This window comes from Pipistrellus hanaki, assembly GCF_964339955.1.
Source record: "Pipistrellus hanaki genome assembly, chromosome: 4".
Taxonomy (NCBI): Eukaryota; Metazoa; Chordata; class Mammalia; order Chiroptera; family Vespertilionidae; genus Pipistrellus; species Pipistrellus hanaki.
Genome location: NC_140506.1, coordinates 7236904 through 7308992, shown reverse-complemented (window position 1 = coordinate 7308992; position 72089 = coordinate 7236904). Strand labels below are relative to the sequence as shown.

Sequence of the window (72089 nt, the reverse complement as noted above, 5' to 3'; positions counted from 1 at the left end):
TTCACATTTTTTAAAAAGCTCTTCAGCTCATTCTGATTGGCATAGGCCTTAGCCCCTGCTTTGCTAGTCACTGATCTGCATCTATTGGAATGCTTTAAAATCCAAATTTGTTCTCAAAAGAGAAACTATCACTAAGCCTCAGCTACCTGGCACCAAAATGGAAAATTAAAAAAAAAAATCAGAAAAGCATTTTTGTTATAATAAATGGAAGGGAGAATTGTAAAAGGCAATGTCACATCTTTTGCCCTTATGCATTCACAGCATTATTTTCTCCATTCTTATACATCATCCCCGCATTGTAAAATTATAAAGCATTAATTCCACGATGACACTTCCTCCTTTCAGAGTCTGGAGTACAATTAGCAGGTGATGAGACAAGCTTCTTATTACTGGATGCACTATGTGCTCAGTGTGAAATCAAGGCCCGGTTTTACTAATCTTCAGATGCACAGAAAGGCAGCTGAGGACAATACCCCCGCTCACCTGCTCCTGGTGCCAGAAGCCTGTGCCTTGGCAGCTCACACAATGCCTGTTTACCATGGAAGCTTCATTTCCCATTAAATCAATTTCTGAAAGAATTTCTCTACCCACAGAAATGTCATATGTAGAGAAATAAGCAACTGAGCCTTTTAGAAACTTGTATACAAAATGTTTATGCAAAAAGTGCCCATAGTCTATGCCTGGCCTGATTTTGTGTGGAATTTAGCTCAAAAGGTAATCCAATCTGGAAAAAAAGGAAGGCAGGAAGTGAAGAGAGGGAGGAAGGAAGGGAGGGAGTTTCAGTTAATCAATTTCAAGTGACCAGAATAACCAGGTTTAGTGACACAAATCAGTGCAATAACTACAATGCATCACACTTAGCCTTGCTACACAGACTATCTACTGATGGCTTCATCAAACACTTGAAAATGGTATAAGTACCTGATTAAATTGGAAAGGGGAATTGGCCATGAATTTAAACATATGGGGCAAAACCTGAAAACCAGTTTTTATCAAGTGAGGTCATATGCTCTCTTTTACGTGATAGCCTCATTCTCTTTTTTAATTTTTTATTTCTTTATTGATTAAGGTATTACATACGTCATCCCCCCATTCCCATCCCAAACCCCTCTGCACGCATGCCACCACGCCCCTGTTGTCTGTGACCACTGGTTAGGCTTATGTGCATGCATGCAAGTCCTTTGGTTAATCTCTCCTCCTTACCCCCACCCTCCCTACCTTCCCTCTGAGGTTTGACAGTCTCATCAATGCTTCTTAAATCTTTGTTGTTGAAAGTATTACATATGTCTCCCTATTTCCCCTATTGACCCCTTCTAGCCTTCCCCCCCACCTGCCCTTCCCCCACCCCTCCCATCCCAGGCCTTCAGCACCCTATTGTCTGTACCCATGGGTTATGCATATATGCATACAAGTTCTTTGGTTGATCTATGATAGCTCATTCTAACAGAATCTTACTTCTCAGCAAACTCTCCCTTTAAGATAGCCCTCCCTCTGCTATGACTTAGGATAGGACCTCCCCCTCCCACACCATCCAAATGGGTTTCCACTTGAAGCCCTGCTGCCCTGCTCTCCATTAGTCTCTCTGGCTCCTGGTCCCTCCTGTGTAAAACGGAATCGGAATAGAACCAACTTTCACTAGGTTCTGAAAATTAAATGCGACGATGTGTGTAAAATGTGTAGGAAAATGCCTGGCCATCTGTAAGTCTTACACAATTGTTGCTCAAGAGAAATAAATCCTGGCCACGGGGGTTTCTGCCTACCCCTATGCAGACGCGCATTCTTAACTGTTTGCGATTTGCAAAATCGTACACTGAATACAACAGCACTCATGGGGAACACAGCGTCAGGACCAGACCCCTCAAAACCAATGGCACCTTTTGCCAAAACCGGTTTGGCTCAATGGATAGAGCATCGGCCTGTGGACTGAAGGGTCCCAGGTTCAATTCCGGTCAAAGGCATATGTCTTGCTTGCAGGCACATCCTCAGTAGGAGGTGTGCAGGAGGCAGCTGATTGATGTTTCTAACTCTCTACCTTCTCCCTTCCTCTCTGTAAAAAAAAAAAAAAAAATCAATAAAATGTATTTTAAAAAAACAAAACAAAACAAAAAAACACAAAAACCCTAGGGCGCCTTTTAACCAGGGCACTAACGAAGCAATGAGAATCCGAAAGCTATGCTAGCAGAATGATCTCCGCTGGCCTAGGCTGATAGCTGAGGCTCACTCAGACTCCCCCTTGGAGATATAGGTCCGTAGCATCAGTCACTTTAATGAAGACAGTTACATCCAGAATAAAAATAGAATTCAGAACATTGTTCTTTTTTGTTGTTATTGTCATCCCCTAATTACCAATTGCATATGAGTTGATTTGCATTTAAAATACATGCTGTAGTGGAACAAACTGTAGGCGTAATGTTAAAAATTCAGAGGAAGTGAGAATTGTGCTATGATAAACAGTGTATCAGAGGTTCCACCCTCCCCTCTCCCCTGTGCCTTCAGTATTCTTTTAAAAGTGACTTGGTTGTGCTCCATTATTAAGTGTTAAAAAACGCTGATCCTGCTGGGGGTTTGGAATAGTGTGTGGATGGGTGCACCCTGGTGGTAAGCAAATGACGGTCAGACTTGATGTATTTGGCCAAAACATTAGCTAGAGAAAGCAGCTCAATCGTTTTAGCTCCCTGGACTTCTCAGCCAGTGATACAGTAATAAACAAAGGAAACTCAACTCTGAGCTTTCTCAAAGGACATTCTTTCACTGTCGTGGGTTTTTTCTTTTCCTTTGGTCCTCACTCATTGCTTGTTTTTTTTCCTCTTTTCATTTCTCCTATGAAACTGGGTAAAAAGCAATAATAAATAAAGATTTCTACTGTTTTAAAAGCAAGAGCTGTTTTCCTGAAAGATTTTACGTCCAAGATACTTTGAGGGAACCAATGGGAATGTGATAATACAACGAACAAGTTTCAAGTAGCTTGTAGTCTCTCTCTCTCTCTCTCTCTCTCTCTCTCTCTCTCTCTCTCTCTCTCTTTCTCTCTCTCTTTTCTTTTCTTTTCTTTTTCTGTTTTTTCTCAACTCTTTTTAATCTTCACCAGAGACCCGGATGGAACCCGCAAGCTTTGTGGTGTACAGGACAATACTCAACCAACTGAGCCACCTAGCAGGGCTTCAGTTAAATTTTTATTGAAGCATAACATACATATAAAAAAAAGTGCACATATCCAATGAGTATAACTCAATGCATTTTTACAAGCTAAATACACCGGCATAACCCCGCCCAGATGAAGACATAGGATATCATCAGCTCTCAGAGCCCCCTAGCCCCCCATCAGCCACCCCCACACCCTAAAGGTGATGATATTCTGACTTCTAACTGCCGGGATTCTTTTTCCCCAGCCTTACAAAGGCTTCAGCATTCTGGAGAAAGGGCTGCACAAAAGATATTTTTGATAGGTATTGGGGGGTCAGAGAGCTTCCAGCTGAAGGAGCTAGAAGACTCTCCTCCTTGACCAAGGACCCCGTGCTTTTACTAAACACAATTTGTCCCAAGGCAAGGTGGAAATATACACTTCAAAGGGTTTACAGAGATTGTCAGTTTCTTAGGGAATAGCCTACAGCTGTTCAGGTGTTTGGCCAACAGGAGGCAACAAAATGCCCTGAGCTCTCTGGCAGTTAACAATCTTATTCAGGTTTGAGGGAAATGCTTTGTAGCCGTTTCCAACAGAAAAACTACATGCGACTCAATCCTGTTGAGCTCCCCCAGCTTCACCAACCTTTTGGTGAAACTCTTGCAATTATTACATGCTGGGATTGGTTCTCGGCATCTAACACCACACCATGAATGTAATTGTCAGTGCCTTTGCAAGAGTCTATGAATAGATCGTATTTTATGCAACCATTCCTCATCTTTCCAATATTGGACCTTGAAGATGCTTTTGTATTTTCAACTCTGAAACCTTTTGCTCATATATCTTTGGTGTGGACCCTTTTAAACATAACAGATCTCCTATAGACCTGTTGTCATTTCTGCACTTCCTGCTCTTCATTGGGAAGTCTTATCACCAAATGAAAGAGAAACCAAGAACTGCTGTGCCAGCAACGAGGAAATAGGTCTTGTTATGTTTTTGGCGTTTGTTCTGCTTCCTGTGCAGCCGAAACCTACATGGAGCTTAGCCACACTCTGAGGGTCCCATGTTAGAAGAATTGCAATGCAAAATCTAGCTCACCTCACTCCCTCCATCTCTCCACAGTGATGGAGGCTACACATGTTTCTTTGAAAGGGACAGCTTTCTGAGGTCCTGCATCCAATCTTTCAGTATGCGGGGCGGGGCAAAAGTAGGTTTGCAGTTGTTAGTACAGAAAATAACACCATAATTAATAAATAATAATACAACAATAAACTCTGCTTTGTGAACTCACAACTGTAAACCTACTTTTGCCCCACCCTGTGTGAATAATATGTAGTTAGATTAAATGGGGACTTGCTGAGTTGTACATGGGTGAACTCGATGGGACATTACCAATGTTAGTTGTGATCACTAATGAAAGGAAAGATAGCAGACCTCAGAAGGATGCAGAGCTCAATTCCTCCTCAAGTTAGGGGAAATCGAGTGGAGGAGAGAAGAGATCATCCCGTCATAATATACTAAAAGGGGGATAGCCCGTTTGAACATGTTTTGAATCCTCTCATCCTTGCAACCATTTGCTACGGCCTCACCACTTGACAGGAGAAGTCGTCACATCCAGATTTCATTTGCCTTTTGTCACAGACACTCCAGTGCACTCAGACTCCAAATAATCATGTCAAGATTCTAGCCACATGTGCCCTGAGACTGCATTCTTTTTGAGGTCACTTATCATTGTCAAATCTAATGGATGAAACCAAGTCCTCATCTGGCTGATGGCTCTACTACATTTGGCCTAATTGTCTACTCTCACAGGCTCCTCTCAGAAATGATCCCCTTGCATCTCCATCTACACTTCTCTCTCTCTCTCTCTCTCTCTCTCTCTCTCTCTCTCTCTCTCTCTCTCTCTCTCTGATTTCATGTTCCTTCACCTCTGCTTCTCTCAGTACAACAGCTCTGTTTTCTTATCCACAGACTCTGCAAGGCCCATAGCATTTCTGCTGCTCTGTAACACTAACTTGCTTGTGGCTTTGGCTTGCCATGAGGTCAGAGTTGACCCCATGTTTGCATGACCATGTGATCCAGCTTACATTACTATATAGTCAGACAGTCATCGACTATACCTCTTAAGGCAAAGGTCTGAGATAGAAATTCTGGCTGGTCACAATCAAGCCAAAAGATGGGGTGACTTTGGGCCAGCTATACACCTCTGGTCTAATCAGTTGTAGGTGGTGGGCATGCTACCCAATCAGTAATCCCCACAGGGAGCACAGGGTGAAGGTAGAGTTCTTCACTCTGTGCCCCCAACCCCATCTCTGCCATAACCATTATTTATCCCTTGTTAGTCTCCTCTCCTTCTCTTTGCTACATCCACAGTGGAAGTTTTGCCATTTTTTCCCTTACCTTTTCATGCCTTTGCCAATGTCCTTTTCTCCGTCTGAAATGTCCTTTACCATGTCTCTGTCTGCAAAATTTATCTTTAAGATCTAACCTCACCTTCTCTGGAATAACTTTCCCTACTTTTATAAGCACAGTTTGCTCACCTCTAAGTTCCCATTCTCCTTTGTACTCACTTCCATTTTAGTAGTTACTATACCCTATGGACCCTATCTTTTCATACAGCTACCACAGACATATGATTTTATCACTTTTAAGAAGAAAATTTGATTCAGGTTTAAGTCAATTAGTGAACAATTATTAAGTATTTACTGTGTGCTTTACTGTCTGCTCAGTTTTATTTGGCCTGCCTTACCGTCCTCTGAAGCCTGTTTGCATGAGAAAGATGCCCTCGCTGATGACTTTTTTATTGAAAAATGATCTCAATGTGGCTTTAAAGAAGAACCATCCCTCCTGGTTGGGGCTCCTGGGGGAAGAAGCTCCATTCCAGCTGCTTGTGTGGCTTTGGGCAGCTTAGCTGGCCTTCTCACAGTTTTTGTTTTTTTAGCTGCAAAATTTATTGAGTTAATCTTTACTTAGTACCTACTCTATATCTGCACTGGTCTAAGTACTATGACTCGAAAGCACAGAAGATGTTATGCCCTGAAAGAACTCACAAATAAAAGGGGACATTCACAAGTATCTAGGATGTAGTTTTGTAACTGTTAGTACTGATTGTTCAGGTCTCTTTCATATCTAAAGGTATTTGACTCTGTGAGTTTTAATTAACTTATAAATAATTGATATGTAAATGAGTGTCTTTGAAGAACTTATTCTCTTAAGGATTTAAAATATGCATCTGTGCAAATCTGTTCAATTTGTAATTGACTGTATTAAAATTTCTTCTTACAGAGTCATAAGGCTCCAAAACTGTTAGTGATTAGGACTGCATCCACTCCAATCCCTTCTACAGACAAGGAAACTGAGACACAGAGAAGCTAAGGGACACGCCTTATATCACACAGCTTGTTACTGGCAAGTTAGACCAGGCTGAGGTGTTCCTCAGCTCACACACAGGTTTGCCTATAAGGACATTGAGTCCAGTGTCTCTTTGCCCACTGAGGTGCTCAATTCCTGAGCCCTGTCAGTTCTGTTGCATCTTGTTTGCCTTCTCCAGAATTATTGTGCTGTTCTGAGGGATAGAACTTTCAGCCCCGCCAGTGTGGGTCAGTGGTTGAGCGTAGACCTATAAGCCAGAAAGTCACAGTTCAATTCCTGCTCAGGGCACATTCCCGAGCTTCAGGCTTGATCCCCAGTAGAGGGTGTGCAGGAGGCAGCCAATCAATGATTCTCTCTCATCATTGATGTTTCTCTTTCTCCTTCCTTTCTGAAATCAATAAAAATATATTTAAAAGAAAAAAAGAACTTTCATCTCTCTACTTCCCAACTTTTGAAAATTATATAGTGATATGTTGACACATACTTCTTTAGCTATGGAGGAAGGTCTGTAACTATATACACACTGAGACATACAGTTACAAATTCTATCTCCATTTGCTCTGTAATTCCTCAATGGAGTGAGCTTAGAAAACATGGTTGCTCCCAAATCCAAACATTTATTTGTTACTCAAACCATAGTGTTAGCCTAATTTTTTTATTCCTCATGATCAAGGTGTACTAGAGACATAGTTTCCATGAATCCTTTTTCTGAGCTGTCAGGGAGAAGTGTAGATTTCCAGAGTATTGGCCCTGGAAGGGATCTTAGAAAACATGTAGGTTAATGTCTGCATTTTACGGATGTGAAAGCTACAGTCAGGGGGTCAGCAGCCTGCTCTAAGCTCCCACAGACAGTCACCAAAGCTTAAGCCAGGGCCCAGTTTTCTGATCCCCAGGCAGTGCCCGTGTCTGAATGGAAGAGTTCTGCTGGAACCCTCTCAGAAAACCGTATCCTCATTTTGGATGAATGCAAACATGCAATTAAAGCTATTTTCTCCAACAGCAACACAAGCACTGCTATCTGCTATGCATCAGAAACAAGCTTTGGGAATCTCTCCTTCCCTCTCAGTCACAGCCCTTTCCTTCTCACGTGCTTCAGTTGGTCCATATAGACTTGCCCTGGGGAACAGGTAAACATTCCATTGGTCTTGATGAAAGTAGGAGAAAAAGGATGAAACTTCCACTTGCCTGATTTTTTTTGTTGATATCGAAATGGTTTGTTGTGGAAATTCCTGGAGCCATTGTTTTCCGCCCACAGATGGTTTCCTCAAATTTTCCCACAGAAAGGAATTGTTGACAACATATCTTAAGGATAAATATCTGTACAAATTAGATCTTCCTTTAATGTCAGCCAAGACCTGTGAGGACATGCCATGGACCAGAGCAGCCTCGTGGGAGACTGTAGGTGTGAGTAGTTTTGTGCTCAGACCTGGCCTACCTGGTCTTTTTGCTGTTTCTCTTCATTTGGCCCCAAAAGACCATCATGTCCTCTAAGTTTTCTTCCTCTCTGTTTACTCTTCTCTGTAACATCTTCCCCTCATCCTACTGTGGTCTTCCTCCTGTTCTCTTTTTCACAGGTATCTGTACAAACCTATCCCCCAAGTATTATGTCACATAAATGAATCACCTCTATGTATTAATGTTAAATAGACATAAACTGGATGTCCCTGTATTTTGAGTTGGATAGTAAGCCTTTATTTTAAAAGGAGGGCCCCGGCCCAGCTGGTGTGGCTCAGTGATTGTCAATCCATGAACCAGTAGTTCAGGGTTTGACTTCTGGTCAGGATACATACCCGGGTTGTAGGCTCATTTCCCAGTGGGAGGCATGTAGAAGGCAGCCAAATGATAATTCTCTCTCATCATTTGTTTCTAACTCTCCCTCCCTACCTCTCTCTGAAATCAATAAAAAAAAAAAAAAAATCATCTTTTCCTTTTTTTAAAGGGTTCCATCAGCCCTGACCAGGTAGTTAAGTGGTTACAGCATCATCCTGCTAAGCCAAGGTTGCAAGTTTGAACCCAGGTTTCTGTTAGGGCACATGCAGGAAGCTACCAATGAATGCATACATACAAGGAACAACAAATCGATGTTTCTCTCTCCCTGCCTCTCTCTCTATAATTTAAAAAGTTAAAAATCGGCTCTCAGTGAGTGGGCTTTTTTCTTCAGACCTAACCATGAAGAAAACACCTAGCCCTTACAAAATATCCTGCTTCTGACTCCCAGACAGACATGCTATTGGATTCGATCTGATCTTTAGGCACAAACCCCTGAGGCTGTTCACTTAGTCTTCTCGATGGGATTTTACTGGCTGATATTTTCCTCTGGTTCTGATGTAGCCTGAAGTCCTACCTTGAAGACAGCTCTTAAAAAAAATTAGAGACAGAGAGCAAAAAGCTAGCCTCTCGGCCACAGGCACACAGAGGCCAGACCCATCCGCTGGCAGGCTGAGGAATCTCCGCTTGGTTGTGGCAGCAAGCCTAATGAGGAGAAAGCCATGAAGGAAATAAACAAAACACTTCTGCTTGACCAGAGGAGGCAATATGGGCAGCAGCACATGCGCCAACTCCTGGCCCTTTTCTAGAAAGAATTACACGTGTTCCCAGGAGCTGGTTTGGTTTAATCTACTATGATCACTTCCAGAAAAAGCACTTCAGAGTGTATGCCCCGGAATGTCAAGTTCATCCTGCATTTTGTCTTTACCTTAGAGCAGTGGTGGGCAAACTCATTAGTCCACAGAGCCAAATATCAATAGTACAACGATTGAAATTTCTTTTGAGAGCCAAATTTTTTCAGCTTAAACTATATAGGTAGGTACATTGTTATTAACTTAATTAGGGTACTCCTAAGCTGGCCTTTGCTAAAAACTCAAGGGGCCAAAGACCCGCATGTGGCTCATGAGCCGCAGTTTGCCGACCACTGCCTTAGAGGCTCAAAAGTAACTGGACCATCTCGGTTGCATGCCTCCCACATGAGGAGAGACTAAGAGACAGATCAATTCCGGTTTTCAGGATTTAGGAGAGATCTGAGCCAGCACAGTCATTGTGGTTCTTTTCTTAGCTACTTCACTTGCTGGCTCCCATACCCCGGGTGTCTCGGGGCTGATCTTGGGAAGTTGAGACCACCTCACTTGAGGTCCTATCTTCTCTCCACCGCACTATTCCTGGTGGAGGTGGGTGGTGGGGAAAGCCCCGAGTGCTGTTCTTCCTCTAGTCTCTGGTCCCCAGCACAGCTGGGTACCTCACTGGAACCTGGCCTAATGGTTTTATGCAGTCAGATAATTATTCACCGCCTATCTTCATTGAGCACATGCTGGGGAGAAAAATAATAGCAGGATACAGAAAACATTATCTGCTCAGATTCAAAATTGGCTTCCAACGACTTGGTTCTGGTTCATGTTATGAAAGGAAAATGAATAGTCTTCCTGTTATTGCTAGGAATGCCTCTGCTGAGCCCTTCCCCCATAACTTCACAATCACACATCAGAAAGTGCAGGTGTTTCGTGGTCTCTTCCAAGAATGGGGGCGGATAATAGAAGTTTCTGTATTGCTTCTGTTGGCCCTTGTTGAGACCAATAACATGTATTGTGCCATGAAATTGGAAGAGAGGAGTCCCATCTGCGTTTGAGTTTCTGTGTCATGGCTCCAGGTAACTTTGTTAAAACGTAGGAATGACACTTGGAAAGTTATGCAGATCCACTTAGCAGGATTGGTTAAGATTATGTAGTTTAAGCCCAGCCTGTGTGGCTCAGTAGTTTTGCACTGGCCCATGCACCAAGAGGTTGCTGATTCTATTCCAGGTCAGGGCGCATGCCCAGGCTGTGGACTTAATCCCCAGTAGGGGGCTTGAAGGAGGTAGCCAATCAATGATTTTCTCATCATTTATGTTTCTCTCTCTCTCCCTCTCCCTTCTTCTCTGAAATTAATTTTTTTTTTTAAATAAAAGATTAGGTAGCTTGAATATCCAAAGCTCTAGAAAGAAGCAAGATTTATGAGAGAGGAGAAAGTTAAAAGATTTCTTGGAAGTTTAGATTTTCATAGGTTGTAAAAATAAGGACACTATATATTTAGGGGCTAATATACAATGTCTGGGCACCTGGGCAATTTTTAGAGAGAAATAACTGAGAGGTGCAGGAGGAGGGATACTATGGGGAAAGTTGGAAGGGATGATGGTAATGAGAGAGAAGGTATTATAAAATAGCCCCACAGAAAAGTTTTGAGGGAAGCTCACGTTTTATTGAATACGAATTTTGAGGAAATCAACTGACATAAAGAAGAGTAAACATTATTCAGGTATACTACTTGAAATTTGTAATTAGACTTTTTAATGGCCAAATAAACTTGGAACAGCAAATACCTTGCAGCCAACTTTCCTGAAGCTTTGACTCATCCTTCACACATGAAACAGTAGGTCTGTTGGCCATGAATGACCAGCACGTGGCCGCTTAGATTGGTCGCTGTGAGAAATGTCAGCACTTCCCATGGTCAATGTTGGCGAGCCACCTCCCTTTAAGAGCTTCCTGCTGCACTGCTAACTGTCCAAATTGGTCACTGTGCACCTCAGTCCAATCCCCATTACAAAAATAAAAGCAAAAAAATCTGCCAACAATGACTTGTATACTCTGGCATTTTATATCCCAACTTGAGGCCCAGTGCATGACTTCGTGCATGGATGGGGTCCCTTGGCCTGGCCCGTGACGGAGACCTTTTGGGGGGCTGACTGGCTGGCCGGGGGAGAGGCTGAGGGTAGTTGGCTGGCCAGCCCTGGGGTGGGGCAGCATGATCAGGGGTGGGGTGGGTCTGGGGTTGGGGAGAGCCTATCAGGCCCAGATCCAGGGGTTGGCAGCGGTTGTCATAGCGACAAGTCGAGCTCCCAGTCCGTAGAACTCCTGCCTGAGGGAACAATTTGCATATTAGCCTTTTATTATATAGGATCACTTCTTCCTGAGGAGCCAAGAAAGGATGAAAACACTTTAGCCAACGTGATCTGAAGAGTAAAACCAGTCCCTTTGCCTCCTGATCCTTGGGTAAAGGTTACAAACTCAGCAAATCCCTCTGTTTGAAGGGAGGCTTAGAGATAGCGAGTTAAACTAATTTGCTTTGTGTTTGTACCTGCTACTTGAGGTTCAAACACATTACCCAGTTAATTAAGTCTTCTCATAATATTCTAATGGCTGTTTTCAGTGACCCCAAACAACAGGGACATGCAAGGTTCAGTAATAACAGTACACAGAAAAGGAAAATTTCTAACAACCTTAATTTTCTTAAATCCAAGAATGCCTTCCAACCCTTTTGGTGATTACTAAGAATGGAAAAATTTTTTAAATTTTTATCTTCGCACTGGCACATGCGTTACGCAGGCCCTATCCACACACATGCACAGTCTTTTTAAAATATATATATGTTTTATTGATTTTTTTTACAGAGAGGAAGGGAGAGATATAGAGTTAGAAACATCGATCAGCTGCCTCCTGCAAACCCCCTAACTGGGGATGTGCCCGCAACCAAGGCACATGCCCTTGACCAGAATTTAATGTAGGACCTTTCAGTCCACAGGCTGATGCTCCATCCACTGAGCCAAACCAGTCTCAGCCACATGCACAGTCTTCAATGGTGTTTTACAGGATCTTAGGAAAATGAGAAATTCTTTTTTTTTTTTTTTTTTTTTTTAAATTTATTTATTTATTTATTTATTTATTTTTTACATATTTTCTTGATTTTTTTTTATTGCCCCCCTCCCTCCCTCCCACACATCCCCTCCCTCCCCATAGTTTTATGTCCATTGGTTGTACTTATATGCATTTATACAAGTCCTTCGGTTGATCTATTATCTCCCCCTGATATCCCTCCCCTCCCCACTGTAATTTGACAGTCTGCCTGTTGCTTTACTTTCTCTATATCTGTCTCTTGGTTCATCAGTTTATAAAGATCTTTATCATCCACCCTGCAGAGTCTCCGGGGGCCTAGAAGGCTCCAGGGGAGGCAAGTAATGGACAGAGCCCCTCCCTGTGCGGCACTAGCCGGAAGCAGAATGCTGGAGGGGAAGGCCAATTGGTTTCAGGTGGTGTTTCTCCCCACCCTCCCACCACAGGGCACACCTGAGCTTCTGCTGCCTTTTAAATGGCTTTCCACAGCGCCCGGAGCTGACTGTGGACTTTGTAAATTGTCTGTTGGCTACAATTTTCTCTCTGCATTTTCTCCCTCCTCCCTGCCCACCTTAGTTCTTCAGTTCCAATTTTCAGGGGGGAAAAAATGGATTTTGCAAGGAAGGAAGGATAAAAGAAGAAAAAAGGGAAGGGAGGAAAGAAGAAAAGAGGTACTGAGGGAGAGAGGGGTGGAGGGAGGAAAAGAAAAAGAAAGGGGAGGGAAAGAAAGAATTTACTTGCTCACAGAGTGACAAGATGTTTTAATCACAGGTTTCTCTCCATATTGGCCGCTGTACACCCTTGTGCAGCATTGAGCATATTTCATCCAATAGAAGGTTTTAAATTCCATTCCTGTGTGTTCTAAAAGCCTGTCAGAAACATCGAATTTGAAAAGTATTTTGAAAGCAGGAAAAACCACCTTCTGGTGTAGGGATATTGCTATTTTTAAAATATCATTAAATATGAAATGAAAGCTGATAATAATTTGTGGGTTAACTGGTGACCATTAAACAATGTAGAAATGACTGCTTTCGCCAGCTGAATGTTTTATTGAATTTATTGGGGTGACCTTGTTCAAACGAACATGTAAGTTGCAGGTGTGGATTTCTGTCACAAGATCTGTATATTGCGCCACAGCCCAAAGTAAAATCCCCTGTCACTATATATTAGGATTCCCTCCTCCTCCCCACCTCCCCCCACGCCTGCTCCACCCCCGCCCCCACCCTTCCATCTGGCAACCCTTAATGGTAGATTTTAAATGTTCAGGTGCAACTCCAATATTATTTTTTCTGTATTCATGATTTTTAAAAATAAAAAAATAGAAAGTTATTTCATTTTTAATTGATACTTTATTTTAAAATAATGGCAAGAAGAAACTTAACAACATAGTTATGTCTCTGTTTTGCTCTGCCAATTTCTTTTCGGTGGAAAAAAAAGTAAAAATTGAGTTTAAAATCCTTTTAGAATATATAGAAATTTGTCCCTAAAGTATATTTGAGTTACTCTTCATTTTATCTGCAGTTTAACACTTACTAAATTTTATTCTGAAACTAAGACTTAAAAATCTAGAATGCTTTTGCAAGCTCTTGACCTCAATATTTCAGTATAAGCTGAGATTCCTGGTGGGAGCCCATAAGAAGAAATACCCAGTCAGCTACTCTGGGCCTGGCTAGTGTGCTGCAGTGCCTGCTGGGATTTTTTCCAGTCAGAGGTATGTTTTCCACTTTTTTATTATTTTCTTTTCTTTTTTGGTGAGCATGTATGTGAGGTTTGTGTTTCAGGTTTTGAAAAGATTTTGGAGATGAAAGCTTGCTAAGTTGTATAGACCATGCTTTATAAACACAGAGTATCCTGTGTGATATGTGTTTGCCAGGTGACAAGGTCAATGGGAGGTGATGGATATTTCAGTTGCTCATCTGAAAAGCAAACTGTTGTGTAGTGTTTTACTAACTGAAGTGCCACCTTGTCAAAACTAACTGGTTAATGTTCCCATTAATTAATTCTGTTCTTTCTACTCAATCTTCATCTTTAAGACTAGCGGTTGAGTCCTAGCCAGTGCGTGTCAGTGGTTAGAGCGTTGGCCTGAAGACTGAAGGGCTGTGGGTTCGATTCCAATCAAGGGCACGTGTACTTTGTTTTCAGGCTCAATCCACAGTCCTGGTCAGGGCATGTGCAGGAAGCAACTAATGAATGTGTCTCTCTCCCATCAATGTTTCTCTCTTTCCCTCTCTCTCCCCTCTTCTTCCCTTCTACTTTCTCTACAAATCAATTGGGGGTGGGGTGGGGAATCTCTTGTGAGGATTAACCAAAACTCAAACAAACACCACTAGTGTTTGAGTGTCCCACGTGGATCCCAGGAAAGGATCTGGGGTGTTTATCTATTCTAAGGCATTACTCTTACCCAGAAGTTTACACTTCAGGTTAAAGACATTAGTACATTATTAAAATGTTTTCTAAGTGTTTTCCCCTAAGGCATCCCTTGAGATAAACTTGAACCGTGCAGGTGCGGGACATTAAGTAGTTGCTAGCAAAGAGGCTGCTCCATGCAAGCAGGACCATGGGCAGGCCTAGGACCAAAAAGACCAGGAGCTTTAATTTTAATTTTAAGCATATGCAAAATGATTCAACTAGCTGCAGGAGGAATTACACCACATGAAACATGTGCAGCTGCAAATCACACAGCACTTTATTACTCACACAATTCCTGTGCTGCAGGTACAGGCTGATAGGCATCCCAGTGGTGCTATGTTCTGGGGTTCAGCAGCTGGGCTGGTCCAGCCCGGATGCAGGGGGCCCGTGTTCCTCACCTGAGAACTCTGTTCTGTCTTAATCGGGAGTCACTAGCCATTTTTCTTCTGTCATCTGGCAGAAAGAGGAGCATGGAGCAGCATCACTTGCCTGACTGACAAAAGGAGGTGCCTTTGTGGCTGTCTTGACAGGTGAGCACTGGGCTGGTCAGGATCCCCATTTTTAAAGCCTGTACCATATCTGCAGCCGTCCAGGTGGCTATCGATGAATTATGCACACATGTTTATCTCAAACAGGGCGAGGGGCTACATGTGGTTATCTAGAGAGAGTACATCACTCACTCAAATGGTTACCTTGACAAGTCACTCTGAGTTATTGACTGAATTTCAAATCCTTATCTATGAGGTACACACGCTCAGGGCAGTGGGGAATGTGTCCTGAATATGACACTTTAAGTTTCAAGGAAAGTTCACTGAAGCATTTTAAAACCTTCTTGATATTTTTTAGGCATTCTTAAAGCATTTTTAAACATTTCTATACATTCCTACAACATGGAGGCTAAAGAAGTTGTGGGATTATCGCTTCGTTGTAGGGAAGAATTCGGGGAGTCTGGAAGTGCTGTGGAGGTTAGACATTTTCTGTTTGAAACTCAGCTTCTCGACAGTTTGCAGCGTGTGCGCTCCCTGCTCAGTTGTGCAGCTGAGTCACAGCTGCTCCGAGCGTCTGCCAGCTCAGCTCACCGGTAGGCAAGCACTTCATTTGCCCAGACGGAGGAGGTAAAAGATATTTGAGTTTTGGAGCTTCTATGAAGTTGGTGGTGGAATAAAAACGAAATGTGGGCCTGAGTAACTTTGGGGGGGAAAATTGGCCAATAGGAAACTTTGGCTATAATTGGTGAATAATCTAGAAGTCATTATCTGTACATGAATAATAAATACATCCATTAAAAAATAAATGAGTTCTTCCTGCTCTGAGATTTAGCGTTCCAGCTGGGGTGGTTTGCTCCCTAGAGGACTTTCGGAAAGGTGAGGAGGTTTCAGATTGTCACAATGACTGGGGACCGCCCCAGGCCGTTAGTGTGCAGGCCAGCAATACCCAGAAACCCTCTGTGTGTACAGGCATTCTGGCTTCCTGAAGAACCGTCACAGCCTAACACCCACAGCACTGCTGGTGGGGACTGATGGTGGCCCTAGTCTTAACAGGTGTCACATGTGAGGGACTCTGGGAAACTAGTATGGATCCTGTCCTCTTCCTTCTTCTCCTTTTCAATGCAGCCTCAGGCCAATAATATAAACTAATCAGGAAACAAACACTTCCCTCTTGCAGTTAACATCCACTGTAAGCAACTGGCAATTGAAGTTCTCAGTGGTTGTGCCAACGGGGTTGATGGTTTTATGTAAGGTGGTAATGTGCTGGAAAGGGTTTAAATCTCACTATAGAAAACTAGTGCTATTGTCTCAGAAAACAAAAGTTTCCTGTCATTTAAAGTGCTCAAAATTGGGACAATTGTGGAGGTTTGATAGCATTGGACCTGAAAAGCAGGATTTAAAATTCAAGTGAGCCCTTTTCAGAGCCCAGGCATCATTGCTTACATTGACATGAAAGAAACAAGAGACTCTAGAAACCCACACGTATATCCAGGACCTGAGGGTAAAATAAGCTATGTATTTGGTTCATCCTTGGCCAATTAACATTTAAAAAAAATTATCTTTATTGTTGGAAGTTATACAGATATATTCTTTTTTTAAATATATTTTATTGATTTTTTTACAGAGAGGAAGAGAGAGGGATAGAGAGTTAGAAACATCGATGAGAGAGACATCAATCAGCTGCCTCTTGCACACCTTCTACTGGGGATGTGCCCGCAACCGAGGTACATGCCCTTGAGCAGAATCGAACCGGGGACCTTTTAGTCAGCAGGTGTATGCTCTATCCACTGAGCCAAACCAGTTTCGGCCAGATATATTCTTTTATTCCCCACCCCCCCTGCCCATTTACTCCTCCCCCCTTCCCCCAGCCTTTACCACACTATTGTCTGTGTCCATGGTTTATGTATATATGCATACAAGTTCTTTGGTTAATCTCTTTTCTCCCAACCACCCATGCCTTCCTTTTGAGATTCATCGATCTGTCCATGTTTCTGTTTGTTTGTTTTTTTCTTTCTGTTTTTGTTCTTTTTTTATTTTATTGATTTTTTTTTTTTTTTTACAGAGAGAAAGGGAGAAAGACAGAGAGTCAGAAACATCGATGAGAGAGAAATATCAATCAGCTGCCTCCTGCACACCTCCCAGTGGTGATGTGCCCATAACCAAGGCACATGCCCTTGACTAGAATCGAACCTGGGACCTTTCAGTCTGCAGGCTGATGCTCTATCCACTGAGCCAAACCAGTTAGGGCTATTTCTATGTTTTTATAATGCTCATCAAATGTATGACTGTAGTCATTTTTAAGTTGAGGAAATATTTCTTTCAAGTCCATTAGACTAGAGCAATATCCCCTAAAGACAACACCAACTTATCACATCAGTTTAAATTAAGTTCTTAAGATGTGACTTCACATCTGTGCTTATAACCCAGAGTTCACTTCTTTGTATCTGAACTCTGAGTAGCTCTGGGTCACATGGACATCTTGATTAATCTCATTGTATACATGGAGATGTAGTTACTTTCATTCAACAAGTCTCTGCCTTTAAAACTGTTTACTATAAAGAGATCCCTTGTGAGCTTCCAAAACTTTTTTTTTGTAATCTTTTATAGTAAAGTTAAGTTTTAGCTGTTCTCCATTTTTTGAGCTATTGCTAAAATATAAGGTGGATAATAAAAAAAATTATGTGACTTGGAACTGAATTTAGGCTGTTAAATTACAATTAGTTGAACTGTGCTTTAGTTGTATGTTAGAAAACTGCCCTTATCCTAAATTATCTTCACAACAACCATCCCGGGTCAGTGATTTTGCCACCAACCACTGCATCAGAGCACCTACACAAGGAAAGGGGCAGATCAGTCTTCCAGCTTGCAGCTTTTCCATTTTTATTAAATGAGATGGCCTCATGATTTAGCTAATAAAACATTCAATTGTACCATGAAAGTACTACAGTGCAGGCACCTCAACCTAAAAAGGAAATTTTCTTTGTTGTCTTCCATATGGCTAAGCCTGAGAGAACACTGGTTTTATTCAAACAGACCACTTCAACCTACCTATTAGACAAGACTGAGCCAACGCAGTCACACAAAAGGTCAATGCGGTATTTTCTATGGTGTCAAGAAAGGGTATTTTGAGCTTTCTTTTCCGGAAGTGTAGGGCTCTGAAGGTACCATGTCCACACCATCTTGAGTATTTTACTTGATGACTTGGCTTCTGAGGTTGCTCATTCACCAGCCTGTTGTGTAATTGTTGTTCCCCGTTGATTTTCTCTACAATCACGGGAAAGAAGAGCAGGAAAAAGCACTTGAATTCAAGCACAGTTTCATTCAACCATCTAGTCCCTTGTGGAATAATGAATTTATCACAATTTCATAACTAATTCGCTGCTGCTCTTTTTGTTTTCTTGCCTCCTCTGATATGTATTTCCCAAGTACCCTTTTGGAGAAACAATACCTATTCCTAAATGTCAGAAATAGGAGAAACCATAAAAATCAAAGCTTTTGCTTATTTCAATAGTACCTGAGGCAAGTTCAGCTTTGAGCTGAATATACATCTCTCCCTCACATTCTCATATCTGTGATAGAAATGGATCAAAAAGTACAATTTTCAATAGAATATCAAAAGGATTTATGCATATTGAAGTTTCTGAAGGTGAGGGGAAATAATAGGAAAAGTAACTAATTAAATGAATATGGTTAAGAGATTAAATTTATTCCCATTTACAAGGCTACATGAATTTCAATTGAACAAAGCAACTGGTCATAATGGGGTCATTTCAACAATCTCTCATTATAATAGGAGAGAAATAAAGTGCTGTAACCCAAAAAGGAGACTGGAGAAGATGTCAGTAGACATACTGGGTATTTGAACAAGGTTTGGAAGACAGAAAGCAGATGGGAGACTAGTGTCTGTCGTAGAGCAGAGGGAGCGATGTGTGGAAAGGCACATGGAGGTGAATAACGGGGAAGGGAGTGGGTTTCCATCTGCACCCCTGTGCAGGCAAAGGACTTCGAGGCACCAGGTACCTCTCTCAGGATAAGCAACCACCTCCCACTTTTTCCCAGAGAGAGACTCTCACACATGGAATGGAGAACATCAGAAGTAACACATATGTGGGCATACGTAAACATAAACTTTCTTTCTCTTCAACTCTCTGAAATACATGTGATAGTTTAAAGAATATTTCCAAACTTTTTTTCATTAGCTCCCCCTAGGAACCTTTTTAGCCTTCTTTTCTCCCTAATCACTCACTCCCAAACCAAATAAAATTTTAATATTTGAGATATATTGAATACTTGTTTATATGTTGTATGCATATCTGTTCTTTATACAAAAAAAGAAAAAACATAGTTTATTCTTTTTGCTTAATGCAGTGTTCAGAGTTACTAAACTTTTGTAAATTAAAAGTTGAATTTAAAAATGAAAAGGCTATTAATATGTAACTTTACAACTGTGTGACTTTTGCTAAGTAATTTTTCATGTAGTTATTTAGTTCTATAGATTGCAATTTATTAAAGTTAATAGCAAATTAGCAACAGAGGTACTAAATAGCAAGAAGAGCTTATGTAACTATTAATTGTTGAAAAAGTAATATAATTTAACATTAGATTCTTAAAATTTACTTTTAATGAACTTAATTTTTAATCTTGATTGATATGAGAAAATAAGTAGCTAAAGATGTTCATTTGGATACAGTCAAAATTTTTTTTTCAGCACTTGATCTGATGGGTTGAATCATTTTTATGGAATTAATAATAAAATATGAACTATTTTTATTTAATTCTCAAAGTCTAAGACACACACACACAAAAAAAATGAGAATCAAGCAAACAATATCTATGAGGCCGCCAACAGCAGCCAATAGACATGAGTAGGTCACCTCTTGCCTCAAAATAGGCCAATCAAAAGAAAGAAGCCATCTGCCCACCAGAGTTAATTAGCACTGATCTTGTATACATATGTCTCTATCTTCCACGAACTCAGTGTCAGTGCTGCTTATGTGACATGCAAGAAAACCCCAAAAATGCATTAAATTCTTAGGGAAAAGGTTCTGTTGGGTAGGGTTAAGCTTTGTAGGGCCACAGACTACTGTAATACTTAAGAATCTTTCATCACCCAGCAACAGCTAGCTTTCATCCTCCTGAGGGCAATGTTATTCCTATGATAAATGCAGAGTTTACAGCCAATAGAACAGCATATTATGGGGTTTACAGGAAAATTATAGCATGAAGACCCGGGATCAGGATAAATGGAGTTATAGAGGTACTAGTACTAAGAACTATAAAGGTAAAAAGAGAACAAAACAAAAACTCCAGCTCTAAATGGAAGTTGACTGGTACTGGAGAGAAGACTGAAGAAGTGGGAAAAGGTGAAGTCACGGCTTTGGTTGCTCAGTTTAAGATTTTTGTTTCTATTTTTTAATGATGTAAATTATAAAATGTTCAAATTGAACTTCCAAGAATATGTATTATATCCTTGCTTTAAAAAAAAAAAAAAAGAATTTAGTTTATAAAAATGCCTTTTTTCCCTAATTACTCTCAAAGCATTCGTAAGTCTATTAAAGGTAAAAGGCATAGCAGAATGATTCGGGTGGCCATGAGAATACTGAAGGACAACAGAAAACAAAGTAAAACAAGTTCCACTAGAGAGCAGCAGACCTCTAATTCCCCTTTCCCCATTTACTTTTTGCATTAACTTGAATAATCACTAAGGTACCTAGTTCTCCTTTTTATAGCACTTTACTTACATAAAAATGAGTGCTGTCCAAAGGGCCAACAGGCAAAGGAAAAGGTGCTCCGTATCACTAATCATAAGTAAACGGTGAGTTGAAACCACAGTGAGATATCACCTCACCCGTTAGAATGGCTGTCATAAAGAAAGTGAGATACGAAGTGTTAGCACTGCTGGTAGGGAGGGAAAACTGGTGCAGCCATTATGAAAAACAATATGGAGGTTATTCAAAAAATTAAAAATAGAACTACCATAGAACCCAACAGTCTCACTTCTGGATATATCCAAGGGAAATGAAAGCAGGATATTGAAGAGATAGATGCATTCCCCAAGTTCATTGCAGCATTATTCATGACAGCCAAGACATGGAAACAACTTGTGTCCCTCAAAGGATGAATGGACAAAGATGTAGTATTGGTACAATACAACCTCTGGAATATGAATCAGCTGTGAAAAAGAAGGGACACCTGCCATTTGTAACAACATAGATGAACCTTGAAGGCATCGTGCAAGTGAAATTAGCCAGACAGAGAAAGACAAGGACTGTGTGATGGTGTCACCTATCTAAAGTAAATCTGAAAATAAAAGACAATAGAGTCTAACTTTTAGAAACAGAAAGTAGAAAAGTGTAGGTTGTTAGCTGGGGGGTTAGGGAAATATGGAGATTAGTAAAAGGGTACAAACTTCCAGCTAGAAGATGAATAAGGCCTGAGGATCTAAGGTAAAATAAAACTATTTGATAATTCAGTTGATAATACTGAATTATATAACTGAAATTTCCTAAGAGAGTAGAACTTAAAACCCTCGCCAAAATAAATAAGTAAATAAATAAAATAAAATAAAATAAATATAGGAGGTGATGAATGTGTTCATTAACTATCGGGTCTAGTAATAATTAATGTCGTTTTTAAACATTCGTTTAAAATCTTGCTTGGCGTTGACTTGTATTGATATAACCTTCAAACACGTGGTATCTACAGAACGTGTGAAGTGCAATTAATAAGTATTGCTTGAAAAAGTTTGTGTTTGGTTTGGTTTTTGTTGCAGAACTAGGGCTAAGAAGATGGCGGATGAAGAGCATATTCGGCACTGCATGCTTTACGAGTTCCAATTAGGAAGAAAAGCAAGTGAGGCTGAAAAAACATCTGTAGTGCTCTTGGTCAAGATGCAGTTAGCGCCAGAAAATGCCAGCGTTGGTTTGAGAAATTTCGCGAGGGAAATTTTTCGTTAGATGACAAGAGTGGTCGAGGCCGTGTGTCCAATTTTGATCAAGAAGCTCTTCAAGCTCTTTTGGTGCAAAATCCTCAAATTACCCAACAAGAGCTTGCGACAACTTTAAATTGTTCACAAAAAACAATTTCCAATCAATTGCTTGCACTTGGCAAAGTCCAAAAGTTTGGAAAATGGGTTCCTCATGAGTTGACCCACAACAACCGTAATCAAAGAGTCACAATTTGCAGTTCACTCCTCTCTCGTCAAAACCGTTTGCCGTTTTTAGAGCAAATTGTTACCGGAGATGAAGAATGGGTGCTGTATGTTAATCTGAAAAGGCGGCCTCAATGGTTGGACAAAAATGAGGCTCCGCAGCCCACGCCAAAACCTGACTTGCATGCGAAAAAAGTGATGTTGTGTGTTTGGTGGAATTTTAAAGGAATTCTTCATTATGAACTTTTACCATCTAACCAAACCATTACAAGTGCAGTGTATAGTGCCCAATTGGAAAGGTTAGCCCAAGCTTTAAGAGAAAAAGAACCCGCGCTGATTAATCGGAAGGGCGTAATTCTTCACCACGATAACGCACGACCGCATACTGCAAGAATCACTGCTGAAAAACTGCGCCAGTTGGAATGGGAAGTTCTCCCTCAACCTGCATATTCTCCTGATATTGCCCCTTCCGATTACCATTTGTTTCATTCTTTGCAAAACTTTCTTCTTGGAAAAAAATTTAATAATGAAGAATGCCTCAAAAATGCATTGACCAAATTTTTTGCATCAAAATCACAAGAATTTTACAACAGAGGGATTAAAATGCTTCCTGAGCATTGGGCACAAGTAGTAGAAAACAACGGCAACTATATTGTTGATTAAATTTTGTTGTATTGTTTAAATAAATTTGATTTAAAAAAAGTATTAGAAAACGACATTAATTATTACTAGATCTAATAGATGGTGGGAATCCTTTCATTCTGTATATGTATACCATCAAACCACCATAATTAATACTTAAAATAACTAACGATTTTATTAGTTGGTGGTACCTCAATAAGACTGATAAAAAGAGGGCTGTCACAGTGAAGATTACAGTCTCTTTTTAAGTCTGAAGGAAAAGAATTCCACAACTCTTTCTCTGTTTCCCTCTGTTCTACTTACTAAATTCTTTTCATCTAATAAAATCTCAGCTCAAATGCTTGTCCTCAATCCTTTCCTGACCTCCAAATCTAAATTCCATATTCTTTATATTTTCTTATAACATCCCATTATTTTGATGGCTCTTACCATATTTTATTGTATACTTTTAAAGTTATTACTTAAAATGTTATATACTTCAAGATATTATATACTTTTGTGTGTGGGCTCATTTGATTTTTATCACTTTTACTTAATATACTGTAAGTTCATGGGAGCAAGAATCATATCTGTTTTATTCACAGTTAATTGGAATTCACACTAAATTAAGGGTTTAATCAAGTCCTTCATGTATAGGAGAACCTCTATTAATATTTCAAAAATGAACCTGGAGCCCAGCCAGCATGTCCCAGTGGTTGAGTGTGGGTCTATAAATCAGGAGGTAAGGTTCAACTCTTGGTCAGGGCACATGCCTGGGTTGCAGGTTCAATCCCCAGTGAGGGGCGTGAAGGAGGCAGCCAATCAATGATTCTCTTTCATCACTGATGTTTCTATCTCTCCTTCTCCCTTCCTCTCTGAAATCAACAAAAATATTTTGTTTTTAAAAATGAACCTGGAACAGGCTTTCAAAATAATTTCAACAAAAGGTGGGTTGCGAAATGGTTTGAGTTCATTAAGAACTCTCTTAAGAAAACATTTTTATAGATTTATAAGAAAAAGTAGCTTTTTATCAAGTCATAAAAAGAATAAACACAGCTAAATAATCAATCCCATTTTTTTGCAAATGTTTAAAAAACATGTCAAAAAATCAAGAAGCTCTGTCCATGTCAACAGAAATTGAGTTTTTCATTAACTGTAAGACTGTCTCATCATTGTTTATAGAAAATACAGCTATTCATCAGAGTTTGGTTATTTTAAAATGTGACCTCACCAAACACTTCAATTTGTCCCATTCCTTTTGGTTTTCTCTGTGTTGGCCACGGTAGTGATGCATAGAGGGTGATTGGAAACTTCTGTCTTCCCGCTGCGGGTTAAGTACGCTGGCCATGTGCTGTTCCTGGGCTTGTTAGGCTTCCAAGAATTCAACTGAAACAACTTTCTCCTTGCAGAACTTGGAAAACATTGATATTTACATATGTGAGCCAAGTCTCACTGCCTTTTACTCTCAGGCTGTTGTTAACACTTGGACTTGTTTACATGCTTCAACACAGCATTTCTTTCTTTGCCTCGTAGCCACAAAACTACCCATGACCCCAGTGATATCTGACCTGGACCTATTTCTCCCTTTGTTCCATGATTCAGGTAGTGCCCTTTGCACAGAGGATCAAATCACTGCTCTCCTTAGCTTTGCGGTGGTTTCCCCAGCCTAGAATTCAGAGTAAATGTTTTCCTCCAGGTGCTTTGCCAGACCTATCTCAAGGACCTCCATCTGCTTTCATTGCTTTATTGCCTCATGTATTACCTATTCACATCCCAGAAAACAAACAGAGCTTAATGCAGCCCACTCAAAGCTCTCTCAAAGGCCATACTTGAACTTGGGGTGACCTTCCTTTCCCAACCTCTTCCCATCTATCTTATCAACTGATCTCAATGGCCTACCTCCAGGAAGCTGTCCTGATTTGGAAGCACAATTTCTACCTTCCACTTTCCACGCTGTCTTAGGAGACAGAATGAAGCATTTTTAGTCAATGTTAAACTGATTTATTCATTTCTACAATTGCTGGTGGTTGCATGTAGCTCTGAGAAAGCAGGCACTATGCACCACTCACTTCATTGTGGACAGGGCTTAGGGCTGACATCAGCTGGGGACACGGGGCTTGGATGAATTGAATAGGCCTCATTCTGATTGTTTGTTTTTGTTGTTGCTTTTTCCCCAGAAAGCACTGATTTAAAATCTAATCCAGGTTTCTCTGTCATCTTAGAAGGGGCAAAACCTTGCACCAGTTGGACTTGTTTTTATCACAAAGTAGATTTTTATGACACAGATGTTTCTGTTAACTCAGTTTTAGATTAGGAGCCTAAGTAGCAGAGCATTCTCTTTTCCTTACAAACAATCATCAAAGGGTTTATTTAATTTAATATAATCTTTATGCATTACTCAACAATTCAGCAAATATCTAAATATAAACAATTCTTGGAGCACTTTGCTAAAGGAAAAAATTGTTGCCTCTTATGACAAATTAGTGAGAAACTGCATGAAATTTTAGCTATGGGCATGTGTGTAAAGGCATATGTAAAATTCAGCAATTTTCTTATAAATTCATCATGTGTACACAATTCAATTCAATCACCATTTATTTAACTGCTATGTTAATTAATTATAAAGATGAATATTATTGAGGTTCTTTCATTAGGAACTTTGAATATATTAAATGGAGTAAAAGATAGTAGGTAATAATATAACATACCAGTAATCATAATACATGGCAATTTCATGTGAGCTCCATGCAAGAGGTAAAAGCTATGTAAGCTTCATGGATGGGTGAATCATATGGTGTCTTAAGAGTGAAAGTGTTTGTTTATAAAATACAGGAAGATTTAAGAAAGAAATACAGTTGGAATGGCCCTTGAAGAACAAATATATAATGCACTAATATTTCAAAATCTGAAATTAGGAGAGTAGGAAAAAATACATTGGCAGGAGAAACAGTAGCCCATTTTGACGAACAGCAAGTTGTCCAATTTGGCAGGATGATGAATTATGCAAAAGGAAGGAGAGAAAATAAGTGTAAAGAGGTCATACAGGATCAGATTGCTCACAGTTCCAAATACCAGATAATTGAATTCTGGTCCTAATTGGATGGTGTTCTGAAAAGAGCAACATTGAGATTTTGAGTAAAGTTGTATCACTGAGAAGTAGCTCTAAAAGGAGTAACCTGACAGAATATTTCAGGGGGAATTCTAGGACCAGTGAAGTCATTGATGCAATCTTTAACTTGTGAGTTCATTGGGACTGGAAAGAGAGCTGTAGCCGTAGACGGGGTGAAGAGGTGGAGAAGATGAGGAGAAGAAGAGGCAAGAGACACTTCAGAGACAAGAGCCACAGGATTTGGCAGCTAGGAGAAGAGAGGACATGTGGGAGAGAGTGTGCCACCACTGGAGATGGTGTTCTATTTGGACCCTATTAATAAACAGTGAAGATAGGGGTTGGTGAAGTAGGAAGCAATGAACACAACTGTGATGAATAAGGCCATGGAAGTAGATAAAATATCTGATGAAAGGAAAGAGGCCAGGGATAGACGTTCAGATGGGAAGAGAATCATAGTGGGAGGAAAGAGAAATTTCCTGAGAGCGTTGTAGATAGAGCATCAGCCTGCAGACTCAAGGGTCCTGGGTTTGATTCTGGTCAAGGGCACATGCCCGGGTTGCAGGCTAGCTCTCCAATGGGGGGGGTGTAGGAGGCAACTAATCAATGATTCTCTCTCACCATTAATGTTTCTATCTCTCTCTCCCTCTCCTTTCCTCTTTGAAATCAATAAAATATATATATATATATATATATATATATATATATATATATATATATATATTTTTTTTTTTTTTTTTTAATTTTCCTGAGAGTTTAGGAAAAAGAAACAAAAACACGCTTCCTCTGTGCAAGAAGCCAATAGTAGTGGATTGAGAAGAAGCCGTTCCATTTGGCAATTAAGTTATTGGTGGTCAGTGAGAAAATAGGGCTTTAAGATGGCTGTATTTATAACCCAGATGGCAAAGAGTGACATTAATGAGGAGTTGATTGTAAGAAATCAAATGCAGCCAATTTAGACTATCCTAACAATTTTAGTAGTAAAAAAAAAAAAAAAAAAAAAAAAGGAAAAAGAGCATGGTATCCTGAGATCCAACACAACCTTCTATTTCCTCCATTTGAGAGTTTTGATCTGTGAATCACCATGTGAAAAAACTCAATTTGCCATTTGATCTACTCATCCATTGACAAAGTACGTGCTAAAGGACTTGTAAAATAGATGGGGTCATTAGCCTGGGCTCTAATGAGGAATACAGGATTTTTGCTGTAATGATCAGCTGGCATGTGAATGCTTAAACATATGAAAAAGCCTTCAGGTTATCAGCAGTTCCCACTATTCGTTATCTTATGTTTGTGGTCATTTTTTTGGCAGGAAATACCATTTAGCTGTAAATCTATCATCATTCGGAGAGGAATACAGATTTTGAACAAAATACATATTCTCCTTCTGGAAAACATTTTAATTGCTCCATCTTAACTTTCCATGTCCTAGCTCTAATTGCCTCCTACACCCTTCTGTTCTTTTGCAATTAAAGGCTTTTTCTACTGGTCAGTCTACATGCAAGCTCACTAGAAGCTTTCTACACTATGAAAATGTAGAGCATTTTGTGTGAAAATTGCATTGCATGTCACCAGCCAATGTTTTAGAAGGCCTGCCATTGCAGGAACAGCTCAGTTGGCGAACTTCGTAGTATGCTTTGTTTCTCAGTGGCATGCACCCAAATATTGCTTAGGGAGCTTCATCTTCTTGCACAGGGGCATACCTGAGCATCACTGCACACAGCCTTCAATTGCTAGCTTCGCAACTATCACCCATTTATCCGTCCCAAGTAAGACTACTCTTACCTCCTAGAACTGGACACTGGGGTTATATTGCTTAGAGAATCTCCCCTCTAAGTTGCAGGGTTAACAAGTGCCCACTAAGAGAGTGGGTGAGGAAAATACGGTTGGCATGATGAATGTCTGTGCTCCTATAGGTTTCCATCTACTAAGGCTCAGAATCATAACGTGGAATGAAGAAAATAAAAAATTGAATAAGACTTTTAGAAAAATGCCATTTCTGTAAATTATAAAAAATACACATGGGAAATGAGACTTTGTAGTTTTGGAGAAAAAATAAATAAAAAAAATTATATATATATATATATATATATATATATATATATATATATATATATATATATATATCCATGTGAGGACAAATACATTAATACATGTAACTAATCTGGGGAAAGAAATGATGCAAGATTTTGGAGATAAATAGTGAAATAAAATAAAATAAAAGATTTTTCACAGGCCAATCATGATGGTTCTAAAACTGTAGAATGGGATTAATTCTGTACATTTAAATCTTTAAATGAATGTGTAATTGCATTTAAAAATTATACATGTGTATTCTTATATACTTATACAGAGACACAAACACTTACACTTTATATGGCCAGAAATATATATATTCTGAGTGGCCAGATTATTATAATCTCTGAACACATAATAATCTGGCCACTCAGTATATATATATTAGAGGCCCAGTGCATGAATTCATACTTGGGTGGGTTCTGGCCAGTGGGAGGGGACATGGGTGGCTAGCTGGCCTACCTGCTGGTCCAACTCCTGGTAGAGGGGACAATTTGCATATTAGCCTTTTATTATATAGGACATACATTGAGTGGCCAGATTATTATGTGTTCAGAGATCATGCCCCAAGGGAACCCCTACCCTGATCCGGGACACCCTTCAGAGCAAAACAGCTGGCCCCCATCCATGCACCAGGCCTCTATCCTATCTAATAAAAGAGTAATATGTAAATTGACCATCACTCCAACACACAAGATGGCTGCCCCCATATGGACACAAGATGGCTGCCACAAGATGACCAGCAGGGGAGGGCAGTTGGGGGCAATCAAGCCTGCAGGGGAGGGCAGTTAGGGGTGACCAGGCCTACAGGGGAGGGAAGTTAGGGACAAACAAGTTGGCAGGAGAGCAGTTAGACATCAATCAGGCTGCCAGGGAAGTAGTTAGGGGGTGATTAGGCTGGCAGGCAGAAGCAGTTAGAGGCAATCAGGAAGGCAGGCAGCAGAGCAGTTCGGAGCCAGCAGTCCTGGATTATGAGAGGGATGTCCGACTTCCCATTTAGGCCCGATGCTGGTAGGCCTGGTCACCCCTGATTGGAGAGGATGCATGAATTTCGTGCACCAGGCTTCTAGTATGTATGTATGAGTGTGTGTGTGTGTGTGTGTGTGTGTGTGTGTGTGTATTCATATATATACTTCCTTAGAGAGAGAATACACTTATATATATGATATAACCAAAAGTATTTATTTCAAATATTAATAGTAGTTTGTCTAGTTATTAAAAATTATTTTTCTTTTTACACTTTTTCATATTTTCTAAATCTCACTCTTAAGTTTTCAGGTAACTGCTGACTGAAGCAATCATTTACAAAGTTCAGAGTCTCCACGGGATGTTTGTGTAACACACTGTAGGTGAGTTAGATCCCCGTGATATGACGGCATTCCCTCCTGGTGACTAGCACTGGGCGGGAAAGGCTTGTCTGGATTATCATTTCAACCCTTTTTGTTGTGATCACCTTTTGTCTCCTCGGGCAATTACAGATTCGATCCCTGGCCACAACAAACTCTATTTAAAGGTGAGTGCTATAATGATTTTATTTGTAATCTTAATATTTCAGCATTGTAGGTTATGTTTCCAACAAACTTCTTTCATGTGTAAAAATTACAGAACTCAGATTGTGGGCATTTCTCTTTCTTTTTAAAACATAAGTGATAGCTACTTTCCTAAAAATATCAAAAGAACCAAAGGTTCGTGTTTCTTAAGGAAATTTTCTTCCAGAAACTACCTTGTGGTTTGCGATTAAAAGCAAAGCAAACATACCTTTTGGCTGAATGATCAGTCTTGAGCCTGGGCTCTCGGTCTGCACTAGCAGTGGTAAATAGCATGCCTTGAGCCCCTGCGGTGCACACAGAAAAAAGAAAAACAAGAAATAAGAGATTTTAAAAGTTTACATGGAGAGGGAAAGGAAGAAGCTGTACTTGAGAGCAAACTAGCTCAACCTCTGAACCTGTTGGGTAAGATGCACTGAGCTGCCTCACAGACAAATCAGGCAAGGGAGGGTGAACGGGTCAAAATCAGATGGACTTGAAGCTACACTAAAATTCTTTAAATGCTCACAAAGCCATTTCTATTGACAATGGGGTCACAGATTTTGAGAGTTCAGGCGTGGATGCCAGTTGTGAGAAACCTGTGGAATCACTGCCCTTCTCCCCGGTTCCTGCAGTGGAGGATTTTTCCTGTCTTCCTCTGCCCCTGATCATTCTTTTGTTCTGGGCTTATATGGCCATCTGTGGTAATGGGTAAGTGAAATGTCCTCATATCACTTTAGATAGCCCCCAAGTGCCTAGAGGTGTTGCAAGTTAACAAATACGGAAGCATTGGATATTATATGCTGGGCCATGAATAAAAATAATTCATAAAATAATTATCTTTCTTTGTATCAAAAGGATATTTTTAACATAATTTCTCTTCATAACAACAGAATCTTATAAAAGGAGACACTACCAATTAGCTCTTTTATGAGCATCTCCTCAAATAAGAAGCTCTTTTTTTAGAAATCCTCATCCAAGGAGTGAGGATACTTTTTTCATTGATTTTTAGGGAGAGTGGAAGGGAAGGAGGAGGGGGAGAAAGAGAATGACTCATCCGTGTGAGACTCATCAATTGGCTGCCTCCCATATGTGCCCTGACTGGGGGTGGGAATTGAACCAAAACCCAGATAGGTGACCTTGACCGGGAATCGAATCCGCAAGCCATGCATGGGCCAATGCTCTAACCACTGAGTTTGCCGGCCAGGACTCAAATAAGAGGCTTTGACATATCATCTTATTTTAGAGCAGTTTCCAAATTGTTTCCGAACAGTTACAGCCAAAGAGGAGATAAGAATATTTTTATCTTTGTGCAGTTGTAAATGAGAACTGACATGAAATTCACCTATACTTTTCCAGCTTTGGGAAGTTCAAACAGATAGTGGGTGCTGCGGATGGAGAATTGGAAACCTCTTGTACTTCACCTTCTCCCAATCACATGCTGATCACACAAAATGCCCTAAGTTCTCCTCTGTACAACTATTCTGGAAGAAATCTATTTCTTCCAAATCCAGTAAGAAAAACAAATGCCCTAACCGGTTGGGCTCAGTGGATAGAGCGTTGGCCTGCGGGCTGAAGGGTCCCAGGTTTGATTACAGTGAAGAGTATGTGCCTTGGTTGCGGGTACCCCAGTTGGAGGTGTGCAGGAGGCAACTGATCGATGTTTCTCTCTCATCGGTGTTTCTAACTCTCTATTTTTCTCTATAAAAAAATAAGTAAAATATTGTTTTAAATGCTTAAAACTATTTAAAAAATAAAAGTAAGAAAAGCAAACCACAGCAACAGCAGCCACCCTCTGTGTGTGGGTTTTCTTGTTGAAGCAGTCCTGCGTAAGAAGACCCCAAATTGGGGATGGGGTGGTGGTTTGTTGAGTGGTTACACAGGGAAACTTCATATTGTTTAGAAACCTCAGCTCCTCTTATTTATTTTAAAACATTTATCTTTATTGTTGAAAGTATTACAGATGTCCTCTTTCCTCCCCCCATTGGCCCCTCTGCTCAGCACCCAGTCTGGTGCTCGGGCTAATGTGTAGGCCTCACACCACTCTGTCTGATCACAGCCTAAATTCTGTCTGAGCACTCTACTGCCCCCCGGTTCTGTGCTGCTGAGGAAAATCAGGAAAGCTGAGCTACTCTACCAGGGAACTAAAGCCGGCAGGCAAATGCAGGGACCAGCTTAGTCATCGACATCCTGCACCTGCAGCCCCTTACCTAAGAGTTAGATACGAAAGCTTAGGGGAAAATCGTGGGAAGCATCTCCAGTCTCTGTCTACTGAACCCAGACAGTGACAGTGAGTTCTGTTTCTTTGTCTCTCGCTCAGAGCCCAGCAGCACACAATGGATACTCCAATTGAAATTGAAGGATGTATTTAGTCATACGCCAGTGAATTTGGTTGTTTTTATTCCAGCATTCTTCTCTGAGCTTGTAGGAAAGTTCAAAAGCTTACTGATATAGTAAGAAGAAATGTTCTCATTTTTTAACATATTGGAGATACATTTTTTATATCTGATCTCAAGTTCTTGGCTTGAACAAAAATTTATAAAACAATGAGCCCCATTTTTTTTTTAATTGACATATTCTTTCATCACAACTAAGAAATGTCAAATAGCCTGGCCAGTGTGGCTCAATGGATGAGCATCAGCCTATGAACCAGGATGTCGTGGTTTGATTTCTAATTAGGCACATGACCAGGTTATGGGCTCAATCCCCAGTTAGGAGGCATACAGGAGGCGGCTGATCTCTCATCATTGATGTTTATCTCTCTCTATCCTCCTCCCTTCCTCTCTCTGAAATCAACAAAAACAATTTTTGTAATTTGGACTTAAAAACAAACTGATGTCTAAATCACTTTGAATATTTAATATCAAAACTTATTTTAATCTTCACATGATCCTTGATGTAATTCAAAGAGCTCTTAGTTTTGAAAGATACATGACTAACAGCTACAATGAAATTTACAACATTCATAAGTATTATTACTAATTTTAAAAGCTAATACTGAGTTGTGATCTTATGCCATCCAAAGTCAAGACTCCTTCCATCACCATTTATCCCCACTTTACTCTGGTAATCAGCATACTGTTGTCTGTGTCTGTGAGATTTTTTGTAGGGTTTTCTTGTGTGTGGGGGTGGGGGAGGGAAGAAATAGGGGCAAGGATTTGCTTTAGCAGGTTTCCAGGATGTCAGGAAACTGAATAGAACTTCCAGCAGAATGGTCCTCACTCATTCCCCAGATCCAGAAAAGTAGGAAAAACTGAAATGTACTTGAGGGTACTGCCCACACAAAATGAGCAGTTGTTTTGAAAAGGGCAAGTTTATACAAGAATTCCCACTTTGGAATGGGAAATGGGTTACAAACATATACTACAAACTTTGCTTTGTAGCCTACCACTAAGGATTCAGAGACACTTCGTCCTCCAGGGGATTGTCACCACAGGAATATAGACCTTAAAAATCTTTAGAAATAGGATTTATGCTCATGAACATGTCAATGTATGTGTTAACTTGCCTAAAGCGAGACGGGGAGACACCAGTGTTTTCTAAGATGATATCTGAGTCTCTAACAGAATGGTTTGTAAAGGTTTGCCCCTGACAAGTCTTTGAGGTGCACCCTGTCACTGCTTTCCAGGGCCTGCAGGCTCTCAGAGCATGGCCAGACACTCCGTCTTGTGGTTCATCCTGCTAAGCGCCCTGATTGACAAGAGCCACGCCTGCTTCTGTGATCATTTCCCATGGAGTGAGTGGTCCAGCTGCTCCAAAACCTGCAATACTGGAACCCAAACCAGATCCAGGTGGGTGTGAGCTGTGCAGCTCGGCTGTGTGCCCTGGGAAACCCCGAGGGAAGACTTAGCCATATCCAAAAGGACCACCCTAAGCAATGGGACAAAACAAGAGGTCTCAAAAGTAAGAACTCATGAACTTGGAAGGCGCTTTCGGTCTTTTCCACATAAGGTGAATGGAAGTCTACTTTTGTTCTCTCCATAATATCAAGGAGTTTCAAAGAAATTTAATTAAGAATCTGTGCAATATTTTCAGTTGACTATTTACTTGAATCGCCACTCAAGCTTTTTATTCAGTCAGCATATAACTGCTCACCACCGGTGAGTTAATTACAGAGAATTTTCTGCTCATTAAACAGTCTAACAGGAGCTCAACTGCACAGCAGTGCTAGCTGCCACCTTGATTGTTGGCATGTACAAGAAACAAGAAAACTGGTAGTTTTTAGTAATTCACATTTAGTAATTCAGTCTTTTCACCAATTCAGACTACTTGTCCCAGTGTTGTTGTTGTTTTTTTAATCTACTAGATGTTTCTGTTCCCCCCAGATGCTCACATGACTTGAAAAAGAAAGGCATGTGTTTAATGTGCTCTAACTATGATAACAATTTTTAGAAACTTACTTTAGAATACTCTTTTCTGAATATGTATAGTGTGAGTCTCATTAAAAATAACCAATTGGCTTCCACAATAAACCATCCATCAAGTATGTAAAAACAGATTTGTTTAGAATGTTCTTCTACTGAAGAGTCCCTCAGCAGCTCTCTCATTGTCCACCTGGTAACATTCAACAGTAAATCCCGTTCTTCCCAACTGTGCTCTTCTCAAGCTCCTCCCGTACGTGCCAAGCTCCTCCACCTGTCCTCTTTACATGGCCCCTCTCTCCACATGCTCTTTCCTTTGTTCCCAGGAGAATTCACATGAGCTTTCCATGATGTATCTCTCCTGTCACTTCCTCTTTGACTGATTGGCCCATACCGCTCTGATTCCACCTCGATTATTGATCTTATTACACTGAGATCTTTTAAGCAATTTTCAGGAACTTTGTCTTTTCCTTTCTTTCCCAGTCTCTTCCAGGAATATCATCAGGGCCAGCTTCATAGTGAGTGACCTAACACTTAAAAGGACTTCATGCTCGGCTTAATGGTCTGTCATCACTGTTTTAAATTCTCAATTTTTTAATAAGAGCAGTTTCCTCCGCCCCTTTTTTATTCTGCTCTGGGCCCCATAAATTATTTACCTGATCCTGAGTTCCATGAAGTGGTAAGAACTGTACTTATGCCAACGTACCTGATTTTTCATGAAAACCTTCTTTCCTTCTATTCACTGTGGTCAATTCTCAGTGATATTTTCTTTATTGTGCTGGAGCTATCATGAATATATGCATTCTAAGCAGGTTTTTCCCCTCACTATTACAGACAAGTAATAATAAATGAATACTATCAGAAGAACTCCTGTGAGCAGCTTTGTACCTTCCAGGAGACCAGAGAGTGTAACTGGCAAGCTTGTCCAATCAACTGCCTGCTGGGGGATTATGGACCATGGTCAGACTGTGACCCCTGTGTCAAAAAGCAGGTGGGTGACACGTGGACATATACGGGAAATCAGAATCACAATAAAACGACTCGGGTTCCCAAAGTCTCAACCATCACAGAAATGCTGAATTTCTTCAAATAAACTTTCCCTCCTTCTATTGAGGAAAACATTTCATTGAGCAATTTTTAAGGGCCAGGGAGTTCATTTTACATGTTTCACTGTTGTGTGACCACCAAAAGGAAATTTTGGCCCCAGTACCCGTGTCGCAACTGCCCAGTTCTGTGCCCTCTGAGATCACGGGAAGCAGAAGCAGGCTCTAGAAAGTGAGGATTTCAGTCCAAGGTTTAAAATCAGACTGAAATCTGGAACATTAGCCAGAAGCCTGATTCCTTGCCCTTCCTCTTAATTGCCTCTCCCTATGGGAAAGTCCCTCCACTTGTTTACTGTTCCTGCTGCAATATTGACCCTCCACGAGCTTGTTCCTGTAAGGACATGGCCCGTGTAGACCTGTTAGGACAGATGCTGAGCATTCACATGTTAGGGAAGAAAAAGGGACTCAGCCCCTGCTCTGAGCTGAGCTGTTCTAAGTCCTTTCCATGCATCACCCTATTCAAACTTCACACCACATTGTGCTTTTCTCCCCGGGTTACAGATGAGGAAGCTGTGGCTCTTTGGGAGCTAAGTAATTTGCTCAAGAACACATCACTAATGGATATAGGAGCTGCATTCTGAACTCAAACTTTACTGACATCAAAGTTGGTACTTTTTAATGCTGTCATAATTCTGTCCTTCCCTAACTCTGTTCCACTCCTCACCATTTAAAATTGTTTAAAGGGTAGCCCAACCACTGGGGCTCAGTTGGTTGAATATATGTCATGCTCAGGAGTTTGCCAGTTTGATTTTGGAGCAGGGCATATGCCCAGGTTGCAGGCTCAATCCCTAGTAGGGGGCTTGCAGGAGGCAGCTGATTGATGTTTCTATCTTTCCCTCTCCCTTCCTCTCTCTGAAATCAATAAGACATCTATATACTTTAAACCTTTTAAAGTGTAGAGAATGTGCCACTCTTGGTTTCCATGCTGACTTCCTTGTGCAAAAGAACCCCCAAATCCTTTCTCATTTATCACTCACGTCACAGTTTCTGTGAGACACTGAAGGCCTATTATTATTTCCCGGAAGAATCTGTACTCAGGAGACACTCAGTAAATATTTGCGCATTGAATTTCTATTTAACTTAGAATCATATGACTTTAGAGTTAGATGTGTTAGAAACCTTTTTGCCCACTTCCTCCTTTTAGGAGACAGGGCCCAGAGGCTTCCTGACAGACACACAAGAATGGAATCAGAAAAATCATTAGCTAATTTGGACAGCACCACTATAACAACAATCACTACTGTGATTGAGAAGCCTAGAGTTCTGAGATACATTTTGGCTTCAACCCTGCCTCACAGTTACTTAGCCTTCTCTCCTTTTCTTCCAGTTTAAGGTTAGATCTATTTTGCGCCCCAGTCAGTTTGGAGGACAAAAGTGTACGGAGCCCCTGGTGAATTTTCAACCATGCATTCCAACTAAACTCTGCAAAATCGAAGAGCTTGACTGCAGGAATAAATTCCGTTGTGACAGTGGTAATGTACTTTTGGAAAATGTTCCTGCTCCACTAAAAATGACTTGACTAGCACAGAGTCATCCCAGTTGACTCCAGTAAGCACTGTGATGGAGGAATCCCACCATATTTTAAGCATGGGAAAACGGAGGGGTTATATTGCTACCAATTACCAAGCTAGATAGACATAGATATGTCATTGCAATAACAAAAATCAGTTCAAGTACATAGGAAAAACATGTACAATTTCTAAATGACTACATGGCTTCAGGTGTGAGTGTGTATGTGTCATGTATAAGAGCTGGCTGGTTGCTGACTTCTGCAAAGTCTACACTGTCCAAACTGCCCTTCATCTTCCCCACCCCTTCTTTTCAATCTCTCTCCTCTGGTGCTTCCTACTCCATTGAGTTTCTGTGGCCTGGAACCATGTGACTTAGCTGGGTCCCACCAGAGCTATATCGCACCTGCCACTCATTCCTGAACATCACTCAATGGATGTCCTATTGCTTTCATCCCTACCCTTGTTAATAGTCTTCTCCAATATCCCTAGAAGTACATATGGATAGAATTTCTTGTGTTCTAATAAACCTGATATCCTACTCACAACTAATGAGAACTGTATCCTGCATGTGTAGCCCTATCTCAGTTTAATAAAATGGGATTTTTTTTAGTGTAACCATGTCAAAAATTAGCTTTTGCTCAAATTTGTAAGAACCAGATTCAAAACATTAAAAATATATAATATTTGGGTTTTTTTTTCCTTGAGTAAAAGCGTCTCTATTTAAAACTAAATTACCTACTCTGTTCTGCCCTAAAAATAAACAAACAAATAAAAAACTAGAAATGTGCTCTTTTAAAACCAGAGAATCTGTCAGGTTATATCCTGGGGGTAATAGAAGTTCTGTTCTCTCTATATTTTAACTCTAGTATGATGCTGGGATGTGTAACCATAATTCCTTATAATGTTAGCCTAGATATAATACAGGGTTTTGAATAATCAAAGAAGGGCTTAATTACTTTCTAACATTCTGCCTTAGTGAAAGTTATTAACCAAAAGAGATGAAATGAAGTGCTTTCTGGGAAACTCTCCATTAATTAAAAAAAAAATGTATTCAACAGAATACTCAATTTCCCCAAGCATTTCAGTGAGTCCAAAAAGTCACACATAACAATGGTGAGATGCTGATCACAACCTAGAATAGTTAACTAGGTAACCTTGAGTAAAACAATGAATCTTGTCAGTGAGTCTGTAGATGACAGCGCACTTGGTTATAGGTGAGAGGGTGAGGGCAGGAGAGGATCCTCATGAAATTCAGCGAGTTTGAAAGGAAAAGGAATTATTTAAGTACATGAAGCTTGTCCCATTTCCTAAACTCACTAATTTAACCTGCTACCGAATGCTATAGCACCCAGGCATTTAACTTGTCCAAAAATAATTAGATTGAGTAAATTATATGTAGTAAAAAAAATTATATTATGTAGTTATATATTACTACATAATAAAAATATACTAATTATGTATATTAAAATAATTACATAGTGTAAAATGCACAGTTCATAAGTGTGCAATTTTATTTTGATGAGTGTATACATACACGTATACATGTACATGACCCCCAATCAAGATATCCATAAACCTGAAAAAGTTACTGTTCTCCTCTTTCCAGTTAATTCCTATCCTTATTCTTCTTTTTTTTTAGTTTTTTTTTCTCTCCTTGTTCTTGAATATCATATGAAGGAATCATATAACATCACTCTTGTGTGTCTGGCTTTGTTTGCTCAACAAATAAAACTTTGGAGATTCAGGCATATTACCATACTGTGTGTGTGTATGTGTGTGTGTGTGTGTGTGTGTGTGTGTGTGTAATTAGTTTTTAACAATAAAACAATGACCTTGAGTCTGCTATCCTGTGTCAGAACAAAATTCTAAACCTACAATTCATTTTCTGCTACAGAGCAGGATTTCTGTAGAAAGCTTACCGAAATGGAATGGGATTCTAGATCTCATTCTCTTATTTAAGCCAATCAGCCCCATGGTGACTAAATAATCTATAGTGAGTCTTTTAATCCCAAAAAGAAATGGGAGAAAATAGAAGTTTATCATTCCATTCCCATATGTTCCTAAATCTTTATTAAAAAATAATGAAAGCGTAGGTGGGTACTAGACTTATTGGGCGGTCACTTAGTGAATTATATAAATGTGTAACCACTATGCTATATACCTAAAACTAAAATAATATTAAATATCACTGTAATTGAAATTTTTTTTTTTAATTTAAAAGAGTAAAACATGATCTTGGATGAATCATTGTTAGGAAACCTGCTGTTAACTTTTTCTTGAGATTTAAATCCACTAGCATTTCAAATTAATAAATACCTTAAATAATCTTTGTGGTCAATGTTGTTTGCTTTCCTTGATAGGTCGTTGTATTGCCAGCAAATTAGAATGCAATGGAGAAAATGACTGTGGAGACAACTCAGATGAAAGGGATTGTGGGAGAAAAAAATCTGTATGTCTACGGAAGTACAACCCCATCCCTAATGTAAAAAGGATGAGCACTGGGTATGTAGCATCTTTTTATCGTTTGGGGGAATAGCAGCATCTCAGAACTGAGTTGGAAGCAGCAATGAAGCAATGATACACCTTGTCTGCCTCCTCATTCACCTCTTTCTACTCTTACCAGCCCTGCCTCTGGCACTTGGCAAATATACTTGGGCAGCATGTGGCCATGATCCTTACTCCTAGGGAATGAAATTATTTAGCATTTTCACATTTACCTTGTACCAGGCAATGTTATAGGCCCTTCACACTTGTTTGTTTTCATTCTCATACATCCTTTCAACATTTCTGGAGCGGATCCGGACAAACTGGTGGGAGGCCAACCAAGCCAGGTGGTAACTGGGTGGATTTTTGGGGCTAAGTCTTGAGTGAGTGAGTAACCACTAAGATATGCCAGGAACAAATGGAGAATGAGGGTATCAGAACAGTATGCCTATGACTGTGTTGAAAGGCAGAATACTAAAGAATTAAAACCAGTCTTCAAGGAGTATAATCAAGCCCTGAGTCTATAATAGTAGACCAAACCGGAGGCAAGGGCTTAGCCAAACGTAGGAAAAAGGGGTGATAAAGACAGTGGTGGGGAAAAGTTAAGAGAGTTAGAGGTTAAATGAGCATGGCTAAGGTGTCCAAAACTTTTCTCACATAAACTATATGATATATGGGAAGGCCAGTACAGTTTAAAGGCCAAAGGTCAGACCTGCATTAACAGGTGGTTCGTGTTCAAGTAATGAGGTCATTGGAGGTTTGGCAAGGGATTGATTCTAAATTCATTACACTGAGGCAATGACTTAGAAAACTTTAGAAAATGTAAGTGAAGTCAGTGGAAAGAGAAGAACTGAGCCTTAGTTGGAAGTGTAAGAAAAGTCAATATAGTCCTAATTGGTTTGGCTCAGTGGATAGAGCCTCGGCCTGCGGACTGAAAGGTCCCAGGTTCGATTACAGTCAAGGGCATTTACCTTGGTTGCAGACACATCCCCAGTGGGAGGTGTGCAGGAGGCGGCTGATCGGTGTTTCTCTCTTATGGATGTTTCTATATATATACACATACATGCATATATATATATAATTTTTTTAAAGAAAACTCAGTACAAATAATCTCCTATTCCCATAATAAAAAAGTCTCCCTTCAATTTTTTGGCCAGAAGGCAAATAGTTTGCTATAGACTTTTATTGCTTTGTATTGGACTTTTTTTTTTTTTTTTAAGTTTTCACTTACACTGCCAGACTTACATAATATGAAGCCTTGAGGCATCGAAGACAAACAGCAGCCACGGCAAATACCACCTCATTTGATTACAATGGATACCAGAAGCTATTGAGCCAGACTCAAGGACAGCAGTGAAATGGAACGGCCGTAAGCTGGAAAGTCAGGGAGCCAGGTGCAGGGCCACGTTCTGCATTAACTCGCTCGACCAGAGCCAAGTCATTGAACTTCCCTCAACGGCAGTTTCCTCACTGGCGTGTCCAATGACTGCAGGCGTCTCTGTCCTAGGAATTTCTAACTTGAGTTGATTTCAATGAGAGTGTTTCAATAGCACCTTCTTATCAATGTGCAGAAATGGTTTCCTTTTTATTTTTCCTCTCCCTGGGAGAAAAACCTCAGCCAGAACTCCCACTTAGCAATCATGTTTGTAATGTTCTGACTGATGAAGGGTGACATTCCAGTCTCTTCCCTGGCTCAGTTGGTCTTGATCTAGAGTGCAGATGGGGAAGACCACACGCTCGGTGTACTTTGACAGAAGGCCTCTGTGGCCGCTGCCAAGCACAGCTGCTGTCCTAAGGATTCTCAGAAATGAGCAAAACCTGCTGGCTTAGGACAGCCAGTCCTCTCCCACTCCCCAAGAATGAGAGTTTTGAGAGCTGCTTATTGGAATCTCTTTCTGCTGGCCTGAGAATCTCTGCCTCCTCTCTCACACATTTCTCCCCACAAAAAGTAGCTTTCTGGATGCCTGTACCTCTTTTCAAATGGCATCTCCCCAAGGAAGAATTTAGCAAGACAACATTCTTTCATTGTTAACATCAGTCATCGTGTCTTAAACCTGAAGCAAGAATCAGGCAGTATTATCATGCTGTTTATTTTTTTCACAGGTTCAGCCAAGGCACAAATGTGCACACACACACACACACACACACACACACACACACACGCATGCATGCATATACAAGCATGTATACATAATTTAAAAATAAATATTAAAAGTTATAAAATATGACACAGTAATCCAAATAAGATAAAATTCCTTTAAAGACATACAATATAAAAAACCGTGATATATTTGAAAGAGCAGAATAGTTAAAGTCAATTTAAATACCACAGAGGGGAGGAGAAAGGATAGGGCTGAAAATGGCTGCCCACTTGACTTAACTCATAAAAGGTTCCTCAAGCCTGAGAGAGCCGCCTCCATGGAAGTCCTATCTTCAGGCTCCCAGCAAGCAGCTGCCCTCTTCAGAGCTTCCTCGTGACCTAGGAGCCACTTTTGTTAGACCTTGTTTGTGACAAACTTACAAGTACATGGCATAAGGCAGTGTAAGGTGAGCAGTTCCTTCTTCCTCCTTGATCCCTCTTCAGTCAGAAAACAAAAAAAAATGAGTCTGAAACACCTGTGTTTGTCATGCTAACTTGAGTAGTTAGGAAATTTCTTCCCAGACCAGCTCCTCATACTTCCTCCCTCAAGTGCCCATTTTGATAGAATTTCAAATATGTGTGAGGGCACAACTCAAACTGTGCTCACAGCTATTGGGGTATGAGAAGCCATAGGAACCACTTCCTTTTTTCTTTTTTTTAAGCAACTTCAGTGAGCTTTCACTCATGGACCTGCCCTCCCCCTGTGTACCTGCTTTACTCTCACACCCTTACCACACTCACACTTCTGACACCAGATGTGTGGGTGCTCACCCCCATGAACCAATTCTCTGCGACACCAGTTGGGAATCCTACAATTTATTTCAATTATGACGCTATCTACCTGGATTTAGTGCCGATGCCACAGGTGAAGGACTCAGTCCCACAAGACTGTCCCCTCTTCCCATGCCACTTTACCTATGCTTCTGATACATTGAAGGTTCCCACTGACCCACTCCTTGAGTTTGATTAATTTGCTGGATGGGCTGGCAGAACCCAGAAAAACCATCTACTTCCTGCTTACCAGCTCATTATAAGCTCACATCTTAAAAGATGCAGATGAATGGCCAGTTGGGAGGCATGAGTAGAGCAAGGTGTGTGGGAAGGGGCTCTGAGCTCTCATGCCCTGGCTGGGTGCACCACTCTACCTGCACCTCCATCTATTCACCAAAACGGGAGCTCTCTGAACCCTATCCTTTGGGGAGTTTTTTGGGGGAAGCTCCATCATGTAGGCATGTTTAATTCTTAACTCCATTTCCAGCCTCTCTCCTCTCTCTGGAGAATGAAAGGCGAAGTTAAAACTTCTAAGTTTCCAATAAAGGTTTGATTTTTTTTTTTTTTTTATTACCAGTCCCCATCCAGGTGCCCACCAAGAATTAGAAAAAAAGACACTGCACAAATAGATACTAGAGTTGTTGGGGTGATCACTTTGTAAGTTTTATAAATGCAGAATCTCTATGTTGTATGCCTGAAACTAATATAATATTGTATGTCAACTGTAATCGAAACATAAATATTGAAACAAGAAAAAAGTCAAAAAACACCGCTATCACCCAGGAAATGCCAAGGGATTTGGGAGCCCTGGGTCATAATCAGGGATCAAAGACTAAATACTAGAACAAAAGGTGCTTGTAGTGCTCCTATCGCTTGGGGATTACAGGATTTTAGGAGTCCTGTGCCAGGAATCAGGGACAAAGACCATTATATATATATACTTTCTATTATTTCACCATATGTAATCCATCAATACGAAACTTTTTGACACAAAACTTCTTTTCCCACAGAACATAGATTAATATCTATAAGAATTTGGAAAACTATTAGCACCTTGGAGGACATTTTTATCTCTCGGAAAACAATTTCTTAAATACTGGATTTGTGCTAAACTAACTAATCTCTATGTTTCAATTTCGACGTTTGCAAAATGGTTATAATAATTATATCTACATTGTATGGTTATCATAAGTATTAACTAAATACAACATTAAATATAGATCAAACAGTGCTTGACTTATAGTACATAATATGTAAGCATTTGTTAAATAAATTTTAAATATTATTATTGCTTGATAAAACAATGTTACTAGAATTCTATTAAAATATTGCTATTACTATGTTAGCATTTAACTCTCTGTAAGAATTCCTTTACTGTATCCTTCTGAAAGAAGTGGGCACAGACTGGCATTAGTTATATAATAATTTATCTCATACTCGGCTTCCAAAATTTGTCTTGGTTTCCTAAGTCTTGAAATAACTATCAACCTGAATTTTATTTCATGTTGAAAGTCTAAAACAACTATGTGAGTGGAATAAGGAAACCCTGACAGAACCCAAGGGCTGAGTCTTTCTTGGTTTCTAGCCCTTTCCAGATGTTTCACCACAGACTAGAAAAAAATGTGCTTTCCTCCAAGTCATTTGTCATGAGTCAAAAATGTCCACGAGAGGAATTTCCTTCATATAAGTAAGGTAAATTTTCAAGATTGCTCTGCAGCTATTGAATTCTTGAAAACTACTTTATTTCTAGGTTTAATTTTCTGGCAGGAGAGCCCCGTGGAGAAGTCCTCGATAACTCTTTCACTGGAGGAATATGTAAAACTGTCAAAAGCATTAAAGCAAGTAATCCTTACCGGGTCCCAGCCAATCTGGAAGATGTCAACTTTGAGGTATGACAGCCTATCACAGTGGCAGGCCAGTGCCAATGGTGATTTAAACTAAATTTCCGGTGAAAGATTAGTGATGAAGGAAGGAACTAATAAAAAGGTAATGAATATTTTTAATGACCTGGTAGGTGTTAGTTTTAATCCTTCCTCAACCCAGTTAGGTCAGTGTTATTATCATCAATTTACAGATTTTAAAAAAAAAACAAAAACACAAAAAACCTAAGGTAATTAATTTGCCCAAAGTCAAAGCTAGTAAGTAGCAGATTAGAGATTTGATTCCAGGTTTCCCAAACTCCAGAGTTCATGCTGTCCCCAGCGAACATACAGCTGTAACATATCCCCACACAGAAAAATGGCGATTTATTCAGAATTTTCTCTTCCTTAGTTCTCTCCCTCAAGTAACCACAGAATTTAGACATAAAAGAGTGACTGCCTCCTAAAAAAATCAAATATAAACCTAAGTATAATAGAGGTAGATCTGCCCCTTTTCTTATTTTTTTTTCTTTTTTTTTAATATATTTTATTGATTTTTTTTTTGATTTTTTTTTTTTTTTACAGAGAGGAAGGGAGAGAGATAGAGAACTAGAAACGTCGATGAGAGAGAAACATCGACCAGCTGTCTCTTGCACACCCCCTACCAGGGATGTGCCTGCAGCCAATGTACATGCCCTTGACCGGAATCGAACCTGGGACCTTTCAATCCATAGACTGAAGCTCCGCCACTGAGCCAAACCACTTTCGGCTGCCCCTTTTCTTTCTATGTGATAGTTGATTTGGTTTTCTGTGTGTTTCCCTAAGTGGTAATGAACATCATACTACATACTCCCAGAATCTGGCCCAGCACCTTACACATGATAAGTGCTCCATACTTGTTAAACAAAATAATCTATTTCTTTTCATTTATGATAAGAGAAACAGAAAATACATTATTGTAATGGTAACCTTCACTTTCTTGGAGTTGTGCAGCAAGTAAAAGGCAGAGCAAATTAGAATCCTGGCTCCTGCTTCAGTGCTGCCTAGACTAGATGAGACCTTGATGGTTATATAAAGAAAGACTTTAACAGCCTGGCCAGTGTTGCTCAGTGGTTAAGTGTCAACCTAGGAACCAAAAGGTCATGGTTCAATTCCTGGTCAGAGCTGCATCCCCAGTAGGGGGCATGCAAGAGGCAGCCTATTAATGATTCTCTCTCATCATTAATGTTTCTCCCTCTCCCTCTTCCTTCCTTTCTCCGAAATCAATAAAATCATATTTAAAAATAAACCAGAATTTAGTTAACATCTTTTCCTGGGGAAATGTAGAAAACTGAAGTTTATCAGAGCTTACCAGCTGTTCCTCACATACCACTAAAAGAACGCATCTTCCTCCTTCCAAAAGTTGCCTTGGCTTTCTCCATTCCCTTCTGTTCCCCTTCCCAGAACAGCATTCCTGTTCTCCCCCACCCTCCCTTCTGCTTGGTCAACAATTTCGGTTGATTTACATCCTAAATATCTTTTCAATCCACCATTTTCCCTCTACCCAACCACCACTTCCCTAGACCTGGTCATTATCCTGTCCCACTTGGCTTATTACAATAGTTTGTTTTTTGTTTTTGTTTTTTAATATACAATATTTTACTGATTTTTTACAGAGAGGAAGAGAGAGAAATAGGGACAGAGAGCTAGAAACATCGATGAGAGAGAAACATCGACCAGCTGCCTCCTGCACATCCCCTACTGGGGATGTGCCCGCAACCAATGTACATGCCCTTGACCAGAATCGAACCCGGGACCCTTTAGTCCGTAGACCGATGCTCTATCCACTGAGCCAAACCGGTTTTGGCTTATTACAATCGTTTTTAAACCACTCTCCATGTCTCCACTTTAGTTAACTACAGTTCATATGATCTTGGCAAAACACAAATGTGATGGTAACACTCCCAATTTTTCATTCATTCAGTTAATAATTTTAAAGATGTGATATGCAAAATCTTGCCTTTAGAACCAATCCCAGTATTTTAGCAGGGCCTGCAGGACCTGGCTGTTTCCCAGTTCCATCTAATTTTTTCAGCACTGCTTGTCTGTGAGTCTACCCTCCCACCAAGCTAATGAATGTGGCCAGATTTTCTCTGAAATTCTGCCAGGATACCCACGCCCCCTTCCTTACCTGACAATATCTTTTTATTTAAGCTGACACATCTTTTCTTGTGTGAGAGCTAGTTCATGAAATAAAATATTTGTGATCTAAGTTTTTTAGAGGAATGGTGCAGAAATGTCAGCAACTATAGTTAAATATGATTGCATTGCTTCAGCGTTAAGAGTATTCTTCCTGGACATTTTATTTTTCAATATATTTTATTGATTTTTTACAGAGAGAAAGGGAAAAGGATAAAGAGTCAGAAACATCAATGAGAGAGAAACATTGATCAGCTGTCTCCTGCACACCCCCTTTTGGAGATGTGCCCACAACCAAGGTACATGCCCTTGACTGGAATCAAACCTGGGACCCTTCAGTCCACAGGCCAACACTCTATCCACTGAGCCAAACCAGTTAGGGCTATTCCTGGACATTTTAAATGCTAAATGGTGTGCAATACAATATCTGAAAGTAACATTGAACTTTGACTATATTTTACTATTGAGCAAGACCTTTTTGCAGCAGAGTTATTTTATCTTTGCTTGACTAATTGTGCAAGCTATTTAATTGTGACATATGGTTTGCCTCACAGTGTATTTGAATACTGAATATTTTAAAAGAAGAATAAACTTTTCCCTTGCAAACCAGACAAGCATCTTTCACATAAACAAGTACTCTTCAATTTGTTTTGCAATCTTTTTTTAAAAAAAATTGTCTGTTATTCTCTTCTTACTGGTATAATCATAGCAAGTATATAACTATTTTTAAAATCACGTCCATAGAGATTAATTAACCAAAGGACTTGTATGCATGCATATAAGCACAACCCATGGACACGGACAGTTGGGGGTGAGAGCATGTGTTGGGGGGTGGGAGCAGCTGGGGAAAGGACAGTGGAGGGAGTGGGGGAAGGAAACATATGTAATACTTTAAATAAATAAATAAATAAATAAATAAATAAATAAATAAATAAAGTCAGCTCCACTAGCTTTTTCCCTTCTTCTGAGACCAAGCTAGTGAAGACTGATAACCACCCATCAGGCAGAACCAATTGATCATTTGTCCTCTGCCTTGCAGACATAGCCAGAAGAGTGCTGATGCCTAACACTGAATAAAGCTAAAAGGAATGGGGATGATTCCAAAGCATGATCACCCAGGACCTGCCCTCTCTTTATCTAGGACTTAGTATTCTGAAAGATATCTGAAATTAGATTGCAAACTACACCAAATGTACAGGCAGAATGAAAATAGTCCCCGTTGCTTATTAGCCCATTACATCTCATTTTGAGAGTCATTTCCGTAAGCTGGACTTTCCTGGTGTTATCTCTCTGGATTTTATAGTTATTTGTGACAATGCTTCATATATTGAATTAAGTATTTGTGATGGTCTTTCTCCCTAACTAAACTAACGACTCCCTGCGGGCAGGAGCTAATATTTTCCACGTTCTCTAACAAAATGAGTCCTCAGTAAAGATTCCTTGAATGCGTAAATGAATGATCATTGCATTAGATCTTTACAAGTAGCTCCAGCAATTCTTAAATTCTGTTATATTTCATATGGACTTTTTTCCAGGTGGAAATTAAAGAAAATGATTTGAAAACAGAGTTCTATAATGATTTAATACCTATTGGAAAGAACAAAGATCAAAAAACCTCATCTTCGAACAAACAGGGGAGCGATTTTCATGTGCCAATTTTTTATTCCTCAACGAAACATCAGTCCTCCACCCAAAATTCTGCTTTCAAGGAAGCCATTCAAGCTTCCCACAAAAAGGTAAAAAAAAAATAAAATAAAAAAAAATAAGGTTCCTGGTCTTTTTGTTCTTTCCCGAAAATTAATGCCAAATCCAGCAATCATGCGACAAGAAGGGGTGAGTTTTATCCAATCAGTAGAATGTCTAACTCATATTCAAATAGCTTTAGTGTTTTTTCATGGTTGTTTTATCCCCTTCAAAATTTATAGAGGCCGTATGTCTAATGATGCTTCCTTTTTGCATGTGTTTGGCTATATTTATGGTTGTATTCTTCGTCTTACTGGTTTAAGTGTATATTTCTTTCAAACCACATGTCACAGAACTTTGCTTTTTGTTTTGTTTAGTTTTTTGTTTTGTCTTGTGTTTTTTAAATATATTTTATTGCTTTTTTTTTTTTTTACAGAGAGGAAGGGAGATGGATAGAGAGCTAGAAACATCGATGAGAGAGGAACATCGACCAGTTGCCTCCTGCACACCCCCTACCAGGGATGTGCCCGCAACCAATGTACATGCCCTTGACCAGAATCAAACCTGGGACCTTTCAGTCCTTGGGCCGAAGCTCTATCCACTGAGCCAAACCATTTTCAGCATAACTTTGCTTTTTGAATGTAATCCGGTGGTCTCAGGCTTTTGCTAGGGAAACTCAGTCAACTTACATTTAGTGTTCTCACCAAGATTCGTGCTCGCTTTCCTCCCATTTTTAATTTATCTTATCTGTTTCTGTTGGCTGCTCTTTCCTGTTTCCTCTGCCATCTTTGTCACAATTGAGCTTATAGTTAGTTTCAAAGTCATAATGCTGTTCACAATGAGTTTTCTCAGTAAGAGTTAGTGCTTTTCCAATTTGCTTCACAAATAAGACCTCATCAAATATTGAACTAGATCGTATGTGGTTAATAACTCACTGTCCCGTCGTCTTTTGACCGATGACAGCCAATTCAAGCCACAAGGACACGAATGCACTGACAGGTGGAGTGCCCTGGAGGTGCTCATGCTCAGCTGAATTACCAGCTTCACTTGTATTTCCCACAATTTAGTTCTTAAAGCTGCCTGGGAAGTTTGAACCATTCCTTTCAATGCCCACATCTCAACAGGCATTTCAGATCTCTGGGGAATGAGTACACTCATTAGTTCAAGCACCATGCCCCTCCTACTTTCAAAAGCCAGGTTCTATGACAAAAATCAGGTTTTTAACTTAAAAATAGAATTAATGCACCTACAAAATGGAAGCTCCACAAAGGCAGGACCGTGGCCTTGTTCACTTTCGTGGCCTTAGCGCCAGAGGCAAGAAGGTAGAAAGTGGGGAGGAAAAGGGAAAGGAAGTAGGAAATGGGATGATGACTCCTTTTCAATCCTTGGGATTATTGCTTTTCTTCTGTGTTAGCAGTCATTGTGTGCCATAATTATAGCACACAGGAAGATAGCGGTTTAATAATTTACAGTTATTATGAAGTTCTTTTGCTAGAATATACTCTCCTTTCTGTGTTTTGTTTTGTTTTGTCTTGTTTTTTTGCTCAAACACTACAATTTGGTAAAAGTAGGAAATTAGATAAGGTACATAAAAATGTTTAAAAAGAGCAGTTACATGGATACACTTATAAAACTCAGTGGCTGTGTAGAGGAACAGTGTAATGGAATGAGATTTGGGGCATAATAACTAACCACCTACTTCTAAACCAACCCAACATAACAAGAAATGATTCTTTTAAAAAAAAAAAACAAAAACCTTCAAACAAATTTTTTTGCTTATGAGTGGAGGAGAGAGAATATAGATAATCTGGGTTAATCTTGCCTCTTAGTGATTTGGAATCAGAGCATTTGGGTTCATGTTATGCTGAAGGATGTGAAAAGTCATAGGGCGCAGTCCTAATCTGTGCACCAGAAGACATTTCGTGGATAACTGAGGCATGGAGACTTTGAAAGCTTTTTCCCAGTTAGTGACAAAGCTGGGATTTGAGTCTCAGTTGCATAACTTGAAATTGAAAATTCGTTGCATAATCCTTTTTCAATTATTTGCACTGGCAAGGCTCTCTAAATAAAAACTCAGTAGGGATGCAGCCATGATTGATGATCAAGAGAAAAAGATTTGCTTTTCTGAGAATTGATCTCTCTCTGGTAGGGAACATAAGCCTCAGTCACATGGTGTACATCATTGAGATCATCTCTTTTAGCACTTTCAACATCTCAGGAAAAGGAACTGGACCATTAAGTGACAATTATAATTGTGCGTGTGAGAACATGCAATAGCGAGTTAAAATTGTTGTGATAACTAGATTGAAATGAAGCGAATGATAAATAGATGACAGTTAAGTGCTTGATAGCTAAAGATAAGCTTTCATTATGTTTAATCATCTTTCCTTTTCATTCTTCTCTCCTCTTCCATTTAGGATTCCAGTTTTATTAGGATCCATATGGTCATAAAAGTCTTAAACTTCACAATGAAAAGTAACGACCTGCAGCTGTCAAATGTGTTTTTAGAAGCCCTTAACCAACTGCCTCTGGACTACAACTATGCTCTGTACAGCCGGATATTTGAGAACTTTGGGACTCACTACTTCACCTCTGGCTCCCTGGGGGGCGTGTATGACCTCCTCTACCAGTACAGCCAGGAGGAACTGAAGAACTCAGGTATGCTTACCTCGGCCGCCCTTTTCATTAGCTGATCTGATCACAGGTGATGTCTTTTTCTCTTATTGTATTATTTTAAATCTTTTCTATTAACCTTAATTAGACTCTCCTTTATTTTCTAAATGATATGAAGAACAACCAAAAGTACAAAGTCAAAGAAATAAAACAAAAACAGTAAATTAGGACCAATAAAAAAGGAAAAATAAATATGTGTAACATCTTTGATGGGGCATCAGATTTGTTTCTGAATTTTCTGGCATTTAGGAAGATCATAAGCGACTCAGTAGCAGTGACCTAAAGAGTATGCCCTTTCCTCAAAGTCAACAAGATTTGTCCTGGAACTAAATCCTAAAGAATCATTGACTTACAGAAATTTAATAGGTGATAATAACTTTATAGATTGCCAAAACCAGTTTGGCTCAGTGGATAGAGCGTCAGCCTGCGGACTGAAAAATCCCAGGTTCGATTCCAGTTAAGGGCATGTACCTTGGTTGCAGGCACATCCCCAGTAGAGGGTGTGCAAGAGGCAGCTGGTTGATGATTCTCTCTCATCGATGTTTCTAACTCTCTATCCCTCTCTCTTCCTCTCTGTAAAAAATCAATAAAATATATTTTAATAATAATATTAATAATTTTATAGATGAACTAGAGGCCCAGTGCATGGATTTATGCACTGGTTGGGTCCTTTGAACTGGCCTGCAGACATCCCCTGAAGGGTCGCAGATTGCAAGAGGGTGCAGGCAAGCCGAGGGCACACTAGTGCACAATCGGGTTCAAGGAGGTACTGTGGGAGGTTGGCAGGCTGAGGACGGTCCGCTGGAGGGCTTCAGGGCATGTCCAGCCCAAGCTAACCCACTGGTCAGAGCAGCTGCCCCCTGGTGGTCAGTGCACATAATAGCTACCGGTCGAATGGTCACTTAGGCTTTTATATATATATAGAAAATTTCTATAAATAAGTGAAAATTCACTACCAGCCATGGTGTTTTCTTGCCTACCTATAGAATAATAATATACACCCTCACCTATAAATAAATCTTGGTTTCTTAAGTATGATCTTAAATTGAAAATATTAATTGTTAGTACAACTTAAGGACCTTTGAAATAATTTGTTTTCAGACCCTTGTAGTAAATGGCACAGGGTCCTGTGATGATTCTACCATGTGTCTCTTGAGAACACGGTTAAGAGACTGAATGGTAACAAGAATTCAATTGACCAATTCCCCCAAATAAGTCACAATTCTTGATCATGTAACTTTATACCAAAGGAACAAGGGAGTTGTTGAAAAATACAACACTGGTGTCGATGGAGTGTCAATTCCTCTGTTCTTACATCTCATTTGGCAAATACTAATGTTTCCTGGAGCTGCCCTGAGTTCTTTCGAACCTTAGGTGACCAGAGATCCCTCCTGACCAGCTTCCTAAAAGAGGAGATGGGACAAATGTCTTTGAGAAATACTTTCACTAAGAGGGTTTCTGAAAAATTTCACCTGATGGAATTACTGAAATCGAAAAGGTTTATGCTGTGATGCGCTCTCCACACCACCTAGCCCTCCTGTTCTGTCAGTTCTCCTTCCCACCGGAGCGATGCTTGTCTCCTGCCACAGAGACTCGCATCCACATTAATGCTGGGCAAAAATCGTGGGGGGGAAATCTCCAATCCTTGACTTGTTTTCATTCACCCTTGAGATGATATTATTCTAGTTACTGTGGCTATGGCTCAGAGGATAATTCCTCACTTGATGAGCTGTACTCATCACCCATTCAGAGCAAAGCCTCCAAAGGCTTAGAGATCAGGGCAGTTAAAGAACGATGTGAATCTTTAATCAACCTTCCAGCGTTTTAATAGCTGAAGCCCCATAACCAAAATGAAGAGTGATGAACTATCCTTCCCTATTGGAACATTCTCCCCTTCTGTCTCTTTCTCCGTAAATGGAGATAGAGTGACACCTAATAAGGGAAAGAAAAGGAGTTTGAAATGTGATAGGAGACTGGAAATACATAATCATACACACCTGTGTACACACACACAAACATGTACCTAAAACACTATATCTATGTATGTATATGTATATTTAATATAGTCAATAAAATGTATTCTTATGTTCAGTGTTCTTAAATATAATATATATTCTTATGTTCAATTAGTATAGATACTTATTTATTTCTCTAAGTCACAAGAACACTATTGGTGCACAATTTTAATTGTGGTCAAGTTGAAGCACACTAAGACAGAAACAAAATTTAATGAAATGGAATTCTCTATGGGTTATGTTACCTGTTTTTGCCCACTTCTCTAGATGAATATCTATTCTGGCATCTTCCCTTTTATCTCTTTCTATTTGTTCTCCCTTGAGTTAGCCATGACATGATACTTGAGTGCAGGCTTAGTTTTTGTTTGCTTTATTTAATAAGAATCAGAACCCTTGTCATTCATTTCAAAACACCACAACTTGAATATTCCATAGCACTTTGTCTCCCTCAGGAAAAATAAACAAAATTCAGTTGCTTTCTAGTTGCATCCTTTGATTTATTCCCCTATTGTTCAGGGTCCCCTAGTCAACTTAAAACCTTGAATAAAAGTTGACATTGTTTCAGTGTGCAAGGTGAAAAGAATTTCAAAAATTCTGTGAAACATTAAACAATTAAAATATCATAATATGCATGATGGTAATTTTCAACTCCTTTTGTTAAGAAGTCATTTTCTGCTTTTAATTTGAGCAGGAAAATTAACTGCCTCACTACTTACCAGTATGACATTTTCAACTAGCACCATTGGCCTTTGGCCAGTCAAAGTAGCTGAGGACATTTCTAAAATACTCATCCCCACACCCCAGCAGAGGGACACTGGGCTTTGAGGGGCCAAGTGCTACAGCATCAAGTTGCCTTTTAGACATTGGGGGTAAAGGTCAGGCAGCAAGCTTTAGGACCTGCTGCAGAGAAGAAAAGGCTGATACAGAAATTCACTGATGAAACCTTGATGTTTTAATCACCGTATGGCCAACAACATGGCTCATACGAGGGATTCTTCATTCAAATCTTCAAGGATTCTCCTCTAACCCTCAGAAAATTGATTTAACTAAGCTTATGGTTAATTAATTTTGTTATCATTAATGAATTGTACACATAACATTTAATTTTAACTTACAAAAAATCAAGACCTAACAAAAGAATAAGGAAAGATGGGAGTTGTTGCTATAGGGGCATTAAATTCCTAATGTGGCCTAACCATTTGACTCATCCACTTATAGGAGAAATACTGTCAGGAGAAAAGTGACTTATGTTTAGTCAGCTCAATCAAAAGCAGTCTTTTCTTTCTAAAGTTAAGGATACAAGGTAAGCATGGGGACTTAAAACCAAGAACTTCTTACAACTTTTAACACATCTCTTCCAATGTGACAAACTATTGAGAAAACTGTGAGGTGGGCACTCCCCAAGCTCCTCCACTCCGCCTCCTTTCTCAGTGATTTCTGCCTTCAGGTTTCAGATTAGCATCTCACCAAACTGTGCCTCAAGCTCTAAACACACTGGTTCCTGCCTATGGTGACCTGCAACCCTAAATACCAGTATTTGATAAACTACTTGGCTTTAAGGTGCTTTAGGGCTGATATTAACAGCTCTATCCCTCATGTGCTTGCGTTTTGCAAGGCAATGTTTTACTAAACATCAAAAAACCTGGACTCTAAAATTGATGTTTCGGGTAGCAGGTCAGGTGGCGTGGAAAGCAGTTAACAAAAAGGAAACATGGATTTTCCTCAAATGACCCCAGGTAGGCAGTACCACCTAAGTGTACAAACGGCAAGATCTGTTTCCCTGCACTGTGCCCCAGTCAACCCCTGACATCCACATACATGGCGAAGACATTGAGCATAATGGCAAGCATTGTGGTGGCAAAGAGTGATTCAGGTGACACAATCTTCAGTGAATGATGCTGGGAAGTTTGTGAAAGACAAGGACCAGGAGGACTAAGGGTATTAGACCTGGGTGGCCTCAGCCTCCGAGACCGGAATTTCTATAAGATATAGACAACTGTGGGGAGGCATCCGTGGAAGCAGCAGTGGGGAGTGAGGAAGATGTGGCCAACCCCAGCTCCCACAGCTGAAGGGGCTGGGAATGGGGTAGTACCAACCTCCCTTAGAGACAGCGAGAAACATATCCAATGCAGGCTTGAGTTCAGACAAGGAGAGCAAGAGAATAGTCAGGGAGGACATTGACAAAAGTTCCTAGGTCAGAAGTCAGAATTTCTGAGAGCAAACAGAAAGGTTTTGGAGGTGGAGGTGGAGCGAGCAGCCAAGTCAGGGAGAGGACGCACAGGTGAGTATGAGAATGGGCATCCAGGGAAGGAGAGATGACCAACAGGATTACATTTTTTTATGATGAACAAGGAAAAGTGAAGTGGACAGAGGTTTCACAGAGTTAGTTGTGGCCCCACAAAATCTGACAGCGGGGCACGACACAGTGTGTGTCTGCTTCTGATGTGCAGGGCTCCACAGTGGCAGTGACCAGTAGGATGGGCAAGCTTAAGAGGTTCATTCTAGGTAAGCAACAGAGAGAGGCCAGCATGGTCCTCTGGGCTGGGCCACGATGACCCCATCTTGTGCCAGTGTGAAAGGGAGAGGTAGCAGGGACTCATAAATACCTCTTCTGTTCAGGTTCCTCTGTCTGTGAAGGACTGAATCTGTAGGCAAGAACTGTTGTTCATTCCCACTCACGCGAAGTACTAGTAGAGATAATGACGGCTGATGCAGAGCCTCATGCTCTTCTCTGGATTCTCAGTAGGTTTTGTTTGTGCTCCATTTCCTAGGCTTAACGGAGTCAGAAGTTCAAAACTGTATCCGGATTGAAACAAAGAAGCGCGTTCTTTTCGTTAAAAAAACGTCAGTGGAACACCGGTGCACCACCAACAAGATGTCAGAGAAATATGAAGGTGACAGCCCCCTCCCTTTGCTGCCCAGGGCACCTCATGGTGGACAGTAACTAGGACCTTGTTGCCCAGGACTGTGGGGTTTTTCAATTTGCACTTATTTCAGTCCTTTACCTCAGAGCCCTGTGTGTGGTGCAAATACAGCATCATTAAGCAACACTTACAGGGGGAAATGGCTAAGGTTTTCTTTATCTTATACTTAAGTTGTTGAATTTAATTAATATTGGATAGCAGAAGCCAGGGGTCTATAGCATGCCCGGGGCCATACATATACTAATACGTATCAAAAGTGGGGGGTTGGCATCAGAGAGAGCCGGGAACAGAGTCAGGATTTGGGCTGCATTTGCATCCCACCCCCCCAGTCCTCCCTAGTGACCACACTTTGGGGGCCAATTCACTTCTAGCTTTATTGTCCAGGTTTACAACAGCACCTGTTTCTCAGGATGGTGAGAGCTGCACGAGATGATGCGTGCAGCTGATTATGTACAAGCTGCTTACTACCCGGCAGCTGTTGGCACTATTGGCACCGCTCCTCATAGACTGCCTGTGGGACTGAGCAGGATGCTCTCTTGCTCCTCACCTAGCTTACTTAATGCCTCTACCATCCACCCCTGTGCAAGCGGGCTCTTCTTTAAAGCTTCGATTTGCAATGAAATTAAATGGGCGATTGTTTTTAAAACACCCTTGCAGGCTCGATGATGCAGGGAGCAGAGAAGACCATCTCCTTGGTCCAAGGCGGGAGGAGTGAGTACGCCGCGGCTCTGGTGTGGGAGAAGGGGACCTCGGGTCCAGACAAGAACGTCTTTTCTCAGTGGGTGGAATCGCTGAAGGATAATCCTGTTGTGGTGGACTTTAAGGTAAGAATGAAAAGCGAGCTGGGCGAGAGAGCTAAAGGACTTCTCTGGCAGCCCAAAGGAATTGCCCATCAACGCCTTTCCATTTTGCTCCAAGATGATCAAGGAAATGTCTTTCTTCAGTGTGCGGGCACAGTGGGCCTTGTTTTCAATGTTGAAGTACACGCCTATTGCTTTTGCTGTTCAAGCAGGCGTTCTCTAACACATAGTTAGAATGTGCAGCATACGTGGAAATATCAGGAAATGGGATTTAGTGAATAAAACTGCTCAAACTTGCCTAGAGTAGAATATTCTTCATTTCTCCAAGGCGTGTAAAGAATTTGGTCTCTGTGATTGCTTGCAACTTTTATTTGGTGAGTTCTCCTAAGCCTTCATGGATAGCTCCAGGGATAGGTGGGATTTTTATGTGCATGTGGCACTCTGGTTCTATGAACTTTGATTACATGTACCAGCCTTATATTTGTTGTCATTACATAAGAAGGTGATTTTTATTATTATTCAAGGAGCACTTTGCCCACATATCAGTCCTACTGCATTTGGAACTAGTGTTTGCCTCAAACATAAGCACATTTTTATTTATTTATTTTTATTTATTAAGGTGTTGCATATGTATCCTTATTTCCCCATTAACCCCCCTCCCCCATTCATACCTTTACCCCCCCCCCCCCCCATTGTCTGTGTCCATTGGTTAGGCTTATAGCCATGCATACAAGTCCTTGGGTTGATTTCTCTCTCTTACCCCCACCCTCCAGTGCCTTCCCTGAGGTTCTGATCTATGTTACTCTGTCTCTGGATCTGTTTTTGTTCATCAGTTTACATTGTTCATTCTATTCCACAAATGAGTGAGATCATGTGATATTTATATTTCTCTGCCTGGCTTATTTCACTTAGCATAATGCTCCATAAGCACGTTTTTAAATGCCTGCTAACAGGCTGTCCTGCTCATTGAAGGCAGGAGTGCAGTCATGGTGAACGTAGATTAAGGCACATGCAGCCTGCGATGCAGCGTGCTCTCCAGGGGGTGGTAGGAAAGTGAGATCCGGCCGCCCGCCTGGCACCTGTGAGTCACCGATGGCACTAGATAGTCATTCCTTTGGGGGTTTAAAATATTAACAAAATGAGCCCTGGTTTTGTGTAAGCCCCATCATTTGTTGCTGCAATTCCTTACTCATCCTGCCAGTGAGTTCATCCCTCCGTTTTCTCCCATCCTACCCTTTCTCCTCTGCTCCCCCAAATGCCAGGGTTGCCCCTGGGAGAGCAAAGAACCCAGAGAGCTCTCCTCATCCTCTGGATCTTTTGCCTGGGGCCACACTCAGTGAGCGTCCAGCAGGACATCCCTGCGCTGCCTACCCCTGCTCACCCAGCTCAGCATTTGCTGCTTAACACATAACATGATGCGAGGCCAGGTAAAGGACATCTCCAGAGTAGAATTTCCAGGGAACCTAAGCTCCAGGCACACACACCGGCCATACTTTAGGGACAACAGAAGCGAACAAATCTTGCTGAGAGCTGCTGTGAGAAAGAAATGGAAATAAACTCATCCCTTTCTCCACGGTGTAGCTGGCATCGATACTACGTCCTGCAGTAACCCCTTTGACGTGTGGGGCTGTCCCAGCCTTGGGAAGTGGGTGGTGATGGCAACCTAGGTGACCATACCTCCTCTCTAGCTCGCTCCCATCACGGACTTGGTGCGAAACATCTCCTGTGCGGTGACCCGACGGAACAACCTCAGGAGAGCCTTCCAGGAATACGCAGCCAAGTTTGACCCCTGCCAGTGTGCCCCGTGTCCAAACAACGGCCGCCCCACTCTCTCGGGCACAGAATGTCTGTGCGTGTGCCAGAGCGGCACCTACGGTGCCAACTGCGAGAGACGCGCCCCGGATTTTAAATCGGGTAAGGGTCAGCAACTCCTGGTGAGGGAGGCGTCTTTTCCCCTCCACAAGGGATGCTAGGCGGGTCAATGAAAGCAAAGACAAACTGCCATTAGCACCCCCCACCTTACGCAGACTCACAAGGAAGATAAGCCTGTAAAAAGCTCGACTCCGAAGTCCACCAGCCCTGGCATGAGCCTGTGGTGACCTGCCAGCTCTGTGGCCTTGGGAAAGTCGCCTGGCCTCTCTGTGCCTCCATCTGCTCATCCAGAGAATGGGGATGGTGTCAGCTTGTATCCAAAGATGAATATACACATAAAGGATACACAGCACAATGCCTGTGATATGACTTAAACAAAATAATAGAAAATGCTATGAAATACAATGTGTGTCATAAACCTTTAGAGTGTTGTAATATAGAATGAAGATGGCTTCATGATAGGGATAAATTAAACCATAGCTGAAGGTTTCATTCAGGGCTGAGTAATATTCCTGGTTACCTGATCCTCCTTAGGAAGGGGATGTGTCATAGGAGTAGGAAAATATTCTATTACCTGTAAACACATGGTTCGATTTATATTCCACTCAGAAGAAGTTCCTATTTATCATGTGTGTACACATATACATATGTGTGAGGTAGGTTGCAGGTCGTTGACAATGATTCGCGAACTGTGGCCACTTTATCCAGCTGTGGGGACCGGGAAAGGAAGTCAGTGGGATGTCAGGCCCTAACTCCCCCTTATCCTCACAACAACCCTGTGATATGCCACCGAGGACCACACAGTAGAAAAGCGGGGACCCCAGGTGGGCCTGGCTCCAAAGCCCACCTTCCCTGGGGTACACCGTCACCGGGGCCGGGCTGCCTGCCTTCCAGATGCGGTGGACGGGAACTGGGGCTGCTGGTCTTCCTGGAGCCAGTGCGACCTCACCTACAAGAGATCGAGAACCCGAGTGTGCAACAACCCCAGCCCGCTGAGAGGGGGGAAGCCCTGCGAGGGGGAGCACCGGCAGGAGGAGCACTGCTCCATCTCAATCATGCAGAACAAGTAAGGAGCCCAGCGGGCGGCTGGGTCAGGCCCCCGCAGCACAGTGAGGGCAGTACTACCTTCCTGCTAAGCAAAAAAATAACTGGAATCTCCCCTCTTCCAACACAGTATGTTGGCGAGGCATTATACCTGCTGTTAAGATTTTATATAAATACTAGAGGCCCCTTGCAGGAAGATTGCTGCAATAAAGTTTCCTACTTCGGTCTCCCCACCTGCCCCACCTGCTTCCCTCCCTTCTCCGCAGCCCGCTTGCTTGCTTCTCGACAGCTTTGCTCCCTTCTGCAGCGCTTGGCTTCTTTCTACACTATCTTCAGTCTTTGCTCTGGCCTGGATATGCAAATTAACCGCCATATTGGTTGGGTTAATTTGCATACTCACTCTGATTTTGGTGGTGGGCGTGGTTTGTGGATGTAGTGAAGGTACGGTCAATTTGCATGTTTCTCTTTTATTAGAGAGGATATACATGCCACTCTATGTATATACATTAAATATATGTGTGTGTACATGTTTATTATATTATATGCACATATGTATTGTTCCCTTTTAGTGGACAAGCATGTATCAATGACGATGAATATGGGAAAGTAGACCCCCCTGACCCAGAGTCAGACACAGGGTGTCCTCGTCCAGATCCTCCGGAAAACGGATTTATCCGAGTAAGATCCTGACTTTTCCTTCAGGTTTGGGGGTTTAAAAGAAAAAAGATAGAAGTTAAAAAGTATGCTTTTTCCAAAAGTTAGAGTTATTGTGTTCCTAGTTTAATAATCCTCTGTTGACGTAAAAAGTGGAAAAAGTGGTATTTAGAAACCACTCTTCCACCCCAAATTCCCTGGGGATGTCTCTACACCTGATTGTTGGGCCAAAGGATAGCAGGTTCCTTGTGTTACTTGGTTCCACCGATTCACATGCTACCCGAGCATTTATGTGGGGGTACCATGGCACTTGAGCATCAGGAGGGTAGAGGTGGCTGTAAGAACCTGCCCCTGTTTCATTATGATTTGTGAGATGGAGACCTGGTGGGGGAAGTGCCGCCCAGGGGCCCGGGTGGGGCTGGTAGAAGTGATGACTATGGAAATACAGCTTACGCATGTTTCCCCCGGAACTAAAAGGCGTGCTCCTCAGGAAGCTGCGAAATGCAGGACCTTGGCACAGAGGACTTTCCACTTGAGTTGGGTCTTGAGAGAAGGGAAGAAAATGTTGGGCAGAGAACGGAATTAGCCAGGCAGCCAGTTAAAGAGACAGACACATGAGAGAGAATAAGTGTTATATTCAAAGTACAGCAGATGTTTTGTTTTGCTAGGGGACAGGTTTTACAGGAAAAAATGGCAGGAGGTGAGGAGGGTAATATTCCAAAGTGTGTAAGACCCATTATAACTTGAAAATTTTAATGACTCTCCCTCCGACACACACACACACACACACACACACACACACACACACACGAAAGAGACCAGTTAGAAAGTTGTCCTTGTAAGAGATTATAAATTTATAAATCCATAAACAAAGGAAAGGGGGACTTGGAGAGAGATTTAAAAGGTGAAATTGAAAGGACTCTGTGACTGAGTGGATACAGGAGTGAAGGAATCGAAAAAAACCAGATGACCCCGAGGTGTTGAGAAATATTATTCATAGCGCTAATAATTTGTTGGTTTCGGTGTTAATTCTAGAATGAGAAGCAAGTATACTCCGTTGGGGAAGATGCTGAAATTGCATGCTATACTGGATTCAAGCTCGTTGGATACCAGTACTTCAGCTGCTTGCCAGACAGGACCTGGAGACAGCTCGATGTGGAATGCCAGCGTGAGGACCGCCCTTTCTCATGGCATCTCTAAAGAATAAATGCGCCCAAAATAAATAAAGCAAAGTCACCACAGACCAGGACATTTTACTACTTTTTAATAACTCTGGTGGAAAGGTTTAGTGAAGCAGAAAATAGGGCTCATCTGCTAGCACTAGATTCCAAAGCATCTTCAGGTGTCAGTTCTGGCTCTGTGTGTTGGCCTCAGACACACAGGATGGCGAAACATGTGCTTAACGAGAAACCCGGGAGGTCTGCTCAATGCTTCTCACCACAGACATCTGCCTAGTCCGATGTCCAAACTGATGCAGGTTGAGGAGCCCCAGGAAGATGCTACTTACCCCCTTAGTGTATCTGCGATGGAGCTGCATGGGGAAGGCAGTTTTCTCCTTGGAGCACTTCACATTCTTTCCTGGGGAGGTGTGTGAAGGCTCCAGGCATAGCTGTGCTCCAGTAAAATCAAAATGAGAATCAGACAAGGCTCACATGGGGACTCCAAAGCTATCGTGAGACCCCGTGAGCAGAATTGAGACCACCATTGGTTAGAATGGTGGCTTGCTTTTGGGCAAAGGGGAGGGAAGAAGAATAGGCTCCCATAATATAATGAAAGGTAGAAGTACCTGAAATCTATCTTAGAAGGGAATTGAGCTAAAGGAGGGTCTCAGGGAAAGCCTGGGATCCTCAACCCTCAGGTTCTCTGATGACAAGGGGGCATTAAAACAGAGCCAATGGAATGAAGCACATTAAAATCATCTCTTGCATTGTATAAAATCAGCCTACATCTGGTGTGTATTCCACTCCACTGATGCCTCTAAAATTTTTCTGCTGCAGTGGCACAGTGCCTCAAGCCAGTGGTGCAGGACGTTCTGAGTATCTCACCGTTTCAGAGATCGTACGAAATTGGAAAATCCATTGAGCTAACCTGTCCCAAAGGCTTTGTGGTTTCTGGGCCTTCGAGGTACACATGCACTGAGGATTCCTGGACACCGCTCATTTCAAACTCACTTACCTGTGAAAAGGGTGAGTAGCAGCTCAGATTCCCTTCTCTCTCATCTACACGCATGTGTGCATATGTACACATTAAATATATGTGTGTGCCTAGGGGAGGGGTCTCCCAAGGTTGGTAGCATAGCATCTACCGTGGTGCTATTTGTTTCCTTTTCTTTCTTTCTTTCTTTCTTTCTTTCTTTCTTTCTTTCTTTCTTTCTTTCTTTCTCTTTCTTTCTTTTTTAACAAGAGAAAATGACAAAATTTAATTATATGCATGGTGTTATTTCTTGAGTGTGTTTTGGGAGGACAAAACAGGTTGTGAAGAGGAGGAGGTCAGGCAGAAATGAGAAGTTATTGGTCGAGTGGATAGCTTCAGATTTTAGAGATCGAGGTTATGTTTATTTTTCAATATACTTCAACATTTTAAGCTCATCCATAAAATCAGAATTGATAGCTAACGGAAAATTGGGTTAGAGTGGAAGGTCATTTAAAAAGCAGTCCATACTACTTTTTAATAATTTAAGCATGTTATTTTAACTTGAAACATAGGAATACACACTTATTCACCAATTTTCTGGTGCACAACCAATTTTTATTTTTAATTAGTCCCATCTATGTTATCTGCTAACTCTGCCTCAAGTGTATCCACTTCTCTCCATTTCTACCTTGGGGACTGAAAAAAATCAACATCTTCTTTCACCCAAACTACTACAGTAACCCCCTAGATTGTCTACCCACAGCTCTCTTGACCACTCTCCACATGGAAGCCAGAATTAATTTCTTTTCCAAAATCCAAACCTGCTTTTGTCACACCACTGCTGCTTAAAAACCATCAAAGACTTTCCACTGCTTATTCAGTAAGGGTGAAAGTCCTTCCATAAGCCCTGAAGGACCCTGTACAAGGCCATACCTTGTTCCGTGCACTTGTTTTTGTGTTCTTCAATTACCCCGGTCTTCAGCTCCAGGAAAGTCACACGCTGCCTCATTTTTTAGCACTTTCATGCCTGATATTTCCTTTCCTTTCCTTTCCTGATGTTTCCTTCCCCTTTTCTCTTCTCATTTCACCATTTCTAACCTTCCCAGCCACATCAATTTCTTTGTTTTTATGCTAAGAAGGATGGCAATTCTATTTTTATGAGTGTGTTTGTTTGATTCACGTCTGTCTGCCTCCATAAGACTATAAGCATAGGATCTGGGTCAAATTTTGCTCAATACACTACCCCCAAAACCTAATGTGGTACTGGGAATATTTATATCAATAAACATTTAAGAAATAAGTGAACAGAAATTTCACCAATTTCATTTTCTTTAGTTATCTGAACTTAACAGCAATTTTAGGTTGGAAAATGACAACACATGAGAGCTAGAAAGGACCTTTGCGATGGAATATTTCATGACAGCTTATTTGGAAAAACCAAATGAATGTTCTAACTGAAAGAGATAAATGAGAATCTTGTACCATTGCCTTTGCTCCTAAAATCAAGTTTTTACTTGGAATCTGTTTCATGCACTGGACTTCACTCCTTTTTCTCTTCTTTCAGATTTTATGAGCAAATTAAAGGGTCGTTGTCAACTAGGACAAAAGGAATCGGGATCTGAATGCATCTGTATGTCTCCAGAAGAAGACTGCGGGTGAGAGGCGCTCTGTGAAGCGTGTTTGGGAATTGGGAAGGCCAGTATAGTATAGCCAGCTTGAATTTTATTTTATTGTTTAAAGTATTACAAATAGTAGTATATATGTCTCCTTCCCGCCCCCCCTCCCATTGAACTTTCCCCAGTCTCCGCTACCCCTCAGCACATGCCCTCACCTCACCCTGCCCCCATTATCTTACGTCCATTGGTTGTGCTTATATGCATGCATACAAGTCCTTCAATTGACCTCTTACCTCCCTCTTCCCCGACAACTCTCTCGAGCCCTCCCACTGTAATTTGACAGGAAGAGGCTTCTTGTTCACCAGGTTATAATATTCTTTATTATCCATAAATAAGTGAGATCATGTGGTATTTTTCTTTCACTGACTGGCTTATTTCATGGGGCTGAGCTTCTTGAAGCACAAACATGAAACATATTAATTTTTCAAATAACTGATCTTCCCCCCCGCCCCCCCCACTCCGTGCTCAACTGAATTCCTCCTTTCCTACTGGTTGCAAGCTTTCTCATCATCAAGTTTTTATGGCTTTTTTTTTATTATTAAAACAGTCTCATTTTTATTATAAATACTATTCCTGTCTATTTTTAAATTTCAGATTCAGTTATCGCAAAGCTTTCCTCTTTCCTGAAGTATGGGGCAAAGTTGTGACTCCAAAAGTTTAGAGTAGAGAAAGTGGTGTGAGTATGGAGTTCACACACACACACACACACACAACTCTTTGTCAATTTTTTCATGTAGGGGCAGAGCATAAACATTATAAATCTTCATGTGACTGCCATGAATAGTTAGCTATCTCCTCTTTGTTGTTATAACTGTCCATTCTTTGCATGAAAAAAAAAAAAACAGGAGTGTTGATGTCACTTATTATTGAAGGTCTACTTTCAGCTGAAATTAATGCAAAGCAGCATTGGTTTCAGATAAAATTTTGTTTCTCTCCCTCACACAATAAATCCAGAGGTAGGCAATCTAGGGCCAGTGCGACGACTTGGCTATTTCAGGTAGCACCGAGGCCCCTTCTGTTCTCTGCTCTGCCCTCCTCAATCTGCCTCGTGGTCTGAGATTGCTCTGCTGGCACAGGACAAAGGGAAAGCTGAAAACACACATTCCCTCCTCTGAAGGAGAGTTCCTGAAAGATCCATCATTTGTTTTCATCTCCTTAATCTCTTATTCACATGGCCACATGTCTCTGCAAGGGAGGCTGAAAATGCTATTCTTTGGCTGGATGTGCAGGCACTTTTTAATAAAATTAGATCACTGGGGAGGAAAATAGAATGAATGCTGGGCTAAGAAGCCAGCAGACTGTGCCCAACTGTTACACTTTAAACACTGAATAGCTCTCATGTTCCTCTGTGCTGCAGGTGCACAAATGCTCATTCATTCATTCATTCAAGAACTACGACATCTTTTTCTGTATAATTCAGCCCAAAGGTGGCTCTATCTACCCTCCTCAGTGTCCACCACAGTGGCCCACCACGCAGCTTCTCACTGCTGGAGTCCCCGCTGGGTGGTACTGAAAGCATTCATATTGCCCATTGAATCCAGGGGAAATGTCTTTCTCTATCTTTGTAATACCAAACCATGAGAGTACAGATTGTCCTCTGGAACGGTCTCAAGTTCTGGCCTACCTCTCTAGCCTCTTTCTGTAGTCTCACTTCTCTTTTCTATGGCATTGGAGGTGTCTGGGGGAGTGGCTGGCCCCAGCAGAGGTGTTCCAAACTTAGTGAGTGACTTTTTCTTCTCAGCTGTGGGCTCTAGTTCCTGGAAACAGTCTTACGTGCTGTTGAACTGATGGTTAATTCTAAAATTGACATCAGAATAGAGGCTCTGATTTGGAGTGACTAAGGAGTTCTTGACCTCTCAGTGGGACAAGGGCTTTGGCCACTGGTTACTTCTCAGTAGCAGGATCCATCACCTATTTAGAGAGATTACACAAGTTAACAACGAATAACTTAAAAGTGCATGCTCTTACTCATAACACAAACCCACTTGCAAAGCCATGTAATGATATACAATTCTGGTGCTGCAATTAATGAGTGTTACTGAGCTCAGAAGAAGTACAGATGAACTATCATGGGCTAGTTTCAAAGGATAGGCAGGAATTGAGCTGGACACAGGTGGGCAGACAGAAGAGACAACATGATACTGATTGAGCAGGTCATGGATGACAGCAAAGGAAGAATAATCTGACCAATTTAGAAAATGATCAATACAATTTTTAGGTGATACAGAAGGATTAAGGGGATGGGAAAATAATTCCAGAAAGGCAAGTGGCTTTGAATAAAAATATGAAAGATCTTGTTAAGAATTTAAAATTCACTTAATTCAAAGGCAATTGAGAGTGATACCAAGATTAAGATAGAGGTTTAGAAAGATGAATCCCAGAGATGCGAGGGGATGAAAAGAAGAAAAATTGGAGGGTGGGGAGAGCAGGGGAAAGATAACTGGGTAGTAGAGTTAACATGTTAAATTGGCTGGATGCCATTGCTTGTCTTCTGGTCTTCATGTGTAAATGCTTGCTTTCCTCTCTTGGGCAGCCAATATACAGAAGATCTCTGTGTGTTTGACTCAGACTCCAACAGTCACTTTACTTCACCAGCTTGCAAATTTATGGCCAATAAATGTTTAAATCATCAGCAATTCCATTTTCTACATATTGGTTCCTGCCAAGATGGTCCACAGTTAGAATGGGGTCTTGAAAGAACAAAGCTTTCATTCAACAGCACCAAGAGAGAATCCTGTGGCTATGACACCTGCTACGACTGGGAAAAATGTCCAGGTAAGTGCCAATGGTGACCACATACTAGGAATGCTTTGGCCTAAAATTTATCTCAGCTAATATATCTTGTTTACATTCATACACTCTCTCTTAAAATGAACCTTGCCTTAATCAGAAATAATTCCATTTTATTGTAAAAAATATTTATAAAGTGATTTAAACAGAAAAGAAAAAGTAACTCACCCACAATTAGAAATAGCTGGTTTAACAGTTCTTATGTAAATCTTTCTCCCCTTTTTGCTATGCATATATAATAAGCACCACCCTCAGACCCCAGTAAGAAAAGTACACATCCTGGTTTCGTGCTTCAGGCACCCTTCCCCTCTCCTAGCTTTAGAGGGCATATATCTGAATTGTCTAAGAATTCCTTTGGCATTTGGGACCAGCTGGGGCCAGCAGAGGTAGAGTGCTCTGTGCCTAGACTGGGCTCCTTGTGGACACCAATTACTGAAGCAGATTCCTCAAATCTTTTATGTCCAATTGTAGTGCCTGGAACCAGCCAAGGCTGGCTATATTATTCAGGCAGGATACCCTGAACCCAGACAGGGACACTCATAGACTAAGGCACTGTTTCTCTGACCCTCCCTTCCACCATGCATGGAGTCAACCAGATGTTTGTAGACTATAGCGTCATCTCTGGTTCAAAGCTAGACCCATTCCCAGAGCAGGCTGATGAGCCAGCAGGGTAATCTCTCTCAAGATTTCTTGGAATTGGACTGCTGGTATGGTGCTGACACTCTGATTTAGAGTGATTTTAATAATTTATATAGAGAAGCATTACATAAAAAAAAATTCTCCAGGGGTTGCCCTGATTATATTACAAATTTAAAAAATAACTTCATACTCTAAATCTTATTTTACATATTGCTGCTTTTCACTTATATCATAAAACTATTTCCATATCATCATATATTATTCTGATACATAATTTTTAATGTCTGCAAAAGTCTATATGGACATTTTGTGATTCATTTAACCAATCTTCCATTAGGCATTTAGATTTTTCCCAATGTTTTGCTATTACAGACAGTGCTGTGATAAACAAATCTATCACAGATAAATCTATAATGTTAAATTATTTTCTTAGGCTATACCTTAGAAAATGGAATTTCCAGTTAAATATTATTTTAAATTATTAAACTTCTTATATCAACTTGCTTTCCAGAAGTGTTTTTACCATATCATATTCCTATCTACAATGTATGATAAAGACTGTACTCCCACACTCTCACCAAACCTACAGTTATCACTTCTTTAAATCTTTGCCAATTTGATGTTTAAGAAGTGGTGTTACATTTCTATTTTCTTTAAAGTGTATTGACTATTGGCATTTTATTTGTTAATTGCTTGGAAGCAGAATTTCACAGCAGTCCACATGCTCTAAGATGAAGTTTGACCCTGAAATAACCCACCTGAGATCCATGTAATCTATCTAAATAAAAGCCTAAGCAACTATCTGTTTGATGGTTCATCTGGTAGCTATGATGCACAATGACCACTAGGGGTCAGATGCTCCAACCCGTAGAGCAGGGAGCCCGATAGCTCTTGAAATCAGCCAGGGATTAGGTTGCTGGTGGAGCATTGTTACTTGAATCTGCTTCACCCACACCTTGGACCCAGAGAAGAGGAAGCCCAATTCTAGGATGTGTCACCCAAGAACTCCCCTCTCACAATCTGGGACCCCTTGGGGGATGTCAGAGAGCCTGTTTTGGCCCAATCCCCACAGGCTAGGCCAAGGGTGCACCAGTTTGTGCACTGGCCTCTAGTATACCTACAATTAAAGGATTTTAAGAATAGGATTTAACAGAACTCAAAAAGGCAGCCAGATATCCCACGTGTCACTCTTCAAAAGCTTATTTTAAAATGAGGCATCAAGTATGCAGTAGACACTTGTTGAATTGTTACATCTAATTTTTACTAAAACCACCTTACTTTTGGAAAACATTACTGTTCCCATTAAGCCCTCTTTTGTTTTCCAGTCCAATGTTCTTCAAGTCAGTCCTCGGAAAGGGGAGAGGCCTTATTTCCTAACGTTTCATCCTTAAAGCTGATTGTCAAAGTCCAGCTCCCTTGACAGGTGGCAGGATGGTACTCATGACAAAGAGTAGACACAGGAGCCATGGTCAACCAACCATCCAATGGTAGCAACTCAGGAGGTCAATGTCTGGGGCTCCAACCTTTCAGCCATATTGGAACAAGGCAATTCACTGTGAGAGACAGCAGACCAGGTCCTCATAAGTACACTGCCTGATTCTAAACACTATTAAGTCATATTCCAGGTGAACACTGTTATTCATTCTCTCACTGCCTGACCAACACCATTATCCAACTGACATCTCTCTCAGAAACAATAATTTGTGATAGAAAAAACAACTGCCAGTGTTATGTAACATCATTTTAAAATCTAAACATTTTCTTTAAAATTTGTAGTCTAAGAACATTATTGTCAAAAATACATGCAGAAAATAAAAGGAATTTGGACAGAAGATCAAATCAACATGGTAGCTCAGGCATGCTAGGGATGTTTTAGTGTTAACTTTCACCCTCCTTATCTATCATGAAGAAGAGGTCTTCATCAGATTCCGCTATTGCAAAGAACTGGGGGTGGGGAGGAGAGAGCTACTTTCCCACAAATTATTATTTTTAAATCTGCCTGAGTAACAAATAAGCTGCAGCTTACAGTTTCATAAAAATTGGTCTTTATTGTTAGGTCTTCATTGTACATATGTCCAAATTCCAAGATCCCCGGGAGTCAAAGGTTATCAAACAAGAAAAAAAAAAAACAACAGTAAAATATTTGAATACATGAATGTTGCCCAAGTTAATCACACTAAAACATAAATATTTTTTAGTAAAAGATAGACATTGTTTAAAGAATTATTTGGCCCTACACAATCAGAAAAACAGAAGCACATCCTCCCCAGTAGATATGGTCTGCCTCTGGCAGCCTCTTTAATTGATAAGCAAAAGTCAATGTCACAGAGAGTTCGAGTCAAAAATCACTATAGACCAGCATCAGTGCATGCACCACAGCGTTTATATATAGAAAGAGAAAGTCAAACATTGTATTTGATACCCGCCCCACTCATAGCAAGGTGGGAGATTATTAATCCTGAGTTGAATTGAATGTCAGTCACTGTGATTAAATTGTGTACTTTGCTACTCCTGTCCTTCTCTTTCTAACACAAAACAAGAAAAAGTTTAAAATGGAACTTCAAAGTGACATGAAGTTCACTTTGTAAAAGTTAGAACACAAACGATTTTGCAATGAGCTGGCTTTTATGCATATCAAGTGTTTTGCCTGAACTTCAAAAGTACCCCGCCTTCACTAATGAGAGGGGAAGACTTATCCTGCAAACAGCCTTTGGTATCTAATAGAAGGAAGTCACTGTACAAAGTATGAGATGTCTGAAGATAAAAGGCCTTTGTCCACTTGCACTGTTCACCGTAATTAGAGGAATGGCTTTACACAATGCTTGTCTGAGTAATTTTAATGCAAGGCCATAGGATGAGAGTTGTAGGAGAAATAAGAATCTTGGGGCCTGGGCGGGTCTTATAAGGTTGAAAGCATGAGAACTGGGTATTGAAGGAAAGTTTAAGGGAGGTGATGGGAAAAGGCTGGTACTGGTGCTCTGAAAACAACCTGGCGAAGAGCGTTTCAGCCGCAACTAGACTGAGTGGTGACAGTGGCCTTTCCAGAAGCCCAGGACTCTGGCTTTCTCTTCAGAGATGGAACAGCCCACTGTCCTTCACCAGACCCCATCCTTCCCGACAATGGACAAGACTTTCCACAACTGGAATCTTCTCCAGGGGGTCGACAGGAGGCACAGGAGGGAAAGTGTGCTTTTTCATGAAATGTTCCTACCGAGGGCAGAAAGCTTGAACCTAAGAGTGTCTCCCCACTCCCTTGCCCTGTTTTCCCCCATCAGCTGAGACACACGGGATAGAATCGACATCTGCCTCACAAACACTGCCCTGTTCATGAAATCGCTGCTGGGTGTCAGGCTGACTCATATAGTAGTAGCAGTCATTTAGGTTGTAAAACCTGCCTTCGCCACCTAATTGTGGAATCATGGACAAATCACTTAACGCCTCTGAGCTCCGTTTTCTCATCTGTATAATTAGTATGCTAACAGATATTTTGTTTGTTGTGAGGATTATTAAATGAAATAAAGCATGTAAAGTAGTTAGCCTATTAAATGGGTTTTATAGTACATGCTCAATAAGTTGTAAAGCTAAATGTACATAGGCAGTGACTATGAGAAAAGAACAGAAAGGACTAACTGATGACACTGTGGAAATGGGCTAGCAGGATGGAACTGACTGGGTGGGAATGGTGAGTGAGAAGGAGGTGTCAGAGATGACCCAATGCTGCGTCTTGTCTTACTGGCTTACTATGCACTCTGCTCTCTTACACGTAGGCCACGCCCTTCAGCCACCATTGCGTATTGGGTCATTGCCTTTGTTTCAGCGTTCTCAATTATTTCTAACCAAGGAGCTGGCCACTCTGGGGACAAGTTAGGTAAAATCCCACCCCGAGAACCGTGGTGATCACATTGTCTCTCTCATTGCAGCCTCTGCTTCCAAGTGTGTCTGCATGTTGCCCAACCAGTGCATCAAGGGTGGGGACCGACTCTACTGCGTCAGGATGGGGTCATCAACGAGAAGCAAGACAGTGAACCTCTGTGAAGTAGGAGCTGTGAGATGTGCCAACAGGAAAGTGGAAATACTGCATCCTGGGAAGTGTCTGTCCTAACACCGTCACCGATGGAGAGATTCACTGTCCAAAACAACCCCTACAAAAGGGCATTCTGGTACCAACGGCAGACTGGCATGCTCAGAAATTATTGACAAACTCTTTTGTATTAGTTTCTTATGATTAGTCTCCCTGTCTTTCCTCTCTTAGCTTCCCCTCCCATGACACCCTGCAGCATATCCCTAGAAAATACCTTGCATATCAATCTAGTAAACTCTTCTGTTCATGTATTAAAATGATGAAATTTTGGAGGATCTTTGAAGCCTGTGGTATTAAGCACCCTCACAAGTAGAAATAAGAACAAAAGCCATCATTTTCTTCTATGAATCAATAAACATAGAAATCTACAACTTGTAAAACACATTTTTTTTATTGTTTTTATAGAGGAATGGAGAGGGAGAGGGAGATAGAAACATCAGTGCTGAGAGAGAATCATTGATCTTCCCCCTGCTTGCCCCCCACCAGAGATGGAGTCTACAACCCAGGTATGTGCCCTGACTGAGAATTGAACCATGACTCCCAGGTCATAGGTTGACACTCAGCCACTGAGTCGCATTGGCCCAGCGAAAAACACATTCTTGAAAACCAACCTTCATGCATCCATTCAACAAATAGTTCTGAATGGCTACAAGGTGCCAAGTACTGGGAGGCAGGCTGCCAGAGGAGATCCTGGAAGGCGTGATTCCACACTGGGGAGTGCTCCCTTGACAGGCACACAAGACCGCTTCCTGCTTAGAGTGTCCCTAGCGCAGGATGCTTGCAAGAGCAGCCAGTGCTCTTGGCGGAGTGAGAAGGAAAAAGATAGGGGCAGCATTTTCTCCATCTGAGTCCCGAGGCGTAGGGAAGAAATAACTTTTCTGGTTCTCCTGGCTCCGAAGGAAGGAGCACGAAGAGGAGAGGCAAGTGCTCTGAGGCCATCCTGAACCTTGGACATGAACTTATAGAAAACACTAGAAGGAGCCTGGCTGCCTCTCCCAGGAAGCTCTGGGGCAGAAAAGCAAAGCATCACCCCAAGGAAACACACAGACCACCAGTAACACGGAACTAGATTTAGTAGCAAGTCCAGAAGTGACCCCCATCATGGACTGTCCATCAGACAACTCCGGGCATCTTGCCTAGTCCACTTCCTTGCTTTCAACACCAGAGGACCAAGCCCAGCTCCTGCAGGGGGTGGG

At 41.0% G+C, this 72089-nt stretch overlaps 1 protein-coding gene across 1 annotated transcript; it reads left to right on the top strand.

Annotated features, from left to right (window-relative positions):
* The first annotated feature begins 29252 nt into the window (after positions 1–29252).
* On the top strand, positions 29253–71168 carry C6 (complement C6). Its single transcript, XM_084882588.1, has 18 exons — positions 29253–29489; positions 33131–33293; positions 34698–34854; positions 36294–36438; positions 38838–38979; positions 43623–43761; positions 47445–47645; positions 50010–50250; positions 55052–55174; positions 55862–56028; positions 57693–57918; positions 58771–58942; positions 59490–59598; positions 60610–60742; positions 61572–61760; positions 63272–63362; positions 65917–66158; positions 70733–71168. Exons 2-18 carry the CDS (start codon positions 33151–33153, stop codon positions 70912–70914), a joined length of 2802 nt encoding a protein of 933 aa, XP_084738714.1. The 5' UTR covers positions 29253–29489; positions 33131–33150; the 3' UTR covers positions 70915–71168.
* Positions 71169–72089: the final 921 nt, after the last annotated feature.

What these genes read in the sequence shown, in the direction of transcription:
- C6 (XM_084882588.1), top strand. Translation starts at nt 33,151, where the DNA reads ATGGCCAGACACTCCGTCTTGTGGTTCATCCTGCTAAGCGCCCTGATT. An exon ending in GCTCGATGTGGAATGCCAGC is followed by an intron (nt 60,743 to 61,571) that starts GTGAGGACCGCC and finishes TTTCTGCTGCAG; the next exon opens with TGGCACAGTGCCTCAAGCCA. An exon ending in CTCACTTACCTGTGAAAAGG is followed by an intron (nt 61,761 to 63,271) that starts GTGAGTAGCAGC and finishes CTCTTCTTTCAG; the next exon opens with ATTTTATGAGCAAATTAAAG.